Genomic DNA, 72,089 nt, shown 5'->3' with positions numbered 1-72,089 from the left:
ATCTCTGTCTGTCATAGACCAAACAATGTAGCTGTTGCAGTGGTTTGCTATTGATTTACATGCTCCCAACTCTCTTTTGTTACAAAGATGTATGATAATCAGTTTGTTCCTGCTGCTGCGTTAAAAATCCCAGTGCGTTATGGACTGGATTGCAAGCTCTATTATGTACAGCAGAGGTTTGATGAAACGCAGAGTAACCCTGCCAAAACCAGAGGTGTGGTTATATCTAACCAGGCATTGCCCTGCCCTGAAAAGGGGATGGTGCACGGTCCCTCAGAGAAGGATGCAGTCTGTGAGGAGGAAATACTGCTGCCGCTGAACTCCTGTGCCCTTTCTGAGTCTGACCGGGGCAGAACAAGAGCTGGAGCACAGCCCGCTTCTGGCCCCGGCTGTCCTTGAGGAGCACAGGTGGCTGTGCAGGACTGCGGTGGTGAAGCGGATGGGCTCTCGTCCCTTCCACTTACACAGTTTGACTCAGACACCTTCACGTGGTCCTATTAGGTTATACAGATCATGTCCTTTATTTACCTAGCTCCACTTGCAAAGCAGGAACTAGAAATGTTTAAATATTTCAGATGGCTTCTGTATTTTCTCTGCAACTGCAGCTAATCCCTGTAAGCTGTTATGATTCAGAATTTATTGGCATCAAGCCCTTCTCAGATAACTACTAAATAATACACTCAGGAACATGATTCATTCATATGCTTTTGGAGAGAAACACTTAATTCAGCTCATTTTCTTCCAGTTCACTCCCTGAACATGAAAGATTACAATTTTAATTGAATTTAGAGATGACTCTATTTCATTTGTCCTGTCCTGTCCTGTCCTGTCCTGTCCTGTCCTGCCCTGTCCTTCCCTTCCCTTCCCTTCCCTTCCCTTCCCTTCCCTTCCCTTCCCTTCCCTTCCCTTCCCTTCCCTTCCCTCAATTAAGTGTGTAATAGACATTTCTCTTTTACTTGGCAATTTCAAATGTCTTTTAAACAGAGGGGGAAGATATCTGATTTTATGGGACAAGTATGTGGAACAAAGATTCAGTTTCTTCCCTTAAGACTGGAAAGGAAAATGAGAGGTGCAGTATTGATTTTGCTGTGTCCAGCCTTGTACTTAAAAAATGCAGTCCTGGCAATTCTGATCTTACCCAGAACCAAAATTACAAGTGATAGTTTCATATCCACAGATTCTAATCAGATATACTCCTTGCAAGGATTCCAAGAGCTGTAAATTTGCGATTCTTGGTCACTTGAAACCAAAAATGAGTTTGTAGTGTCCCCTTGCTACCCCTGTAAGAGCATTCACTTCATCATTGCTGCTACTGCTACTGCAAATACGTTGCACCAGCAGAAAGTGAAAGGTTTTCATTCTGAGGCTTGCCAATGTCAGTTCAGTAGGGTCCCTCCAAAGTGCTGTATTGGCTTCAGGAGCTTAAAGCTAAGCACATCTGTAACTACTGTGCTGAACAGCTGCCAAAGGGCTTTCATGAACACCAGTAAGAGGAATTCTGTGTAAGTGGCTAGCTAGAAGTTCATCTTACAGAACATTTAAGTGGGCTTGAATGAATTAGGACATTTTTTCCTAACATTCACTCCCTGCAGTTAGGAACTAAGATTTCCAATTTAGATTTTATAAAGGAACTAATTTTCAGAGACGCTAGTCCTGGGAGATAATGTTTTCCTTTCTAAATAGAGGTGATGGACAATCTGATGAATGTCTCCAAGACTGTCTATGCCAGCAGCTTCAGAGGAATTTGTAAAAAACTCTCTGATGTCTGATTATAGAATAATTTCAGCCAGGATAAGAGTTTCATCTGAATTCTCCTTGTTACAAGCAATACCAAATCATTCTCAGAACACAGCTGAACTCCAAGTGATTCTGTATGTTGGGGGCACCCGTGGTTAGTAAGACATATTTTTTTAAATGTTCTCTGTTTTGTCTCTTTTTTTTTAAATGTATTTCTTACCTTCCAGGAATGCTAGGTTTACTAGCAAAACAGAAAAAGGTATCATTCAATGTAACACTTACTAATTTATAAAACCTTACTATTTCCTCTGTTACTCTCTTCTCCTGTCTGTGCAGTACAGCTCACTGAAATCTCTTTCCTCTCTGCCCCTATTAATATATTAATTTGTCTTTATGCTTTCTCTGTTTCTGCTAGGTATTTGCACAGATGTGTGACTAAAAGTGAGCATTGTTCCAAAAGGAAAATATGGGATATGTTCAGAATTTTGTTTTCTGGGGCGCATTACCTTCAAGTAGCGCTATTACTCAGGGACTTTTCTCTGTATGGTTATATTTCTGTTTAGAAGACTGCAGTCTTTGAGTGCTGACAATCCCTTTCTGTGTGCATTAATTTGCCAATATGTACAATGAACCTGAACCCTTATCTGGGACTTTACCTTTAGAGTATAATCCAGATCTGGTCAGTTAGTCTTTCTTATCTTTCAGCAATATACATCTGTTTGGCAGAAAAAAAGGACCAGAAGTCAAATACATCTATGCTTGCTTAGCTACTCACAGCCCTTATATAAGCTGGTATAAAACTCACCAACTGTGCTATTCAAATCAGAGTTTTTCAGATAAATTTCCAAAAGGTGCAGTCTCTGTCAAGGCTGATTGATGCTTCTGCTTTCAGTCATCTTGATGTCAAGTACTTCCACTTTTTGAAAATTATGTCTAGTTTTAAGTTTGAATGGAACTCTGTGTAAAACAGAAAACTACATAAAATGTGAAGTAAATATGACAGAGTAATTTTGTAATGATTCTGTAAAGTCAAGAGCCTGTTTTTCTTACTTGGGTTTGCAAGATTTAGGTTTTATAGTGCCACCTTCCTTCTCCATTTTCACTTTGCTCTCCTGTCCCTTTAGCAGTCGCCTTCCAGCAGGCTCACAGTTCACTTGTATGTGTCCAGGACTCTTTGGCTACCTCTAAATAAAACAAGCCAAAGATCTTTCTTTGACCTGAGGCTGAAGACATGCGTATGTTCTTGGATCTGAACTTTCTTCCTCCTAACATAAAGTGGTGATATCCAAACTGCCATTTGGGGGTGCCTCAAGCAGAGCTGCCCCTGCACTGTTTGTGGGAACTGGTTGAGAGATGCTGGTTGATAGGGGCCAGCATGAGGCCAAAGAGAGCGCTAACAGTTAAACCATGTGTATGGTCACATCCCAGTGCTTCAGCTAGGGTCCCAGGCCCATTTTACTTGCTATATAAATGTAGCCTAAATGCCTGAACAAGCAACACCAAGGAAAATAAATCTGGTTCTCACTTGCAGTCCTTTGAGTGAGTTTAAATTAGAAAGGAAGAAAAGAAAAATCATTACAGCAGATCATTTTCCTACTGAAATACCAGGTTAGGAAATGGCTGGAGCCTCTAATGCATACAGTTTACACCTCAGGCAAGAGGAAGTCACCTTCTCATTTGCTGATTGTCTCAGTCCCCAATGGCCTCACCCTTGACATAACTTCAGGAAGCTGGGAAGCTGCTCTGCTTTCTGCTTCGAGCTGCAGTGATATGTGATAGCTCAGGGTCTAGTAGAGTAGCTCTGTCATGCCTTTATACCAGAAGGGATTCTCCTCAAAGAGAGAGAATCCTTGGCTGCCTGCTAGGTCTCTTTTGCCCCACTATGTCTTAATAGTGCAGAATAAGCAGAATGAGGGCAGCAGGCTGAGCTGCTGTTTTTCACCTTGTGTGATGAAATGAGGTGTGGATGGGAAGGCTAGAGAAGTTTACTGTGTGAAATATCAATATTAAGCAGTTAAACTGTGTACTTACTGCAGAGTGTATCCTTTATATTAACTAAACACTTTGTTTGATAGGATGGAAAGTATTATTTACATCAAAGTTGGGTTTTATTCTGAAAGTCAGCCACCAATTTTGAGGTTTGGTCAGGGAATGACATGATGATTTTTTTTTATGCAATAAGATGTGATGAGTGATGATCAGAAAGTTCCCTTCTTACCTTAAAGTTCAAGCTGTGGGAGCTCCTAAAAGTTAATTGCTTGATCTCAGCAGATTTAGTCAGAGTGCTAGTTGTATGTACCTAAATTTTGGAAAATGAGGAGCTTTCCAAGGGTAAAACTCCACTGAGCATGAAGTTGCCTAGAGTGAGGCAAGAGAAAGTACTTAGCACAGGAGTAGACCCCAGGTTCTCCATCCTTTCTAGAGTTCATGTGCTTCTCCCCTCCTAGAAACAGCTTTGTGGAAACCCATCTTGAGAGTGCGTGTGTACATAACCAAGGTTTACTCTCTCACAAGGCAGTTGTAGCAGTAGCTGGCCCTTGCTCAAAAAAAAAAAGGAGATATGGGAGACTCAGACATAGCGGCAGGTATCCTGACCACATGGTGATATCATATTCTGGGTGGCTTCCCGTGGGGACTTGTGCCACTATGTAGCTGGGAATGTGGGAGTCTCACCACCAGAACAAAAATCCAGGTCTTCTCTTTTCCTGTCTGAGAGAGCAGGCTGCCAGAGGTATCACTTGCCACTCTCTCTGAATCGCAACAGAACAGAAGATGGAGGTGGAAATACAGAAGTGCCTACGGTTGTTTACACTCAAGAAATATTGCCCTCCAAAGTGCAGGTACCATATGGGTTTAGGCGTCTCCCAGACTGAGTAATTGCTGCCAACGTCAGGTTTCGGGATTGCTTTATTAGACTTAGACTGTCATGTTTTACCTAAGTTTCTTTTTTAGTCTTTTTTTTTCTCTGACCCCAAATCAACTAAATTGCAGCTCCACGGGGTTTCATTCTCTAATCCAACTATGTTTAATTGTTGATGTAAAACAAAAATTTTTTCCCACTCATATTATTCTTTTCTAGTGGCTTCCTGTTTCTTGCCCTCTAAGCGTGTGCCTGATTCTAATCTATGCCTAGTTTTAAGGGCTTCCCCACTTCCAGGAGCGTTTAATCAAAGAGAAGGCTATCAGCAGGTGGTTAGCCTAAAATGTCAGTAGCTACTTTGTTTCTGACATCTCTTGGAAAAAAATGTTTCATTACCATGCAAATGATGTTCGCCCTACTTTCCAAGATCCATTGTCCCACAGTGTAACATATGGTACATAGTGCTGCACTCCCAAGATAAATGCAGCAACTGCATTTCTTAACAGAAGTGAGAGCTAAGCCGTCAAATAGGAACGATCGCTGTTTCCCAATGATCTGGGCAAGGTGACTATTTCTCCGTCTCGTGCTGGCGGCTGCGAACTTCAAGGCTTGTTTCTCTTTTGTTTTAAACCCTTCCATTTTTCTTTATCTTGTATCAGAAATGTTACAGTGCTTTTCACAGCATATGCCAGGCAGCATATAACCTGGCAGTTCTCGTGTGTGCTCTTACCTTTCTTGGGTATGACTGGAGAGAAGTGAATGATTCGCTTAATACCTGGAGTGGAAACTACTTGACCTGTGCAAAGTCAATTGAAACTACTGCCCTCTCTTGGAAATTTTTGAAAGTGCCAGAAATGGTAGTAGGAACTCAACTTTTCCAAGGGCCATGAAACCCCCCTATATGCAGAATCAGATAAACCTTAAACGGATTTGATTCATCAGGGCACCGGAATAGAGTTCAGTGCCTTCAGTGGGGCTTCAGGATCTGTTTAGAGTTAAGCGTATGTCTGGGTGAATTGTTAACCTCAAGAGTATGATTGAGCGCTTTGCTGACTCAGGGACGAGACATTCCTTACAGCTTGTTGTTTTCCACATAGCCATCTGGGAAGAGGCAGCTTGACAGCGTGTGGGCTGTGTGAGATATTAATGCATTTCTGAAAGAGTATTAACAACCCTGAAGTTTCCAGGCCTTCTGAATCAGGCACCTTTGTCCCTAAAGATCAAACTGGGGTAAAACAACCTCACTGTAGTGTTTGAAAGCAAACTGACAATGTCACAACATTTGCTAGGTTATCAGTCAACATGTACCTAAATCTCATGTTTTTGTGGGGCTACTGATGTTCAAGGTGGAAAGCCTTAGGGAACCTGCAGGTTGCTGGAGGTGAAACTGCCCCTTTTCTAATATTTTAGGAAATCTCTGTTGTACCTGCACAGTTGTAAGACCCCCAATTTGCAAATATTTTTAATCTCACAGTCACCTCTTCACTAAACCCATTGTTCTGAGCTGGGGGAGCACATCCTTATTTATAGAAATAAATCTGTTGTCACAGACAGTACCTATATAAAATTATGCCTAAAATAAGACAACTCACCCTCACTCTGTAGCCAGGTAGTGCAAAAGAAGCGGTAATATCGAGCTGTTATTACAATTGTGTGGGAGAAGTGCAAAGTGTCTTGATTCTTAGATATTCTCCAAATGCTTCTAACTTCCCCAGAATATTAGGGGCTCACCTGAAAAATCTCCCATATCACTCCTCCATCTGGTCAGCGCAAACCCCTCCTGCTATAATCCAGTCCACCATGCAACACTCTTGATGTAAAAGCCTTTTCTATGCTGTTGCACTTTGTTGCATTTTTGTTGCAATGAAGTTTTGGTGCTTACAGAAGAGTAGATGTTTAGTGTAACACAATGCATTTCTCTGCAGAATCTCTTCTTTTTTTATTCTTTTCCAGTGATAAAATGTTCCCAGCCTTTGGATTTGGAGCAAGGATACCCCCAGAATACAAAGTAGGTGTATAATGATATTTTCTCATTTCCTTGGTTTATGAGGCACAAAATAAGGAAGAAATGGTTCAATTCAGGCTGGGGGGGCGGGGAGTAGTTCCTACTGCTTGTTTTCTAATTCATTGAAACTAGAAATTTAAATTTGACCTAAAATAATTGTGTTACATCCAAAGCATTAAATGATATTGCCAAACCTTTGTTAATGGATGTTAGTCTAGTAGGAGAAAAACTGAATTTTTGAACAACACTAGTCAAACATGTTTTGAACCTTTGTGAGCCCTAGTTTGACAGAACCTGTGTCTGGAAGATATGGTGCAATGGGTGGCCTAGTCCTGATGCTTTATGAGGACGAGTTTTGACATCTTCTTGAAAATAAAGATCTGAGAAGAGTTTTGCTCTGTAGCAAATTTCTGTGCCCCAGAGGGCAGCTTCAGTAGCAGGAACAGAAATATAAGAGCACGTATCCATGCTAGAGAGAAGTGATATTTATAAAAAAAAAAAGTAGAACAAAACAGAGCAAGAGTGATCCAGAGTGATGGTGCAACTAGTTGTGGACAGTACAAATATACGCTGTGGCAGTGTAGAGTGAAGACAGTGGAGTAAAAGAGGGAGCATGCAACAGAGAAACCATAAGGAGAAATAGGCAGAAATCCAAATCCTGTGTTGCACATGCAGAAGTAGTGTGGGCAGAATGGTAGTCCTGCACAAATAAGTGACCTAAAACTAGTTAGGGATTCTGCAAGTCATGCTGTCTGAAAAACAGCAGCACTGGACTTCTGATCATGCAGACCTCATCCAGTATCCTCAAGTCCCCTACTTGGGGTTGCCGGCACCTCTCAAAGCTGTGGCTGCAGTAGGGGGGTGAGCACTGGCCAGGTGAAAATCGTTCTGTACAGAGAGGGATGGTGTGTGCATTATGAAACATGAATCAGCAGATGAAAAAAAAAAAAAAGTACCAGTGTGTCCTTATGGCTTGTATGCCCGCTATCGGCATGAGTATCCAACAGTGATGTACAGCAAATTTGGTATGTGTCTTGCACAGGGGTGCCTAAGGTAAGTCAACACCTATGTTAACAACATTGCCTTCTAAGCTAACAAATGCTGTTATGAGAAAGTGGACTGGGCCTGACAGAGCATTTTGCAGTGCTCTGTTCCTGAAAAGTAACCCTGTTAATGCTTTCCAAAAGCAGAGACAGCTTCCAGAAGTTTGATAAAGCTTTTAATGTAGTATATGCATGCAGAACATCTGTGTCTATTGTACAGCTGCTGCAACAGCAGCAGCTGATAACCATCTCTGTTATATAAGGGAGAGTGTTTTGGAGAATAAATATACTGAACAGCTTCTACCAGCAGACGCATTAGTGAAGCACAGTAGCTACTTCTGAAATGTCCATCCCTTTGCAGTGAACATGTGTATCTCTGCCCATGGCAGTATAGCAGTTTTGATTGGGTGAGCTGGAATGTAAATCAGAACCCGATTGGTCTTTCATGCTTGATACTGGCCATCACTGAAAATGCCATTGGTGCTATTGTTGAGTGTCCTAAACAAAGGCATGAACCTGGTGATGTCCCAGTGGCTGTTTGTTCCACCAGCTGTGAGGTGCCTGCCCATCATTACATGAGGGAGCTTGCAATTCTCTCAGCTGCAGAGATGCATACTTACCAGAAGGACTGCTTGAAGGAAGATGTTACTGTGCGGACTGCAGTCTCTTCACTGCTTTGCTGGTGATGGCAGTAGATTAGAATTCGCAGTATGAGACCGCTTCTCTTTCAGCCAAAAATATCAGATGGTGGCATTGATACCTCAGGTCCCATGAGCATGTTAACAATGCAGGCATTTTATTAGTCCTGTGCAACAGCCTCTTCACCTGAGTGTCAGAGCGTCTCAGGTGTCAGCAGAAAGACACATCAGGCTGGAAAGCAATTCAAGGGGGACTTTATAACCAGATATTTCTACAGTCCACCACCACCAGTCGATCTTCTGCTTTTGCAGAACTGGTATCTGGATACTTTTCCTAACAACTTTTTAAGCAAGTATTCCTAAGAAAGTGAGAGATCTGCATTGAGTTTGGCAGCCCAGGCATGGATGAAGACTTCTGCACAATAGCAAGAGCTGTCCTGAAGAGCTAGTATGTTACTAACCTCTCAGGACAAGAAAGTGATGGATCAGGACCGTCACATGTAGAAAAGTTCAGGAAAACTTAAGAAGACAGACTTACTTGACTGTGGATTACAGAGGTGTGAATAAGAAAAACAAGTCACAAAGTCCATGGAAACACAATTGTGGGCTGGAATAACATGTTTAATCCCACCATGGAAAGTTGTCATAGAAAATGACAAAGGCAAAATGATGTGATATACATTAGACAAGAACCACGCTGCAGGGGGAATAGCCCATCTGTGCAACAGATGAGGGACAAGTAATTAGCTTGGTATCTAGCATGGGCACATCCAGCTGGACCTGGAATAGGATTTAATAATCATCTATGCTGTTGTTCAGTCCATCCCTGTTACATTCTACACAGTCCATAGAGGTAGCTCTCTTCTTACGTAAAATGTATAAACCTTTTTAGAGTCCCTGCTTGGCTTTGGCTGCACTTCTAAATTGAAAGCTATGTCCTCTAAGAAAGTGAGGAGTCAGCCTCAACACAGCACATTAATAAGCCAAGACCAATAAACCTGAAAATCCTTCAGTAGTTTTGTCTACACTGGTGTCATCAAGTTAATTTAAAACCAACAATGATTAATGTTTGATGTGGAATTTAGCCAAGATGCACAGGCAACAGTGAATACATGGATATAGTTAAAAGTAACAAAGAATGAAGAAAAGAGTGCTCCCAACTTACTGTCCCTAACTTCTTATTCTCTGCTGCAAAAACATGCTAACACTATAGACAGCATAGCAACAGTGCAGATCGCATGCTATTCAAATGTTTTTTTGATGCTTTCAGCCAAAGTTACTACCAGTCACGCTTATCTTGTGTTATACTAAAGGACAGCAGTGTCATAACTGTAATAAGACGCATATACAAATTTAGGTAGACTCATTATGAGAACTTCTAAGTTCTGACCCCATCATGTGGATAAATCAGCTTTTCATTTTAAACCAGAGTGCTTGCTTTTGAGCCTCCAGTCCTAATTAGATGATCTAAGCTGCTCACAGCACATTGGCCTCTGCACACCAGCAGCTGCTATCTTTTATTCCAGTAGACAACAAATTGCCAGAGCTGTGGAAAAAATAAGTCCCACTGCCAAGTGTTTCTTAGTAACCATAAGAGCTTCTGCACAAATGTAAAAAAACATACCTTGCATAAAAGTCTAAATAAAAGCTTGCCAACCTACGTGTGGCCATAAGACAGTGAAAGGACCAGAGGAAGGCAGCCTGATAAAAGCAGTAAGCAAAGTGGATGCATTCAGATCTTATTTATATCACGCTCAGTTACAAGCTGTAGAAAAATGAGGCCTGTAACTCATTATTCAGCATGGATCATATGTAACAAGTCTCTATTTAATGATCAGTTACTCCTTATGGCCAGCTGAAGGCCACTGTTTTCAGGTTGGCCATAACCTCTAAATTTTTTTTTTTTTTTTGGTCAAGGTTTCCTTTGGACACTAGATTACTTGGAAGAAAGGTGTCCATGTTGTGATGTTACAACAACCCGGTGCCTTAGTTTTATACTTTGTTGAGCTTCTGCTGTTAGCCTGGGATGGGTGATGGAGGAAGCATCCAGCTGTGCATTTTGTGAGATTCCAGCCTCCTCGTGCTCTTCTGCACATTATGATAAGAGCAATGCTTGTTATGCCAACTATTATTCTCCCTGGAAGAATACCTTTCTTATTTTACAATAGTACTTTAGAATAATGGCAATATCTATCACCACAGGCTCTTCATCAATCTCTTGAGGGTGAACCCTTTTAAGAACATGTTTTTACATATTCTACAGAATTTCCATTTCAGGAGCACACTGCTATGTTACATTGACTTCATTTTCCCATATTTCAGCCTCAAATGAAAGACTTCAGCTGTTAGCAGAAAAACAGCAGTTTTTGTAGTGACATAAGGAATCTGTGGGAGTAAAGAAAGCCCGACATGACATATATAACATTCCTCATAATTCTGGAGATTGTTCATCTTGTATTCAGCAATATGATCTTTTCCCCCAAGGCCTCACAAATACATAACCCTGCTCCTTGATCTAAGTAAACCTCAGAGAGCAATATTCTCCAGCTGAGTTTATAACACAGCGAACTTGCAGAGCGTGCAGGTTACTCCATAACAGTGTCTTCTACTCATCACTTTTTTTTACAGCAAGAAGTATTTGAAAAGTCTGATGTAAAGTGAAGAGGTGGCAGATAATACAAATTCAGACACTGCTGCAAAAGGTCACAATGAAAAGAAGGCAAGAAAGTTTAGCCAAACTGATTTATTAGCACATAGAACTCAAAGCAGCTGCAAAACCACACAGCACCACAAAGCCTACTGTTAAAATGAGAAGAATATTAGAATTGTGGCAGCCCCATGACAGCTGCATTGTCAATTACGAAGAGTGCTCTCCTAAAGAAGAAATGCAGACACCTGAATAGGTAGGAAACAACTTACAGGTTTTTTTTAAGACAGTTCTTATTTCTACTTTTTCATGAAAGCTTCATCCACTGTTCTATGTTGGGAAGAGTCACTGGAGAGAACCTCACTGCACTTACAGAGTCAAGCACCTTTATGACCCTAACCGGCACTGTCTGGTTTGCTAGACAGGTAAGGTACTTGGAAAAATACTGCGATCCTTGTCATCCCCATACTTTTTGGGAGCTTGAGGGGAAAAATATGTGCAAATCTAGAAATAAGAATCAGTAAAAGGTCATGTAACAGACCTAGCGAAAAGCCAGAATTTGTCACCTTATCCCTGGGACATGGATATAGAAGTGGAAGCTGGGCAGAATGCTCAAAAATCAACCACAAAGGAGAAAAAAACAGGCAAGCTTTGCCAAGCAGAAACATCTACAATATGGTCTGAGCCAGACACAAGCTGCCCAGCTTCCAAACTATTTGATTAATGAGCATTCTGAAAATAATAGCTTTTGAGCGATGGTTCTTTAAATTTGTTAGTGTCTTAAGCTTTTGCAAAATATGCAAGCACTCCATATTTAATTTTCAGACTGGCAGTGGCTTAATAGTGTTCAATTTATTCACAGATAAATGCTCAACATTGTGCATCTCAGCATTTACGCTTGTGTGCTTTCAGTACTCTATTGTTCATGGATTGTTGACAATCTGTATTTGAATGAGTAAGAAAGTATGTTCATAAACATGGCTGAATTTGTCAGATTGTTTGTCAGGTAGTCCCAGTGCCGTTAACGCAGAGGTTTCTGGAAAGCTGAAGTTGTTCAGGGCAAGGAGGTTAATTTAAATGAGTTCGACAGTCTAGAAAAGAAGGAAAAGTACTACTGATTTTGAGAAGAGGTGAAGCATCTAATTGCAGCCTTTGTGAAATGAATGAAAAATGCCTGGGTTCTGAGTCAAAGCAGCTAATTGTTTCAAAAGTGGAAGTTAAGTCAGAGTAAAAAGGTTTAAGAAAATCTGGAGGCCAAAATAGATTCATGTTTTTTGATGATACTTAAGTAAAATGCCTTTCATAGTCCACAACATTCAAGCAATTTGCTTTTATGTCTTTTTTGTATTTTGATTATTTGTCTGATTCTAAGGTAGGGTTTTTGTCTATATTTTGAGGTTTCTGAGTCAAGAAGTTGGGTTTTTTTTGAAATCTCAAAAATTCGCATGAGTTAGGAAATTCTACACTCCAGTCAGCCTTAATTAGAAAGCTCTTTAGCAGGGGTCATGCTATGAAGACTAATTTCATTAGGTCCCAACATGACGGAAACATTCTTATCTATGTCAAAATCAAGGTGACATTTCTATAAACTGGTCATAAAATTCTAGAGTTGTAGTTATGACTCCTGTATGGACTTCTTCAAGTTTGATGGACAACTGCCTTTCTGTATGCAGGTGCCTGTCACTGTGTAGGTACAGGCAGTGGAGGTGGAGTACAGTAATAAAAACAAAATTTACTGTAAACTGCCTCAGCAAAAATATTGTAGGCTGTTTATTCAGTTGATTTGTCCTCAGAAATGCTATTGCTGCAGTGAACATCATGCTGTATAGTAGAGCTACTTATTCTGCCTGTTAAAATCCTTGAAGAAATTACCTCAGAAATAATGTGTTCCTAGTACAGGAAGTTCCTGGATAGTTGTGTTTTAATACTCCTCCATCCAGGATGATATCTGCTAAATCATTTAGCAGGAGTCCTGCAGAGGGAAAAGATTAATACACAACCAAGTGCAAGTAAATGTCCTTACTTGGAGGCTTTAAGTGGTGTTTTGGGCAGCAATCTAAGTAATGCCAGGCTAATGTTAGGTAATCATTACTTCTGCACTCCAAAATTTCTCCCTCCATTCCTGTTATGGATTGATTTTAAGAGAGAGAGGGAGGGCTGAGCAGATGGTAACCTACATATTCAAAGCTTAATCAAGGGTCTTAGTACAATGGAGGTTCTACAATGACATTCCTTATTGTGAGGCACACTTCTGCAAAATGTAGCCTCTTAATTCTTTGGAAAGCTCTTTGTGCCGTGCGCTAGTGTAAGGCACTCGTTCTGTGTTTGTATGGGTTAATGTATCTCAGGATTATCTGACTGTTGAATTGTTCCATCATACAAACAATCCTAGTAGATTATATTATCAAACTTATGTCTGAACAGCCAAGTGTCTTGTTATGTTTCCCCCAAAGATTTCTCGATTTTCAGCATCCTAGATGTTCACACTTCTCCCTCCTTTTCCTCCTTAGCTTATCATTTCTGGGAGTGCATGAGAGCTGTGTCATTCTTTATCAGAAAGAGGCCATTTAGTATACCAGCTTTTGGTCCTCTGGCATCAGCGTGATTTGCCTTTCAGCCACGCAACTCCTTGCATGTTAAATTAAAAAGAAAGGGGAGGGGGAGGCTCATTATATTATACTGCATTGAGCTGAAAACAAAAGCATTGAATGTTTGATCCAAGGCTGCTCAGAGTCAAGTGCAGTATTTGACAAGGTTAGGCTTTACTTGGAGTCCTACTGGGTAGGAGCCGAAGTTCAGTAAAGCCTTCAGTACATGTCATGTGCTTGAAGTCTCTTCTGGTTTGGTCCCTCTTGAATTCTGGCCGCCATAGGGGAGACATTGGATGAACAGGATGAAGCACAGTTGGTTTTACTTAACTGAATGGGGAACAAGTTCTGAGCATTTGGAGAAACTCCGCTTTAAAAATATCTGCCATTGGCTTGCATTGGGTGGTGATTTCCTGTCTGTGGACCATCACTGAACTTCTGTCTTTCACATTATTCTTATCTATAATTTAAAATCTGATACATTGTTCAGAGAGAATCAGAAACAACCGAATACTTCTGTGTTCATTGTGTTTCCTGTCCTACCTTCAGGGATAAATTTTAACACTGCTCTTGGTGACTAAGGATAACAACATATGAATTTCACTCACTTTAAGAGAATAACATCAGTTGCTCAGACTATTTTTTTTTTTGATCATTGTGCACACTTACTAAACTAGGACTTTCCTTATTGGCCCAATCTGTCGCCTACATTTTTCTGAAATAATAGCCTGGGTGCCACAGCTCTGAAACAGATGAATTGTTTGTATAGTGTGATCCTCAAACAGATACAGCAACAAAAGCATCCAGCCCACGCTTGCATTGTGTAATTGAAATACAGTATTCATAGCTCTGGAAAAGACTGATAATATTCCTTTAGCTATAATTTCAAAAGCACTAGGTATAAAGAAATAAAATAACTGAAGAGGCATATCTCTGGAAGAATCAGCCAGCAATACATATACATGCATCACCATCCTTCTTGCTCTTGAGATGCAGTTAATACAAAATACAGAAAGCCTGAAGGAAGAAGAAAGGCTATTGAACAACAAAAAAATCATCAGTGAGTGAAAATTCACATAACCATTCTTGACAGCTGCAATTACCTTTGGCCTGCAGCTAGTCATGAGACTGGCAGATACCAGCTGGACAAAATGTGCCCAGAGACATCCGGAGCAGCCAAACAGAAGTGCTCTGCAGCACCTCTGAAGCATATCTGACAGCCCTGCTCTTCTGTGCTTGCTCAGCAAGGAACATATGTAGTGACTTTCTGCGTTATTTTCCATGGGCAAGTAGGGTAGTCTGAATGGTCCATATAAAACCCTTTGAAAGAGGCAATTGATGCTTGGTATAGACATACCAAACTCCTGGATGTTGCTGAGCTGGCTGCAAACTCTTCAATGAGTTCTTGCTTCAGTCCTTTCCCATCATGGTAGAAGTCCTGCTTTATTTAACCTTTTAATAAATAAAGGTAGGTATGACTGTGGTGAGCAAGACCTGCATATGCTGGGGAAATTATGATTGTACCTCCATTTCTCTGTGGGGAAACTTTCTGTGGGTTTAATGAGCCAAATTATACTACTTTGCCTTTACAGAAGCTTCTTTGTAATCCTGTATTTGATATCTGTGATAGTAAACAAGTCCAGTCCTATGGTGGAATTTTGACTTTCACAGCCAATGCGATCCGGATCGCCAGGGCATTCCTGTAGTTGTTAGAGAAGCTTAACTCTTCCACCTCATCTTCTATAATGCACCTGTTAAGAGCCACTCACAGGACAAATATTTCAGTGATTATAAAGCTTATGATTAGTTCTGGGCAGAGAGTAGACCCAACACATTCAAGAATGCGCTTTGTGGGGAGCTGGACTGATTCGAGTTTGCTGGATTTAACAAATACTATCAAACAGCATAAGAAAGTGTTTACTACTGCTGTGTTCTGTGTGTAGTATCTATTTATAGACTGATCTCTGTGCTGTCTGTGTCAGCAGACATCTAAAGTGGAAGTCATCTAAACTAGCAAATAAAACAACAGCCAGCAAATAAATCTCTTCCTGCAAATAATCCAGGTTCCATTGTACAGGAGCAAGTGGCTTTCCATATGTCTACAACTGCTGGCACTTCTGAAGGTCTTACAGAGATCTGTAAAGCCTCAATGATATTGAATTGTAGTTAGCTGTATAAATGCCCATATGAATCTGTGATGACATACCTGAATTCAACTTTACCTTATGCAAAAGCTTTATTGCAGCAAATGACTAAATATTGACGTTGCCTGCTTCACTCTCAGCCATATCTGCTTTTTGCAAACCAAAATATATATATATGTATATATACATGGTGCATTGCAAAACAAAATTTGGGCTTCATGCAAGACAATTAAAAGAGAAATGGAAAATTAAAAGACTGAACTTCAGAACTGAGGAGATTAAAAGGAATCAAGCCTTCTCAGTGATGAGAGAAAGAAGCAAAAAGGCTAGAAAGAAATGCAGGCAAGAACAAACCTGAAAAACAGAAAAGAGCTTCTAAAGAAAGTTCCAGTTCTGAGAGATTTATGCTGTGGCTGCAGACCTCGAAATGACAGACAGACAGAGGAAGTTTGGAAACTGGGACTTACATTGTCTTGCATTATTTATGCATGTAGAAATGTTGTACTCTTTTCACAAGCCACTAAAGAAACAACACTCGTTCTGTTAGAAAATGAGTGATTTCTTTGCATTCACAGTCATTTCTCTTAGAAACAGCTCTGTGCTATTTTATCACAGATGGATTTGGAGAGGGAGAGAATGGGATATTTACTAAATTTGAGACAAATTTTGAATCTTAGCTATTTTTTCTATTAATTTCCCCTCAACCTACTCCAATTTCTTAACGACGTTAGAAATGGGTTCACGTGACTTTCTTGATCCCTTTGGAGAGCAAATTATTTCCCCAGTACTCCCATAGCTATTCACACATGTGAGCAAAGGATTCAGAATGGGGCTGAGCTTGTGCTGGCAACGGTTCTACAGTGCTGCAACACAACCTCCTTTAGCTCTCCTGCAGCCTGCGTTTTTGAGCTGGGGAGACCTTGCATTTAAATCTCTCTTCAGATATAGATCCTCTTCTGTGGCTGGCATTGGTAACTCAATCCTGACATTGCATTTATGTAAGGTCTCATGTTTCTTTATGTGCTTTTTTCTTGTTGCTGTTAGCAACTTTGATTCCAGTCTTGTTACTTCACTTCTGCGGGAGTTCCAGCTCGCACTGTATTTCACGTTTAATGCCTGAACATTTGAAAGATCTCTTTGGTTTAACACAGAAAGAATGTAAAGGGTGTTTAACTGCAAATCCACTTGGAATAATTTTTATGAACTAAAGTTATCTTCTCTCCTTTCCGTTTATCTGCAGGTCTCTCATGATTTTGCAATCAATTTCAATGAAGACAACCCAGAATGTGCAGGTAACACTCACCTCAGGACAGACTGACTGCTGTAGTTTTTCTGTATGCAAAATGCTGTTGTATTTCTTACAGTAACCCCTGAATGTTGTTACAAGTTTTTGTTTTCTTTTTTTAAAGAAAATGGGCAAGAGTTTCAAAACCTGACCAGATTCCAAGCTATCAGATTTAACTTTAGAAACCTTAGAAAGTGCCACATATTTATTTTCTGAAAAACAGATCCCTTTAAAAGTACGTTGTCTGTTTAGCACTTGCACTTCCCCAAATTACTAGGCACTTCTGAAAATGAAGGCGTCTTTTCTAGATTTGTTCAAGGTCTTCAGCTACAGCAGTGTCATATGTTTTGCAGCTAAGGAGGGCAGGACACGCAAAGGCAGGCTTTGCATCCCTGCAGTCAAAAATTCTCTCTCCTTTCTTCAGAGCTAGTCCTTTGGCGAGACCTAAAGCAACAGTAGCTGCAATTCAGCCCAGTGATGTCCAGCCCCAGAGAGTCAGTGCAACAGCTGAGGGCAGTTGCGACAGAAGGAAGCACACTTCCATTGCAGCAAATGCCAGCGTGCCAGTGGGAGCCTGTCTTAACACAGCATAAGATATTGATGTGTTGTAGCAACAGTCACTAATTCTCAGTAGTCAGAGCACAGATTTGTTTAGCAGACTTGCTTAACGTCTTTTATTTGTAAGTGAGATCTTCCTGTGACTGATGCTCACTCTCTAGACTCTCCTGCCACAATTCACCACACATTGTAAAAGATGAGAACAGGACAATAATCTCCAAGTAGGTTACCATGTAATCTCAAACTAACACTTATTTGAGAGTGTTGGTCAATGATCATTGCTGTCTAAAATCCACAGGTCATTGTCTTTATTCTTGTGCTGCCATCCAGACATTGAAACGGGTGTTTCAAAACGCTCTTCTCACTCCAACTTCCTAGCTGCTCCTTTCAGCCCTTTTCAGATTTATCAGTGCCCTTAATTCAGACATGGTCAGCGGAATATACTCAGGATAAGAGTTAAGATGCCAGGAAATGAAGGGAATAAAAGCAGAGAGGACAAGCGATTCAAGGAAGAGTGGCATTAAAAGAATTCAGATTTCATGTATCCTAAATGCAAGACCTCTGTTTTTGGTACAGTGGGCATTCCTGCTTTAATGATGCATTTGGATTGTCAGACTGCCACAGCCTCGGGAGGTCAGATGCTTGAACTGTAACTGGGCATAAGACCTACATTGTTTAGTGTATTTATACAGTGTTTTATGTTGCTTTTAAGGAATTCAAAAAATATCAAGTTAGATGCATGCACCTAGATGTGTTTGTAACTTTGTGAGGTTGGAGTTGAGCTTCTAGTCACGCTGATGGTGTGGGGCTGAGGTGGGGAAGCGGAACAGACTTCAGAATTTTGTCTTGACCAGGAAAAGAAATCATGTTTTGAAATGTGTTAGCTTGCCTGATTCTGGACACAGACAGGTGGGCATCTACACAGGGCATGATCTGTTTACAATGTCTCAGTTAACAGTGGTCAGCACTTAGGTGATAGTTATGCACGTAGTGTTTGACTGCAGCTGTGTTTCCCAGTCTCCTGGAACTTGATGGGACATTTTGGTGCTGTAGGAAATCTAGACTATATTCTTTTTGCATAAGTCAGGGAAAAAACCCTATCAGTCCATATGAAGAATGAATTTTTAGTCCTTCCTTTCCTGCCTCTTTTGAGATCAAGGCTAATTCTTTTATCACCCTGACATTGTTGTATAATGATTTGTATTGACTGGATGCCATTTGAAAAGGCTGTCGCATGTATATAGTACCAATAGCAGGCCAGAAGTTGGACAGACAAACACTCTGTAAGTAAAGAATTTACTATCTAGCTTATGTATGCAAAAGGAAGTGCAACAATGGAAAGGAAAGGAGGTAAAAAATGAAGGAGCTACTTCATGAATATTGCTTTGGCTTATGTCAGTGTTAATATTTGTTGGATAGTTAAGCTTGATTCATTCTTTGCATAAGACTCAGTTATCTGATAAGTTAACCCATCACCTATGAGGAGTTTTGCGGTTAAGAAGCCATAGAAAGATGGTTGCAGCTTGACAGAAAGCCAGGGAATAAATTTTACAGCATTCTCACACACATCTAAAAGATAATAAAAAGTACTTCCTTTGTCCTAGATTCCTAATTATACCTTTCAAAACAATATGCGGTTGGATGAAGGCAAGAAAAGGAGATAGACCAGAAAACGTTGTTTAATCATCTGTTGCAGCTTGCTCATCACCTGCCTGTCATGGATGCTTGATTAGTTCCTGTAGCCAATTGTTCTGTCATGTGTGTCCCACTTTCCTAGGTGTTCTCACTAAATTAGATGGCACAGAGTGCAGTAACACCAACACGTGCTATGAAGAGAGGTTGCTCTTTGGGGCAAGAATAGAAGAGAGATCAAGTGCCCTATTTTCCTACACTATTTTTCCTTGGAATATTTATCTTACTTGCCAGAAAACATGGGTATACTGCTGAAGAGCATCTTGGTTTGAACCAAAAAACAGAGGTTGGGTCCAGTATAAAAACTGTATGTCTGATTTGCTTTTGAGGAATGAAATTCCTGCCTTTGTGGAAGTAGTGAGCTGTCACTGGCACAAGGTAGCATCACTCTACTTTGAATAGTGCCTATGTTAAGATTTCACCTCTTTAACGAGCAGAGGGGTGATTGAGTGTTTCTTACCTCAGTTAATCCCTCATATCCTATGTGGCTAAGAATAATGGATACATGGTTTTTTTAGCTCTACCTGAGGGGAATTTTTTCCTGAGTTTCAATCCACTCTACCCACATAAATCCATCAAGACTACTGAAAATGTTTATGCTTGCACAGTAGCAAATGGGGATATCCTCTGGTCAGCAGGACCTTCCTTTTTAGTGGTAGCACATGAGCAGGGAAGAGTCCCCCTTGGGTCTGAGAGTAACACACACACTGTGTTAACAGTCTCTCCTCTAACTGCAGTGCAGGTAGACACCCCCAAGACAGCTTTAAATTCATTACACATGACATTGGGTACAGTGTAACTGCAGCAGCATAGAGCTCAGCGTGGGCTGAATATTGAGTCAGAGTCACAAAGGGGTTTTGTAGCCTGCAATAAACCCACCCAATGTCTGTAGTTGCAAGGCTAGCTTAGTAGGCTTCTGTAGGCTGCAGTAACGCTTTGGACTGCGTTGCAGATACACCCACGTGCTTGGAGGAAGTGCACAGGACACGGTTGTAAACGGAGAACATTTGATATGAAGATCACTGGGATACATAAACAAATATGGAGCTCCTCACCTTTCCTCCCCTATTACCATTACCACCACCACCTCTACACTATTACCCCCTATTATCAGGCCTAAACTTAAGCCAGACCTACACTTCAGCCAGGCCTAAAGTTAAGCCTAAAATTCACCTAAAGTTAAGCCTAAACTTAAGCCAGGCTCTTTGTGCTCCTTATTGTCTGAGGAAGAAAGTAAGTGACAAGCTCTGAGCTGAACGAACTCTTTTACATCTGCATCCTTACACATACAAATACACATATGCACATACAGTATTTCATCAGAGCTATTAAAAATGGATTGCAATTAAAAACACTAAGAGCTGAATTGTGAAGAAAGGTGCACATTAGCTTATTTAAAATGAAAGGGTACAAGAAAAGTAAGTTGCCAAGTAAGCAGTTCAGATATCCTAACGCATTAGGATATATAAGGAGAGTAGATATTTCTAAAAGATATTAATCTAAGATTGCATACAGAAAAGCGTATTTCTAGAACATGCATTTTTCCAAGTCAAAAGCAACTCTCTTGACACAAACCATGTTAAATCTGTGTGGAATGAGGGGAATAAGATTTATCTCATACTGTTTTAATGCATAAGAAAAAAACAGTGCATCTTGCCATCATCTTAGTGAAGATGTAGGAAGCCTTCATGCAAGATCAGTAAGTACATGTAATGAAGTCCTTAGCAGGTTTAAAATGGGGAGCTAACAAAGGGCCAGTTTTCTGATATGTAATTTAGTCACTGGAATAACAAAGGGAAATTTTGTAACAGTACTTTACATTTTAGCCAATCATAGCTATAATTGGAGAGTGCTATTTTGTCTGTAAGCGCTGCAGTGGAAAAAATATGTTCATAACTACCTATAAAGAGAGAAGACTCTGTTCTCCAGCATGTCAGCCTAGGAGGTTCAGGTGCGTCTTTGTAAAGGAATTACAACTCTCTGATTTATTAATAATGGGTCTGCATCCATATATCCTGTAAACATGACTGAGTAAAATCTCATGAGTAAGCTGGTCTCAGTGAAGACTGAGAAAAAACTCAGTGAAAATTGAGACTGGCTTAGGACCTTACTGAAGTCATTTCATTCTTCAGCATCCCTTACAAAGTTTGTCACATTTTTTCCAGCTTTAGACCTCTAATCCTTTAGGTCTGGTAAGCTGGGAGTTCTGCATGTGGAACCTAATGTGCATCACTTCAAGAAATCCTTCTTCTCAGTGATTGAAAACACCAATTCCCAGTCTGTGATCTGTCAAATACGTCAACAGAATTCTGTTCTCTCTGGTCTGGCTATATATCCTGAAATGAAAAAGCAAAAAATAGCTAGTTCTCCATCAAAACTTCTTGACTAACACTCCTTTTTTTTTGTATATTGTAAAGCGTCCTGTTTATTCCTAGATTTCAGAGGTTTTCATCATGGTCAAATTCAACCATTAAGCAATTACGCAAAATCACCCTGAAAATTTATTTTTTTAGCACGCTGGGGAGACAGGTATTTGAAAGAGGTTTGAATTCCTTAACAGCTCTCGGTTATATATGCCAAGGACAAATTTGATGGTAACTACCATGGTAAACAGAAATAAATACTTGTCTGAAGAGAAGGAGAGAGACATGTTGAAGGGTTTCTGATTTGTGTCTGCTCTTTTAGCATGCATGTTACCTGGTAATCAGCAAGGGATCACTTACACCTTGAACTGAGAAGGATGAAACCCATTACATTGCAAGCTGATACCTGGAAAATACACAATAAAAGCTGCTGGGAAGGAGAAGCATGTTATAATGAATTACATAATGCAAACTAGGTTCAAGGCAGCTGCAGACAGCTTCTCTGAAACTATCTGAAGCTGTTAGTCCTTGCTAATTAAGTGACGTTTTGAATTTATTCATTAAGGATCTGCTTTTTCTTTAAAAAAGCAGAATATTAGTGATGTGCTGCACACTTACTTGCCTCCTATTTGTGTGGCTTTTCACACTAGGAATCCAAGGAGTTGTGGAGGCTTATCAGAGCTGCCTTCCAAAGCTGCAGCTGTATGGGCCAACAAACATTGCTCCCATCATCCAGAAGGTGGCAAAATCAGCATCGGAGGAGACTAACACCAAGGAGGCCTCGGTATGAGCACTATGCTGTTTGGTAGTTTCTTGCTGTGTGATAGATCTCTTCTAGGCAATCACAACAGTGCTTTTTAATGTATGCAAATCATGTCAGTTTTCATTAGCTGCCTTCACAGAAGGCCACTTGAATCTCTCTCAGCTAGAGCAGTGTATCTAACCTTTATGCCATCAATAGTGAACAACTTAAAACTCTTCTCCCACTGTTCTGTTTCCAGCTTTTAGAGGTTTATTACTGTAAAACACCCAGTTCTTCACTGAGGAACCATAAATGGCAGCACTAAGGTACAAAAATGTAGGGGCTAAGCCCTAACAGTGTTGATCGTACCAGGAGATGAGTTCTAATGTTTCCCTCTACAGTCCGCCCAATTTCAAGTGTTTTGCAAGGGCTGTACTAAAACGCTTTTTGTTCGCCTAGCGATTTTCTCCAGCCCTTCCTTTGAAAACTGTAGCGATACAGTTATTGATTTGCTCCTACTGACATGCAGTATTATGTGCCTTTTAGAAGACAGGAAACAAGTCTGTAAGTCTCCATCTGATAAAAAAACCTATGACAGATTTTTTGGACTAAAAAACTTACGCATAGGTGGTGTTTTAAATGTATGTCATTGAAATGCCTTATTTTTCTTCTGCCTTCCAGACAGAATGAGAGAAAGGGAGAATGAGAGAATAGGAAAAACTATGAGAGCCATTGGGTTTGAAACATCTATAAATATAGCAGTGATGTGGGAGTCAAGGGTGTGAGAAATCCTTGCATACCTCAGCAGGAAAAATGCCTATGTATAGGAATAGAATAGAGCTGTGTACTGGCATGCAACTCATCGCCAGGCCTGAAGCTTTCCTAAGCGTTCTTTATGTGGTGAGCTATTTTCTAAGTCTTATTATGGCAGCAGTTCCCAGACTTTCTGTTCATAACTTTGGGTTTGTAATTGTCACTTCAATGCCATTTCCAAGACCTTGATAGTATTTAGAGTCTCAGTCCCAGAACAGGGAATTGCTATGCTTTAATCTCCATACCCACCGAATTTTAAGGTGCCTCACTCTGTTCCCACTACTGTCCCTGAACTAATATGTCACATTGAATAAGTTACTTCATCCTTCTTAACCTAAATGTCCCCACTTGTTTGTTTGAAAATAAATTAATTTAGAGCACTACTCTTCAAGATAAAATCCTCTCCTTGCCCGTTTTGTTTTTCTCATGACAAGAGGCAATGAATAAAACCCTGTGTGAGTTGTTATAGCTGTATATACATAGACTTTAATGATGTCTTGTGTGTTGGTATCGCTTATGCACAGTGACCAAATTCTACAACTTGCTCATTTTTTTTATTAACACACATTTGTTAAATGATTCCAGCTGCCCAACTATTCATAAAGGACCCAAGTGAGAGTCACTCTTCCCCATTACCAAATGAAGATGTCACAGCCCATTTGATCCCAGTCCAGTGGACCTTGGAGTTTTGGGAATGAAATGACAAGCACGCAAACTTGCTTCCTCTCCTTTAGAGAATGAGAAAATCTCTCTTCAGGGTTCTGTATGAAGTGTCAGAATATGGATATAGCCTCCCCTGTGCACAGATATGCATGCCCTTCATCTCCTCAGAGACCCCATTACTCTGCAGAGTGCAACCGACCTAGCCTGGTGTGGTGCTTCTCCCACAGGCACCAGGGTCACCCTCAAGTTTGCAGAGGGCTGCACCAATCCCACTTGCCCGTTAGCAAGGTTCCTCTGCAAAGTGCTGTCATAACCTCCCTGACAGCTCTCCTACAGGCTCGAAATGCTTCGATACCCCATTCCTCTCTGCCTCCCACTGGTTCCTAAGGAAAAAAATGTAATCAGAAACTGTCAGCAGAAGTGATTGTGTAGCAGATGGAAAACAGAGCTAGTGAGGAGCTCAGGACTGTTCCAGACTTCCCAGCCAAAGTCCTTACTCTCCCTTTCCTAGCAGCTAGAAACCCCCTTCTCTGCACCCTGCATTCCTTGGCTCTCTCAGCTCCTGGAAATTACCTGAACTAGAGCTAAAACACAACAGAGAATAAATCAGTAGCTGAGGATGTTTGCCTGCAAAAGGCACTTAACATTTAAGCCACTATAAAGGCTCTCTTCTGTTTTAAATAAAAGTCCATGGGTAACAGTTACCAGGAACACTTTTAAACTAAAAAAGAGCAAGCAGCTTTAGAAGATTAACTAATGACATGAATGATGTGTTTTTTCATTTCTTGTCCAACAACTTCAGCAATATTTCATCTTGCTGATTCTGACGGATGGCGTCATCACAGACATGGCTGACACCAGAGAGGCCATTGTCCATGCCTCTCACCTCCCCATGTCGGTCATCATTGTCGGGGTGGGGAACGCCGATTTTAGTGACATGCAGATGTTGGATGGCGATGATGGGATCCTGAGGTCTCCCAAGGGCGAGCCTGTGCTTCGAGACATCGTCCAGTTTGTGCCATTTAGGAACTTCAAGCATGTAAGCTGACTTTTCCACCCATTCCACAGAGGGCTGGGTGGGCCCTGGGGCTGGGCTTCACTTTGAATGGGAATAAATATTGAATAAGCCTATGGCATTATTGTCTCAGAAAGGGAGAAAAAACAAATACAGAATGAAACGTGCTCCATTAGTGAGCTGGGGAGGGTGGGAAAGGAAGAGATGGGGCAGAATCCTTGTGCTTCTTGTGGTGCCAGTCCTCACCTCGTAATATGAGCTCTTTGTTGCTATATTTTCTCCCTTATTTTGTTTTGGTTTTCCTCTCTGACTTATCTTTCCTAGTCTTTCTTTCCGTTCTCTTTGCATCTCTTCTATGTTAGAGCCATTGCATTTTGCCTGCCATTCCCACACATATGCACCATCTCTTCATTTCCAGAGACAGTTTGAAATCGCTGTGAAGTTGTACTTACAGTGTTCCCTAAGAAACTGTTTCTGTATTGAAATTCAACCCCCTAAGTCCTCACAGGCAGAACTACCCACCTAGAGCATCCTGGCTGCCTCCAAACCCCGTCCCCAACTCTATACAAGAATGCATTCAAGAAAGTGGTGTTAGTAAGAGCTTCCCTATGCCTTCAGCCTGCGCTTCCTGCCTGACTCCAGCATGGTGTAGGAGATGCTCTGGAAGAGAGCAAATGACAGACCCAGCATTAACTTACTTGCAAAGTTGAAATAATCCCTTGGACATGTACGCTTTCTTCCTCAGTCACCCCCTCTCCATTGCAGCATCTGTCCCCAGGGACTTACTCAGCAGCTGGGTGGAGATAGTATTAACCCACTGAAGGAGCTTTCCCCCATGCAAACAGGTTTTCCAAGGTGCTTTTCCTCCTCAGGGAGGCATGGAATTGACCACTGTGTTCCTCTCTGGAGCTGATCACTTCCCTTTCCCTCCATCTGTCTCTCTTTCTTCCCCTCGTTCCTTCTGTTATGTTTAAGTAGTTCTGCTTACCATGTTTTACTCATCATGGTGTCTAAAAAGGATTTCCTCAGTATTTGATTGGAAAAGTCCTTTACCCCGCAGTGTTTCTGACTCTCATTCTCCTCTTGAGTTTACCCTTTCCAAACTGCTCCTGTGCTTTAGTGATCCTCAGCGCTTGATTTGTCCCACAGAAGTTTTCAACTCTAGGTCAGTTTTGACCTCCATATGGGTTTGCAGTGCTTACATTTCTTTAGTTTTTCTAGGTTTTCCTGTAATCACAGGAGATTTTTTTTTTTATTTTTGCTACCTCCAAAATAGTTTCTACTCAAGAGTTGTTCACTTTTCTCTCTTCAAAATACAGTTTTGCCATATTTGTCTTAGATCTAGACCTCCTTCTTTCTTTTGCAAACTCTTCTGAGGAATAACAGAAACAGACTTGTTCCTCTTTTCCCTCTACCTTTATGTAAAGGATGGATCCTCATATGATGTAAAACTCACCTTGTGACATTACCTCAGTGGAACCATGTCAAATGGCTGCAAATCTGCCCCTGAACTGCAGATATGTACATTTATATGTCAACTGTGCCACTCAGTCAGCTATTAAGTATCTACTGTAACAAAGTATGAGCATGACCTGCTCACAGCTTGCAATTCTCCTTCAACAGATAATCACAACCTACAGTGCTGCAGGGTAGTCTATTGTAAAAGTGTTGAGAGGCAAGTTATTTATGGGATGGTGCTAGACCTACTTTCAATTAGTTGAAAATATGTTTCTGCAAGGAACTGGCAAAGCCAGCTGCATTTGTTATTTTTAGTTTCACTTTGTGACTTTAGAACAAAGTTGAAATCATGCTTGATTGAATAGATTAACGTTGACAGTTGCAGTTCTGTCTGGGCGCTGAATATATTGTGCCTCTAGTGTTAACTTGTGAGTGATTCTAAGTGTGATTTTAATTGCTAGCATTGGTCAAATGACAAGTAGGTATTATTTTTAGCTGTTTTAGATTAACTTCCCCAGCACTAGGAAAGGATAGCAATCTTACAGTTACTGCTTTTGTTAAATAGGGATACTTTTCTCCCTCTTTCTCTCAGTAACAGAGATAATATAGATACAGGGATGAATAATGTATTTGCTATGTCACAAAAGCCTAGGAATCTTATGCAGCTTGATGTTTAGTCTGTTTATTGAGATCTTTCAGCATTTCCACAAATGCCAGTGTAATGGCTGAATGCCCATAACAACAGCTACTTCTGGCTGAATTTCTTTATTGCGTAAGTAATATATCACATAATATCTCTCTGAGTAAACTGACATTCACAGCCGTCTTGCTTACTTATCCTCAGCACAAACAGAAGGCTATGTATGCCTTTTGGGTCAACTGGTGAAATAATTTTTTGGTAGAAATGAGTGTAATGTTTTGATTCAAAATTTTCTTTCCCCACAGAGAAATACAGATTTAACACAAATTTGGGGAGGTTTTTTTGTCAGATTGGTTCTGGCTATGCAAGAGAATTGCCACAGATCAGCATATTACATTTGACCGTTTTAATTAAAAAATACATTTATTAAAAAAACACATCCCATTTGTCAAAGTACAATGTGTTCAGTTTTGTTACTTAGGATGCTCAAGTATGAAGTAGAAAACAATTTTGAAAGATTTCAATAGAAAGATTAAATATCAAGTGGTATAAGGTTTACAGACTTTTCTGATGAATCAGATATTTATTTATGCCTAAATCTGTATTACTTCCACTGCTGACAGAAAGAGGGAAGAAAATGCTATTGGGAGGTTACTATTTTTATTCTTTATTTTGCTGGAACAGGAAAGCAAAATTCACTAGGAGTCAACCCAAAAAGGTTTTTTTTTTCATTACTTCAATTCTCAGGTCAGACTGCAAATCAAGATCTCGTATCTATCCAAAGAGATCAAAAATAGTCCTTCAAAGAGCTGTCCCTGTGAGTTGGTGAGTTTGACTGTAGAGAAGGTTCTGATCCAGCAAGGCACTCATACAGGCACTTAACTCATTTCACTTAGTTACAGTTATACCTAAAACTTTGTACCCACTTAAGCAGGCTTAAGACTGAAGAGAGAAAAGAAAGCTTTATTACAAGGGTTTAATCTTCTGCACGATACGGCGTATCAGGAGTACTTCAGAAAAGCCTCTTGCCTTATTGACTATCCCTCTTTAAGGAATACCTTTGATGCTGTAAAAATAATAATAATTGTAGTGATTCTTAGCAAATCCTGTAGTTGCAGAGGTTTGATAAAACCAGGGTAACCATTATTGTTTAAAAATTGTCCCACATTATATTGGGTGATGTGTGCAACTCACTACAGGGGAGCATAAAAAATAGAGGGAAAATATTTTCTCTGAACCCAAGTGGATTTCTGCTCTCTGTAATTATCACCATCCCAGCAATGTGAGTGTCCTTCACGCAAAACTGTGGAACAGTGATGCTCGCAATCACTGAAATGCAGATGAGGAGAACCACCTGTCTCAATCCATTTATAGTTATATTTTAAGAACTGAAATTTTCTGCCTTTAGAAGGGATGATAGATTGTGTGCACAAATTTGATGCCACAAGTAGATTGTACTCCTCTCTGCATTGTGTTTAATCATAAAGCTTAACAACTGACTTAATAACACGTATGACAAATGAGGGTGGAAAGCATAGCTCTTACCACTGCAAGGAGCAACGTTTAGCACCGTGCATTGTAATTAAAGATGAAGCATCGTGAGGCTATAGAACTGAATCAACAGTTATTTGTAACATATACCAGTTATCATCAAGGGGGATTATTTTTCTGCTGCCAGCTGATCTTATTGTTGTGTATTAGCTATCAGTTGAGAACTATTAATCTTGAGGTATTAATCTTGAGGTATTTATTGCTAGGATGCTCTCCGAATATAGCTTTTAAATGCTTGGAAAATGTTAGAGTAAAACATTAATGTATCATCTGGGTTAAAAACCCAATGAAAGGTAACTTTTACACAGCACCATTGGCCTGAGACTGTTTTATAGCTCAAAAGTTACTGGTTCTGATTCTCATTTATAGAAAAGCTCATTTGCATTATCCAGCCTAAAAGTGGGAGTGCTTTGCCATCACAAAGATACATATGGTACAGGTAGCCCTGACTATCGGACAGGAAGTCACCCCTCGTCCCAGTTTTGCGATTTACCCTACTAGAAAGAACTCCGGGACTAACACACATCACTGCCATGATGAAACTCTGTAAAGCAACAGTCGTCTGTTCAGACCTAAGCACTGAGCCAAGCCAGCTATCCTGGGACAACTGTGTGTGGGCCCACACTTAGCTGGCTTCACCTCTGAGCAATAGTAAATGTGTCAGCTTAAGCCTCAGTGAAAGGCTTTTTATTTCACATGCATGCTGGGCTAGCAGGGCATATCTGGGAACTTCTGTGCTAACGCCTTCAGTGGTGGTGATTCAGTGGAGCCCTTACAGCGTCCAGTCTGAAGGGCTGACCGCTCATTTGGGAAAAGGGGATGTGACATAGGGAGACAGCAAACAGTGACAGTAGGATGATGCAGAAAGATGAGTGTGGGCCCAGTTTTCAGACACGTGGACTACACACGTGATCTGGAGAAGCTGATGGTGAGTGCTGCTACACAGCATTTTTTAAAATAAGGCAGTGTGAAGTTTCCTAATTGCTAGGGCTTGTGTGTGTGGTGATGACTCAGGATTCTTCCCCTGCTCCTGTTTTTATCCTGTATGTAGGGCTGTATTTCTGGTAGGATGGCAGACAAGCAGGTTAAGTGTATATGCAGCTTTGGCACGCTGTGGAGAGATTAAAAAAATAGTAATTCTCAGTAGCGACACAGAAATCAGCCAGTTGCCTGACTTCAACGGATGTTTTCTGCTGATTTCAATGAGAGCAGGTATAAGTGAGAGCAGGGCACCTGTGCTAAGCCCATGAATTGTATTTTGAAGGTTTAAAATAAATGAGTCCTGTTACTGTGCAACACCTGGGAAAAAATGCTGTTCTGTCATGCAAAGTATGAGTTCTGCCTTGTCAATTTGTTTATGCAGAAACGTTCCAGACTTTTGCCTGTACAAACATTTTGGTATAAATGTCTCAGTAAGGAAATACTGGCTCCTCTCAGTCAATACTAATCATACACATGACTCAACACCACTGGTAGAGTAAGTTTTGTTTCTAGTTTTGCTAGTGATGCCTTTGTATTTATAACATTGTAATATTTGACGCTGGAATTTGTAATACTCCCTTTCTGCATCCCTGGATTAGTGTGCCTATGAATAGCAATAAGGTAACCATGTACATCCTCCTGTAAGATTCAGGAAATACAAGGATTGAGCCTCATGACAGACAGTAGGGCAAAAAATCAGCCAATCCAGCTACTTTGTGACATGACGGTTTTGAACGCTGGGTGAAAATATTAGAGTCAATAAGGAGGGAAATGTTCATTAGCGTGGGAAAAACTACTCGGTGTACAGAAACATGACCCAGCTACAGGCTGAGGAGTTGCTGTGCATCAGCCGAGCTCAGTGTCTAACCCATGTGTGCTCTAACTGGAGATAATAAACATGTTAGTTTAAACCTCTAATACTGAAGTTTAAGCATTTGCATTTTTACTGCATTTCTGTGGTGGACTCAGAGAGGAACATGGTTAGGTAGGCTGGCTCAAAGGGGGATTGGAAGCAGCTTTATCAAAATACTTAGAAACAGCCAAATCCAAAATAGAGGGCAGCAGAGTGCTTTTGAGCTACATAGAAGACTAGGAGTCCAGTTCTGTCACTGCTGAGTACAGGGGCTGGAGAGCAACCTCACAGCATGTGCAGGTAATGGTTGCCCGTAACAGGTCCACAGACCTCCACTGTTTAAAATGAAGCATTTATCAGGGTGTCAGGCAGCAACGGTATATTGTCAATGGAGGGCACAGATTCTCATTGCACTGGGAGGTAGCTCTTCTCCCTGCCTCGGGTGAAAGCCCTTGGCCATCTCTACATTTCAGGGACAGCAGTTCTTATGCAGAGCTGCCACTGCTTGACACCCACCATTTATATGTTGCAGGAAGGTCTTTAAAGCCCCCCCCCCCCCCAAAGCCTAGGAATGAAGCTCTCTGGTGAACATGTTTAATTCCAATGAGAACAAAATATTTTCATTTGAATTAAAACTTCCCCAGCCACTAAAAGAGCGTGACAGAGCCTGGACATGAGAACGGTGATGAAGGCCTCCCTTTTACTCAGATGTGCACTCATGTTCAACTTAAACTCTGCAGGCTTGCTCATTGAGTATTGATGTATGGAGTCTTTGCAGCCCTTTTCATTGCAGTGTGGTGCTCTCACAGACTGCAGTCAAGTTTTGGGCAATAGCTGCCTCTGAACTTAAAACAGTTCAGATGGACACGGAACTCATGCCGAGTACTTTTGGCTTTAGCATAGTTTGGACAGCTAGAGATACGAGCCCAAAATGACTTACAAAATGAAGTTCCAGCAGTACTGCCATTCACTTTGAGTTTTTATGCTCTGCATTTCTGTACCATACTTCCTACTTTGATCTTATGGCACCAATGCTTGTAAAACCCATTGGCACTTCTAGCATAGTGACAGGTTAACCTCTGTGTTTTCTGCCATTTCCTGCAGGCATCCCCCGCTGCTCTAGCAAAAAGTGTTTTGGCTGAAGTTCCAAACCAAGTCGTGGACTATTACAATGGCAAAGGGATAAAACCAAAATGTATGTCAGAGTACGAGTCTTCCAGGACACTAGCTCCATGAACCTGCCCGCACTCTTTTACAAAATTAAAGAAAAAAATGCTACTGTCTACAACTACTGTACTTAAGAATGAAACAAACAAAAAAATAGCACGTTTTGGTGATTTTTAACTTAAATACCTTTTTTTTTTTTTTGCATGTCTAGCCTAAAGGCTTAAATCTGTTAAGCGGTTGTATTGTTGAAAACTTTTTATGAGGAAAAACATCCAGAAAAAAGTGAACTCTTTACATTACAGCATGTCACCTTGAAATAAAACATTATCTGTATCTGTTTTTTATACAGGTTTGTTGAAATTTTGCTAAATTTCTTATCTTTACACTGTAAAGTATTTTGAAATATTTATTGAGAGTCGATAGCCAAAATGTCTTTGCTTTAATCTGCTATGAACGGAGAGATTTTTCAAAATGGCAGATGCATGAACTGTATTTTGCATGTTTAAAATAAAAACAACAGTTTTGTAGTTGTTGTCTTTATTTCTCTCTCTGCTATAAAACTGCCTGCTCTCAACCTCCATATTCTGAGAAAAGGGTAATAAAGTGTTCCAAGGGAAAAGCATGGACATTTCTAATGTTAGCAGCTTATAATGTGGGTACCTAAACACGCCTACTCAGTCTGTGGCCTGACTACCAACTTTCCAAAAGCCTGATGCATCCAATTATTATGAAGGGTTCAGACTGCAGCTGCAAACAGATCTAGCTTGGAGGGCATGGTCCTTCAGGATTGCATGTCTTAAAATACGCCTGCTTAATCCAAATGAACTGATTGGCTTTCTAACCGGTTGTATTTTGGCTACCCAGATTTTTAATCTGTTATGTTGAGGAATTTTTATTTTGTTTCATTTGTATTTTTTAGTCTCACATACAGTATCCAACTTTGTGTGACACATTTTCTGAAAGAAATTTTGCATGGCCTGATTTTGTGACAACTAGTAGTTTGAAACTTCATTCACATATAGATCACTTGCGTGTGACAGAAAGACTGGTTTCGTTCCAAAAGAATATATTCAAGCCACTATTTTAAAGAAGCGGAACAAGAATAGATTGACAGGGGATTGATTTCTCCATTGAAATATGTATATAAATGAAGAAACTAGGATCGTTGTGATTCCTAGTGTTTGAATTTTGGCTTATTAATTTGCTAAAAGACAGTAGTGAAAGATGTAAGTTGTTAGAAGTTAAAGATAAGATTCAACCAAAAATAATTTTAGGGTAGAATTTTACAAGATGCACACCTTTGGACCAGTTGTGCTCTTGTTGAAGTGAGTATGTTTTTATTGCTACTTCCTGAAGAATCTGTGTCAGGCCAGCGTTGAGTATCTTGGAAAATTTTACCCAGAAGCAGATTTTGTTTTGTTTTTAGAACTATGTATTTCAAAGTGAGTTTGCCACTAATATAGAACTCTAGCTTCCTTGTTCTCATTTTACAGTAATTTCCATGGGCTCAGCTTTGATTGATGATTTGGTACCATAAAATGGAGGTAATGTATAGCCAAGATACATGGGGCTGTCTTCCCAGCACATTCAGTTCTGTTCTGTCTATATCCTGCAGTGCAATCCGTCATGCTTGCTAGTAAAGATTCGTTCAGGTGACTGGATACTGAACAGCAGAGATACCTGGCAGCCAATATCACTTGTTTATAGTCATAAATTATCTGGAGAGGTCCCAACTGATAGATCTCAAAACCACATTTTTATTTAATGGTTGACTGTTCATTCAAGGGCCTACCCCAGCAGACTGTACATCTGTCCCTCTGCAGATGTATTTCAGCTAGAAGCTACTGTGATCTTTCCTACTATCTCAAGCATCATTCTGCCAATGTATCTTTATTTCTAATCTAAAATATCTCTCGTTTCTTAGTCCCATTCCCCACCCTTTTTTCTTTACTTGCCTACTCTCAGAAGGCACGTTTTCTAGCTGTTAAAGCACGTGACTGAAAAGTCAGTGACTCCATACTTTTTGCTCCTCCAGTATCTTCTTTTGTAATCTTGGGCAAGTTGTTTAACTTCACTGCACCTCAGACTCCCCCTCCGTAAAATGATGGTCACTGCCACGTATTTATGAGTATCTTGCAATGGTACTGGGGAACTTTAATATTTGAAAAGGGATTTGAGATTCTCCGAGAGATGATTGTGCTCTTGCCATGTAAAGAATATTACTTTACCCCACGCACGGATTTAGAGAGGTAAAGGGCAGCTGAGGAGGGGTTAAGCCTTTTCTTTATTATTATCCAGCCTGAAGTCTTTGAAGCCACTGTCATTCAGATCAAGCGGAGCTTCTCTGTGACTTGTGAGGTACACCCTTCATGCCTAATCAGTACAGAAACTGTGGTGCTGCAGAGGTGAGTGGGAGGATACCTGATGAAGACCACGTGATTAAGTTCACTTTTAAGGAGGATGTGAATTGATCAGTCCCATGGTTTGGCTGTTTCTTGATACTTTAGCAATTTTATTGCATGTTTTTTTCATTCAGCAAAACATTTTTCATAAACTATTTGCATTCAAAGATTTTAGGCCACCAGAGAGCATTTGGAGCGCTTGATCTGAGTTACAACATTACCTTACTAGTCAGCATGACAAATGGTGTAACGCAGCTCTCTCTGCATTACCAAACATTCCCTGTTTTCTGAGTTTGTAATTTGTTTAGTAATTCTTTGGGAGAGGAGGAGGAAGGAAGAAGATTAATTTCTGTTTGGTTTCTTTTGATACATAATTTTTTGAGCTTGACTGAGTCCAGTCCCGAAAATATTTGCTCTGGAAGCACAGGGTCACAGTAAGGGATCTCCTGATCAATGTATTTTCTGGTACTATCTGAAAAATCTCAGGTTTAGATTAAAAAGATCCCATTTTTCTGAAATTGAATCATTATGGGGAAATAAATCATTTCTGACAACAGCTGCTGACAGGGAAAAATGACAAAATGCTTTATTAGCGGCATGCGGATACATTTAGGTGGTTTTGTTATATGGAAATATCTATTTTTATGCACATTTCTTTGTGGAAATGTTGCATTAATAGCTCATATTGAAATGAAATTATTTTAAGTGGTGGTATCGACTTGCAACATTTGGATGGTCCTGAATTTGTATTTTTTACTTTTCTTTGGAAGAGAGGGGAAATGTTAACATTAACATGTTCCAATTTGGAATACATTTTGAGGGTTCAAATTTCAAAATCTTGGAACAACTCATACTTCTTCCCCCTTTTTTCTTTCCATAAAAAACTTATTTCTAAAGTTTTAAGAGCAGTTATCTGAAACGGCTGGAGAATCTCCATTCTACTAGTTCTCTTTTGCACTATGCCAGCATTTTCAGGCCTATATTAAAAGTATTTATTTATCTTGGAGTTAAGCTAGATTTTAGCTATGGTTTCCCTCTTGTCTGTGTAAGAAAGCTTTCAGCAACAAAAGTTAGGAGTTAGACAAATAGTTCTTCTGGTACATATGAGCTTTGGCTGAACTGATCTGTGAAACGTCTGTGGTTACATGGTACTGGTTAGCTACAGCTATTCATTATCAGAGGTGTTACATGGAGCTTCTATAATGTAGCATCATGTAAAATGCAGAGATCAACAGATGGTTGTTCAACAGTTACTGTATGATGAGCTATATGAATCAACCGTTTTCATGTATGGAAATGGCCTACGTAAGTTTCTCAAGAGAACTGCAGATCTTGCAGTTCTTTCTGTTGACTTCACACAATCCAACATATAAATGCTGTCTGCTGAAAAACAAATCATCACCGGTGGTGATGTGGATCAGCAAGCCTGTATGAGCCTTTAAGGTATTTGAAAGGACATCTCCATGATATTGAAAAATCAACTAGAAATCTTCTTTCAATCTGTAAGGATTCCAGCATGTAAAACATACACAATAGTGAGTTTGATAGGGGAATGCACAGAAGGCAAAACTAGCCATATGGTGAAGGATTTTTAATTAGGCTTTGAATATTATTCTCATTGCTCCGGGTTACTCAGTGTAATAAGACAGTACAGGCTTTTTGCAGGGTAATATCATTAAATGTATGACTACAACTCTGAAATGGCACTTTTTCCTCCTGTTTCATCTGCTTAGGGTTTTTGCAAGGCCATTCTGCCTTTAGGCTGAACTGTGGTCAAATTCTCTTGCAGAGTTTTAATGAAAATTTAATGAATAAAAAAACTTCTCTTGCCTTTTGATGGATCATTTTAAATTCTGAAAAGTCCTTTAAAATAAATTATATTTTGTCCTTTTGAGGTAATTGATCATCTGAAAATATCTTCTCTACCTACTGCAATCCGGCCTTCCTTTTTACTGTCTCCCAAAAATCTGATCCAATATACAAGTCTGAGAATACTCAAAGAAATTCATAATCCCCAATAGCTTAAACTACATTAACATCCATAATTCCTGAGTCAAATATTGAGCCAATTTCTAATTTCAGTTAAGTAGGGAAAACTAAGCCTTCAGTTTTTAAAAATGTCCCTATTATAGTGCTAATTACTCATTACCTTAAGGTAAAACCTATCCTTATAGGGTTTTTACTGTGATAAGCAATATAGTGTTCTCTAGCATTTGATGAAGGGGTCTATAGGTATGACAATGACATGAAATAATAATAATTATAATAATAGTATCCCTTTGAAATGTGTCTTCTATTTTAGTCTCCAAATATCAAAGGTACACAACCAATTGACAGTTGAGAGGTTCGCAGCTTGATCTGTTAGGAACTCTTACTTTTTGAGTGCAGTGGTCTGAGCCAAGGCTTGTTCCAGATTGTGGAGAAGACACCCTAACAAATGCCTAAGTGGAAAACCCGGTCTCTGAGCAGATTTACATGGTGGAGCCCTGCAGGTATGCAACCCTTGGGTTTACTCACAGACAGAATATTGCAATGCAAGGGCACGTGGCTTGTGGAGCCTCCTTGTTGTATGTATTGCAGTGGGATGTTTTGCTGATGAGCAGTGCAGAGTTGCCTCCTTCAGCTTGGCTCTCCAGCTGCACAGACAGGACACAGTTTCCTCCTAGAAAGAAGAACCCACCTCGTTATTCAAACTAAACTTTCTCATCTGGGATTATGGGTCTTCCAGTCACACTGGCTATATAAATCTAAACATATCTCCACCCTTTCCAGAGTGAAATAGGTACTAGAGAAAATCCCTTTATTCCTAAGTAGCATGGACATTTCAAATCACGTAACATGCACAGTACCTTTACATTCACATTTTTAGAATGGGAGAGAGAGGCTGGAGGACGTCTAGGATAAGGGCACATTGTCCAGGTTGTTTTCTTCCCCCTTTTTATTTAGAGGAAGTGCTTTTTGCCACAGGGCAGATACATTTTTACAGCACAATCCATTCTCCTTCCCTCATAGGTCTTCCTTGTACCAGCAGCAGTGGGCTAAGAAGGGGGTGCAGCATTTCACTGGAGGGTATTTCAGCAGTTAGAGAACTATCTAAATGATATTGGTCAGGCCAGCTATGCATTTGCTTGTCACATTCACCGCAAACTGTCAGCTGGCTGCACTTACAGCCTCTCTTTCCTAGTCCTTCCCATTTCATGGCATATTTAAGGGGATCCCCAAACCAAATCAGGTGAAACCTAAGCAACTTCTCTCTTGTCAAGGCTGTGGGTTCAAAAATGACATTTTCATTTCCTCAGAAGTTCCTGAAAAATACCCATCGTAGCATACTGGCAGGGAAGGTTATTTTGGGATAGACACTGTTTCTTTCTTTTCCTTCTCTTTTTAAAAATGTTAGTAATTTCTACTGCTGTGCAGGAAGCCTTTTACTGTGGTGTTCAGAAGGCTCTTGAATTCTTGTCCCACTGATTACAGAGCAGCTTGCAATCTGATTGCACTCAGACTTGCAGCCATCCAGCCACACACGCAAGTGTGTGCGCGCACGCACACGCACACACACACACACACACAAAAATCAAGAAGAGTTGATGCCACTTTAGAATCATGAAAAACTGCATGCACTGAAAAAAGTTTTGATGTTGCATCAGCACGTCCAAAAGAAGAAATACTTTATAAATCAGAGCAGAGCCTTTAAACTTTTCCTCTCTAGAAATGTGTGCATGCTCATGTATTACTTATAAGTTACTATACATGAAATCCTCAGTCACCTCAGCTCTGCAGCACCGTAGGTGAGAGAAGCATCGTATTGTGGCAAAAAGGCTAACTAGCATCAGGAGAGCCCTCTTTTCTAGCAGGGGGCATTCATCATGACTTGGGAAGTCACTTAATCTTGCTGTGTGCCTTGTTTCCACATCTTTAAAATAGGAATAAAAAGCATTTTGCTACTTCCTGTGGACTTTGGTCTCTAGGACACAAGATGTAACAATCTTCTGTCTAAAAGTCAGCCTACAAGTGCCAATGTGCTTATGTGTGGGGGGAGTTGACCTGTTCCTTCCTCCTCCCTCCCCTTGAAGCACAGTGGCAGGCAGCCTGCAGACAAGATGACACACAGGCAGGCTCAGTGCAATGCACAGGCCCCTTTAATATCCCCTGGGCACTTGCCAGAGTAAACCCTGCAGGATCTCTACCGACTGGAATTTGTGTCTCCCCTGCGCTCTCAACAATCAATAGGATGCCTGTCAACGAGCCGCGCTGTCTGCTGTCTCTGGGCTCTGCCCTAGTGTCATGTTGCTAGGCTCCAGCTTGGGCAATGTGAGCCGAGTAGCTGCCCCCAGTCTTAGTCAGCTCCAGCTGTGAGGCTACATGCTGCAGGGGAAACTAAACCTAAGGGGCTTTGCAAAGCTGCTAGGACCACTGACATGGGAGGGAAGTTGACATATACCATGCCTGGGTTTGTTTGGGAGTTTTTAATGTTGAGTTTTCTCTTAAAGTTTTCATAGAGGTCAATGGGAAACTTGTTACTAATTTAACTTAACAGGAGCCTAGGCCTCTGTGTGTGTGTATGCATGCATGTACATATATGCTTATAAAACCAGAAACAGAGAAGAGCATCATTGCACCATAGTCTGAATCTTTTAACTTAAGGACTCATTTTAAGGACAAGATTCATCAGCAACAACATAATAACACGGAGCACGACGGTTACTAAATCATCCATCCTAGTTCTCCTGAAACGTACCCATCATGGAGCAATTCAAAACCACTTCAGACATGTTAGCACACCAGCAAAGCAGGGCAAGAGCTTCCAGTCCTTGCAAAAACTCTTTCTCTGCAGACTTTCAGAAGGGTCTTGGCCTGTTCTGCACATGGGCTGATGAGACTGGCGGTTCAACTTGCCCTCACAGGGTCTCAGGGGAGCGAGGCACGGTATCCAAAAGCCTGGAAGCAGCAGTAAGGCCTGCCTTACTACGATGGGTGAGCAGGTGAAGCACTGCACCCTGTGGTCCCCTGAGACACTGCTGGACATGAACTTTGGGGAAGATGCCGTAGGGGGTAACCTTGACACACCGGTCTGCGTCCCACACCTGCTGCCTCCTGGGTGCATCTTCCCTCGGTGGTTTTGGCAGGCACCCAGGCTGAGAGGCAGCTCAGCTCCTCCCAGGCGCCGCCTCGGCAGATCCCCGCTCTCTGGCCGTTGCCTCTGAGGACATCACCTGGGTTTCGAGGCCCAACTCCCCGGGGAAAAGACTGAAATAGGCAGCGGCGACACGTCTAGGAACACCCACTGGGCTGCAAGCGGCGCCCCTCGACGCCGCAAAATGGCCGCCGGCGCCACCGCCCGCCGTTGGGAGGCCCCGCCCCCGGCGGGGGGAAGGGGCGGGGAAGCACCGCCCCCTGGCGGCGCGGCGCGCCCGCCCCCTTCCCTCTCCGCGCGCCGCACAACTCCTTCCCCCGGCCAAGCGCTCAGGCCGGAACCTTCTTTCTAGAGGGAGCACGGAGGGTTTGGCCGGCGGACCGCAGCGGAGCGGACCGCGCCGGAAGCCGCCGCCGGCGCCGGCACCGTCACGGGGCGCGTGATGGCGGGTTGGGGGCTGCTGGGCCGCTTGGGGGCCCGTCTGTGGGCCCGAGGGCCGGGGAGGCCGCTCCGAGCGGCGGCGGCTTCAGGCGACAGGTAGCGGGAGGCCTGGGAGGGGGAAGGGATACCGGCTGCGGGGAGCGGGCCCGGGCGGGAGAGGCGGCGGGGGCTCGGCCCTGTGGCAGCTCCGGGGTGAACCACCCCCCCCCCTTCCCGCCGCCGGTGCCGTCTGGAGGCCTCTGGGCCCGGCGGCTCAGAGAGTTTGTGAGCGCGGAGGGTGGCAGGGCCCCAGCGTGCTATTGGGGTGCTGGAGCCTCAGTCGTGGCCCGATCTGCGTGGGAGCGGTGGCAGCGTTTGCCCGTCTGTAACCAAGGCATTTTCGCTTCGTGGCGAGCGACGGGACCTACCGTGTTTTGGGCTGCCGCCTGTTGTTGACGGGCAGCCATGTGCGTGCCCTGGCTTGGCTGCAAAAGAAGAAATAGTGCATTTAAACAAGCAGAACGGTCTGTCCTCGTCTTTGACTTAGTACCAGGGAAGGGTGCTCGGTGTTGGGAAGACCTGCATAGTTCAAAATGATATTGCCTTCACGGCTGTGGTGGTGGCACAGGGTTTTTGGTTACTTTTTGTCCACTTCAAAGCACAATCCAGCAACGTAGTTTAAACCTTCTTTTAACTGTACTGTAGAAAAATCTGTTTCATTTTCCTTGCAGAGGATAAAGACACGTTCAAGCTTTTTTCTCCCCCCCTACCACGTAGTCACAAAATTATGGTACTACAGATAAACGACTGCATACAGTGCAGTCGTTAAACTGCAGGAGTGAACATAAAATCAGAGTTATGTGGGTAGAAGCGACCTCAGGGGGTCTCTAGTCCGACCTCTTGCTCCAAGCAGGGTCAGCCATGAGGTCAGACCAGGTTACTCAGGGCTTTGACTAGTCAGATCCTGGGATCCTTCAAGGATGCAGACTGTGCAACCAGTCTAGGCCCCTGTTCCAAATTTCTGCTTTATGATATTCAGCAGATTCCTTGTTGGCCCATGCCTCTGAATGGCAGCGATGCTCTTGAGCGTATTAACTGCTCCTTTCAATTTCATGCTATTCACAGACTTGATAAAGGTGCACTTCAGCTCTTCTTACAGGCCATTGAGAAAGATGTTAAATAGGACAAGCCCCAAAATAGACTCTCGAGGAGCTCTGCTTCTGGCAGAGTACAAACCATTAACCACAACCCCTACAGCCTGATGATCTAGTCAGGTTCTCACCCATCTGGCAGCCTGCCCATCCGTACCCTGACATCGTAGCTTGTGTGGAAGGATGCCATGGGAGACTGTGCTGAAAGCCTTGCTAAGGTCAAATTAAATTACATCCACTGTTTTCCCTTCATCCACAGATCTAGGGTTTTTATCCCAGAAGAAGTGGTTGCTTAATTTGTTGTTATTTGCCTCCTTTCAGGGTATTTTTAGAATACTTTAGATACAAGCCTGGCAGATAATTAAGTGGTGGTTGTCAGGGATGGCCAGTTTGAGTGATGATGGTTGAGTAGCTTACTAGAATGTTTTCGGTCTTTATGACTGTTAACTGCATTACATAATGCAATATATACTATTTGGTTATATCAGTACAATCATACCTGTTGTGAGGCATTGTATAAACTGATGAGAAATTTAAACTTTTTCCCATCACTGGGCAGGGGGCAGCTGGGCTTTGTGGTCAGGCAAGTTAACAGTACAACGTGGTGGCATGAGCATCTTTCTGAAGAGAATGTTGAGTTCCTCAAGAAGATGACTGCAGAAGAGTACAAAGCTCAGACAGCCAGCAAGCTGTGCCCTCTGAAAGATGAACCATGGCCACTGAATGAGTGGAAACCGGGTGAGAAAGCATCTATTCCGAAATACCAAACTTAGACCATAATTATTTTTGTTGTGTTGTTGCATTCAGTAACATCAGGCTTGTGTCCTGCAAAGCATCATCTTTTTTGCTGTTTCCTCAATCGTCTTGACCTGTGCAAGGAACAAAATGTTCTTTGTTCTAAGTTTCTCTATTGTACCTGAGGATCTTCTCTTGGATTCGCAGACTCTGTACCTTGTTGTTGGTTGCTGTCAAGTGATGTGAACCTTTGAAAAGCCAAAATCTTTATGTTGTGCTCTAATCCACAAGACTTTCAAATCACTAGTAGCATTGTATAGTACACTTCTTCGGAGTCCAGCGGTAGTTACACAAGCACTTTCAAGTTCAAATACTTTATGTTCTAGGGAGTCTTAGTTTATACTAAGTTTATTTTCTTGTCATTGTGCAGAAGTAGCACTGACAAAGTGATTTTGATTAAAAACTTAGTTTCGAAATCAACACATTGTAATACTTTAAAGGTTCTTTAGAGAGCTGATATGTTACACTTACTTATCTATTGGGAGATGTGTGGACTTTTGAAAGTTTAAGTCGTCTGTTCTTCATCTTATGTGTTCTGTTTTGCAAGCTGTGGACTGTCAGAAGCCTTAACGGTGCCCCTGCTGTACAGTTACAGTGACAAAAAAAATGCAAGGGTTGGGACGGGAGGAATCAACTAATAGAGAGCTTTCTGTAGTAAATTTGGCTCGAGAATTCTACGTGGGAGTCAATTTTTTTTCACCAGAAATGAGCCTGAAGCATTGTTTATTTTGATCTTAATGATGAACTGTTTTGCACATTGTATCAAAGGCAATTTGTACAAATAGAATTTTACTGCTGGCATGTTAAAAACGAATGAGCAGGGAGCCTATCCGCCGGGATTCAGAGGTGTTTTCTCTCTTTCCTCTAATCTGTCCCTTCGGAAAAGTCAGAGTTGAAAAGGCCTGGCAGGATGTCCTGCAAGTCATGAGATCGACTTTTTCAAAGATTAAGTGTGGAGTTGCATCCATGTTCTGTTTTGATCTGCAGGTTCCGTCAGAGTTGGTGTTGTTGCAGTAAAATTGGGAATGATGCCAATATGGACCAAGTCAGGAGAGAAACATGCAGTCACGCTACTTAAGGTGAAATAAATCATGCTAAACTTCATCTCCTGTACTGCATTCAGATTGTTAACTGGAAGTTTCAGGCAAATTGAAACTATATTTCAGAGTAGAAATCCCAAAGATTTCTTTCAGCGTGCATAGCATGCTGTGCCTATTCTCTGTTTTTATACCCTCAATTTTCTAGGAGCTATCTACCTTCTATGTCAGATATTCAGTGATGCAGAACTGCGCGTGGAATACTTGAGGGGAGGAAAGAAGGGAGGACAATATAAAGCTGGGATTCCCTCCCCTGCTCCACTTCTTTTTGCCAACTGCAGGCACTGGGGATTTGGTTTCACCTGGCTTGCTGAGTCGGTAGCCCTGAAACTGCTTCTTTTGTGTTCTCTGGCCAATATTATTATGTTGAGGCTGCTTTGCCAAACAGTTACTGCCATGCAATAAATTCAGGCTGTGAACGACCTCACATTTACAGGGCAAGGGAATAGGAGTCAATAATGTAAACCCTTCTTATTTTATGCTTTGCAGTTGCATTTGGTCAGGATTTTACACATCCTGCAGGTAAAAGGTGTCTGTAAAAGTTGAGCATTCATGAAAATATGGTTTGTGTTCTACTAATATTTTTCCTGAGATAAATCTCTTATTGCTTGGGGAAAAAGTATATGATAAAAAAGTTAGCACTTTCCCCTGTTTGTACTCTGCATCTCCTTTTAAAAGAGCACAAATGAAATCTGACACTGGCTTTTCTTGACTTCTTTTGGTAATCTCTCAGTATTTGAGTACAAGCAGATGTGTCTGTTCTAAGATTTTTTTTTTCTTTTTTAAGGTGCAAGATTGCCATGTTTTAAGGTACATTTCAAAAGAAGATTCAGGAGGAAAATCAGCTAGGCTAGTTGTTGGAGGGAAAAATGCATCTCCTTTTTCGGTAAGTAAAGTGCTTTGGATGTTTTGGTTAGAGTAGCTGTCTCTGTCATGATTACAATACTATAGTAGCATGAGTAGACTTCGCCGAAAGATTAATTTGCAGACGTGTAGATTTTGGAACTGATCTTTGGTTAGATTCACTGTTGCTCATTTCTTTAATGCTAGTCTCAATTCTTGGTTAAGTGGTGTGAATATAGGTGTTTTCTCACCTGTTTCTGATTGTTCTTCCTGAGTCTAGAAAGCGAGGACAACTTGCTGAAGTTCTTCTTGCCCCTTGATACTGTAAGAAAGCAGTGCGTTTTGGAAGTTACTTTAATGCGCAGCACCTTGTGGTAATGGATGAGTCTGCAGGGCTTTTAGCAGTATAGAAACAACAAGTGTCTTTCTCACGTTTGTGGGGATGCGATACGGGACCAAGACTGCAAGACGCCTGTTAAAGAGCTGTTGTGGACTTTCCCAGCTCCACCAGTTTTTAGATGACATTGTTCTGTTGTTGACTCTTCTATACTGTTTTATTTGCTTTTGTTGTAATTTTGTCATGGAACTGTTGAGCTTGTTCACTTGCATGTAGCTTAACTGAATGCAAAGTTTAAAACTTAAATTTTCAATCAGGTAGCTCCATGAATGTAGTTCACCAACAGCAGTATCAAAATGTGTTCACTTGTTTAGACACTGCAAATGCCTGATGTGGAATTCCCAGCCATCTTCAATAGGTATGGTTATCTAGCAAAGCTTGAGGAGAGAAAGTTGAATTATAGATCAAGGCAGGAAGAAAGCTTTCCCTCAATTTTGTATGCATTATAAAATAGAAAGAGAATACTATATTCTATAGAGAATTCTATAGAGATTCTATAAAATAAATTGCATTCTCTGTGATTCTTTAAAATAGAACTTTGCACTTCTTGCAGTATTCTGACACTCGTTTTTTTGATTGAGGCAAGTACAAAATAAGGCTGTGATTATTAAGCAGATTTTCACAGTTCAAAAACATTTTTTTTGAGGACGTGTATGTCCTTTTTTTCCAAGCAGAAGGTTGTCCCAAAGCCTCAGAATGAATCCGTGTATTTTTGTTTTAGTGGGGGTGAGGGATAAAAGAGCTTTTTCCATTTGAGAAATGTATTGGCTTTTATGGGGTGTTCTTGTGATTTTTGGAGATGGGCATATTTTAAGGTATATTCCTTTTATTCGATGGGTTTACGTCATTTTTCACCGCCATTACTTCTGCATTTCATGTGTCTGTTCTGTCACTTCAGCCCGTTTCCACTTTTAGTGTGTGACATTTTTCCCCGGAGGAGTTATAGCTTTACTTTTTCTTCCCTATTACCTTAGTTCAAGATGTACAACAATCATGAAGTCTAATGATTTTCAAATTGCATTTTGCACATTATGCTCCTTACTGTTGATAATCTTATAAAGATGACATTAGCAGTGATTCAGTATGTTTTCTGAGTATTATGCAAGGAATAAGGAATAAAACAAGGATTTCTGTATAAACAGCTTGTCAACTGAGAAGCTTTCTTCCAAGTAGAACTACCTAAAATGTCTACTAAAGGGTTTTTTAATGGTTTGAATTACGTTAATACTTCTCTTGGAAGTAATTTTTTCCAAATTAGCTCCCGTTAATTTGGTTAAACTTACCTTTTTTAGTAAAGAAGATTGACTAAATATTCTTAGACAAATTTGTAGTCAGGACTTGGCCGAAGTCTGATCTCCTAATTATTATCATTACATAAACTACATAATTTCTAAGAAAAAATCTGGCGTGCAATTTCTGAACAGTTTTACTTGTTGGGGTACCAGCAAATGTTGTCTTTCTCTGGTTTAAATACATGTTTGAATCATTGCTGTCTTTATTACTTTTTGTATGTTTCTTTTCTCTCTGAAGTGTCTGAAAGTAAGAATTAAAAGAAAGCTGAACGATTCTGTATTGTATTAGCATAAGCAGTTTATCGTCTGTTAATTCCTCATAGGAACATCTGTCCTCCTCAGATTCCTCACAGCTACTGATCTTAATGAATTCAGTTTAATGATTCCCTCAGTAATTTCACTAACAAAGAGAGTTTCATATATTTCTTTTAAGTGTCAAATTGTTTAAAAATGATAAGGAGCATTCACATCCTTAGCGATAAGGGTTTTTTTCTTCTTAGCTTGATTTATGTCAGTGTATTACAGTTAGACAGTTTTTTAATGATATTTCTTAATTCAACATATTCTCAAAAAGTACAATTCTGTCAGTGTTTGAACAGTGATTTTCAAAAATATTTTAATATGCTGCTGGCTTATTCATCATTTTTCCTATAATGCTGAAAGATGTAACAGATCTTAAAGTATGAACGCTTGAGAATTCACTCAGTATTTTTGCAGTCATGCAAGGCTTTGTAAAGACTGCAGTGTTTTGTTTGTAGAAATACTTCTCTGTGACTTGACCGCTCGAGGAAAATTTGTTTCAGTTGTTGAAGCAGAACACTGAAACGCTGTAGTAGGACTTTTAGAAGTGAGTGACTTTTTTACCCTTTGAGTGTACTATGCTTTGTTTCAACTGTGGTAGCTCGTTGCAGACAGCCGTGCTGAACACAGCGTTCAGCTTGCTGTCGTCTAAGGAGGCAGTTTTACGCAGCAGCAGAAGTAAAGGATTGGTTTGCAGGCATTTAATGTTAAAGAGATTTGCTTTATTTTAAATTGTTCTGTATGGCACTGCAGTCAGATAGTCGTCTTTGATTAATTCGTCAAGTTTTCGTGGCTTTTGGGGGGGGGGTTGTGTTTAATAGATGACTTTCTTAAAATGGTATTTGAAATGTTTTGTATCATGAGTTCATGCTAATATATCAGTTTCAATAACAAAATTTAACCTTCAAAGACTTTGAATCCACATTTCCTCCTCAAATAAGAAGGCAGATTTATAAAGGTAAAAGTTCTGTTTTGTGTCTAAGTCAGAGATGCTTCATCACCTTGCTCCTCCCGTTCTTCACAAAACTTCCGCTGTTCTCATAACATTTATTTATATATATTTAAAAGGAAAAGGAAGAGCAACATGTAGGTTTTCAAAAACAACTAACTTACATTTTAAAAATTATTCACATTATTTTCTGTGAAAATACAGAGGAGTGTTTTGTTGGGGGGGGGGGGGGGGGGAGGGATAATTGCACAGAACTCTTGAGAAGTGAACCTGCGAGATGTGACTAGTCAAGTGTGACAGTGCTGTCAGATGTTTAAATTGCTTTTCCATGAGTATTCATTTGAAGAAAAATCAGCTTCACTGCTTTTTTTTTTTTTCTGCAGCCTCAGTTTTCCTGCATCATTGTTTCCACTGGCTGGTGTCTTCTCAATGGTCAGCTCTTTTCTGTGAGCTGTCTAGTTTAAAGCAGCTGAGAACAATTTAAAGTATTTTTAACTTTATGTCAGATTTCACTAAAATGAAGGGCTCTTCTTTAGTAAATCAACAATGGTTTGGCACTGAGTGCACTTGGTATATCTTAAACATACGAATCATAAACTCAGTCTTCATCTTTTTCCCCTTCTTTGTCCAGAGAATCTCTATTCAGTTCCATGGGAAGATTAGCGTTTCCAGAATTTTCTGCAAGACGAGGCCTTATTTGTCTGGTTTTGTTCATTAAGTGGAAGAAATCTTATCTGTGATGCTGTAGAACTAAGTCATTTTTAACAGTTTTGAAAAGTGTTAAACTCAAGAAAAAGCCATAATACGTTTTATATAAATTCTAAATGAGTCGTTTCCCTCTTTTGATTTTAGAAATCTTCATAAATTCTTGGTCATCTAATGTAACTGTACAGTGACAGAAAATAAAAAGCAGACACAGAAGATTTAAATTATTCTGTACAGAGTTAAAATGCTTTTGCCAAGATAAAAGTGTAGTATGATATGTCTGTTTCTCTGAGCAGTGTTGACCGTCTGTAATCACTTTCTGTGAAATGTTGATCCCTGAATATCTTAAGATCACTTCTTTTTAAGGCTGCTCTTTCTTACAGAAATCAGAGTCTGAAATGGAAATTTTTAGAGAAGCTGGAGTACCACGCAAGCAAAAAATTACAACATTTAATGTAACAGATGATGCCATCATTAAGCCAGGTAATCTTTCTGAGATACAGAATATTATACGCGTGACTGTTTAACGTCCTCCACTTCTTGTAAATTTGAACCAAGTCAGGAAACTTATATTTGTTTGTATTTTCGTACAGAAAATGCTAAATTCTTATGTATCATTGCGCGCAAACTAGCTTTTCATGTTTTAGGGAAAAACTAGAAAATAGCCTTTACTTTCAAGACCATAAGAAGTAGGTTTTTTTCCTTTTTCCTACACGTTCTGTTTCCATTGCTTAGAAAATTAAGTATGATCCAAACTAGCTACTCTTAACATTGGTCCCCTTAACCTTGAGTTAAGAAATAAATGTCTGTAAACTTGACTTAAGTGTTGGAAATAAATATGAACACGTTTTTTTTCTCTGATAATCATTGAGAGGGGCGCTAAGAAGTTCACGGTAGTGTTTCTCGGGGTGTAAAGTTGCAGTCTGAGGTTTATTTGCTTCATTCAGAGGGATGACCGACTGCTGTCCTGTATGATGTCATTTTTTCTGGCAGTTTGCAAAGTAAAACATAACATGCATTATACTGATTTTCAGTAAGAATGTTTGCTATCAGAAGTTTGGAAATTTCATGAGAAGTGTTATATTTATAAGGATTTATTAGATTGTGTATTTAGGTAGCTTTTATTTCCTGCTTTTTGCTAGTATTATAGGTGATTTTTTTTCTTTTTTTCTTTTTTTTTTTATGTTTAACTAAGAGTTACATAGGGTAAGAGGTTCTAATGCATTACACCTATATATGCTAGTAGATAAAGTTTTTGAAAGAGATTTCTAAAACTGTGTGGCAACTGGCAAATATCCAGGCTGGCATGAAGAAGTAGTCTGGGACTTACAAATGGAACTAAAGGCTTGAGATATAGCGGAAATGCAAGTTGTCAATACATTGATTTTTCAGTGTGTGTGTATTTGTGTGTAAATAAAATGTCTATAGCATCCTTCACGTTTCTCATTTTATCTCAGTTGCTTGCTGCTGACAGGCTGTTTTCCCTTTGTATGTATGCATTGTATATGTATGCATTGTATAAAGAACACAATAGGAAGATTTTTATGCCAGAAACTTAGTAGAGATTTACATTGTTCCAGTTTGAATTCATATAGAGATTTGAAAACCGCATGAAAATGGATGCAGACATGATAAAGTGATTGGAATTTCATTTCTTTAATTGACTTAAATTAGGCTGGAAACTCTGTTCAAGCTGCAGCTGCGTGGCTCATCAGATTAAAGTTCATTATAATGACCTGAGTTTTCAATTCTGTTTTCCTCTTAAAATGTTGCTAAGAGTAGAATATGGTAACTGTATAACAAAAAATTCTGAAGACAAAATAACCTTTTAAATTAAAGCTTTGATCCTGTAAGCACTTAGGCACAAATGAGTAACTGCGTTCAGATAAGTGATGTCCGTGACGTTCAGTAGCAGAAATTCTGCTAAAAGGCAGCATATGCATAACTGCCCAGTGGATGAAACTGTACTTTTATCACAGTCTCCAGTTTGGGGAAAAAAAACGAAAAACAAAAGAAAAAAAAAAACCCTTTGTCTTAACAAAGAGGAAGCTTTGCAAAACTTGTCCTTCCAACTCTGTTTTTAAAGGAAGTATTTTTTAAAACACATTCCCACTTTGGAGGTGCTCCTAGTTTTAAGTAGAGCATGTTCTGTTTTCTTGCCAATATTGTTTATTGTGAGAGTCTTAATTAAATTGAACTTTGTAGGTGTTTGAATTGCAATATTTCTAAGTAAAGCCCAAAGCCTTCCCTCCTACCCGTCTGAAATTGGACTAGCAACTGAGAAATTCGCTTAAGTTGCAAGTACAAAGCACCTGTTTTAGTAATCAGGGTTTATAAAAAGAGCAAATAATACATGTGTGCAAAACAAAGTCTTATTTTGTTTCCTGTGACTATCCTCTACCCTGCATGCTAATGACTCGATACTGATTTGTGGATTTCAGCGCTTAGTTGAACGTGATCTCTCTCCTCCTCTTTTGAAGGTACTCCTTTGTATGCTGCTCACTTCCGCCCAGGACAGTTCGTGGATGTTACTGCAAAAACGTAGGTTCCTAACGTTAATGTGTAGGGTTCGTCTTTCAAATAGGTTGATTTCCCCTGCCGTGCTTTGGCTGGGACTCATGGTTAACAAAAGCCAAAATTCAGTTGCAAAGGGAGTGGCGCAGAAAATAAAAGTCCATTCGGCCGTTGGGTCAAAAATATCAAATTCTCTTTTCCACTGAAGTTTACTTTTGGTTTTGAGTGCCTGAATAAGTAGTACTGCTAGGGCTATGGTCGTGCATGTGTTATATGTAACAAGTATATGATTAGCACTGAAGGGCTCGAATAAACAGCTTGAGAAAAAGGTACTCAAACTTAGCGCAGTCCAAGAGGCCTATAGCGCAGCATACGTGGTATGTAGAGGTGGGGGGATAAATATTGAGAGGCCTTGGGTCTCAGAAGAGGTGCTTAATTTTGATTTGATAAAGAGATGCAAAGAGAGATGAAGTGTGTAGGCAGAACGAGAAACAGCAAGACAGTGATCCGTTTTGCAGGGCGACAGAACTGTCACAATCCTATATTGCTTTCTCTCGTATTACAACTCATCTTCTCTGCAAGCAACCCTCTAATGATCTTTTACTTTTAACGTGGGAGGATGATTTCCTCTCAGACCACTGTGAATGCCAAGTTAGGGCTCAAGTTGTAGAGGGTGTCAAAAGAATAACTGGCACCTTGCCGCAAAGACTAGTCATGCCTCTTCTATTACATGCATAATCTCTGCTGCCCAAGAGAGTTGGAAACTGTTATCTCAGTGTTTCAGCGAAGTGTTTTTTTTAATATTGTGATAGCAAAGTGATGTTTTCCATTTGATGTTTACATTTTTGTGTAACGGTGATAATACCTAACAGGATTTGTTGAAATATTATACGTTGTAATTGTCTTTTTTGTGTAATACTTACAAAAGTCAAATAGTATTCCCATTACTATTCTTGTGTATACAGAGGGAAACTGACCTTATCAGTATAGCAGAGTTACCAGTTCTCATATACCTGACTAGATCTGTGAGAGTACCCTCTTGAAAGTCTTATTTACTGTATCTAAAATTTTGATCTAAGGAAGACAAGTCGTTGACGGGAATTAGTCTTATGCAATACTTGGACCTGTTATATTTATTTTTCATGCTGCTTCTGAATTGTCTGCAATGAGCAGCCTTTAACTCAGAGCAGCTTATTCTGCCCCTGCCCAAGCGGAACGTTTTCCCTTTGTAGAAGAGGCATTAAAAGCCTATCTTAATTTTGTTCAAGTCTTTGCATGGCATTGTAGATCTGCTTTAAATGACTCAGCCTTTTTAAAATATACTGAAAGGCAAGAAAGATGGAATAATTCAAGTAATTATTTTGTGGAGATTATTGGACCTATTTTTCTTAAGCAGTTCCTCATCCCTGCGTAGGTTGCTCCTTACAAAAATTAGGAAGCTTTTCTTTGTTACTGTAGCCTGAACAAACTACTGTCACTGAATTTCAGAAAAGTGCTGGTTAGGATCTTAATGTGATTATCAAAGTGTAGATTTTTTTTTTTTGTCCTTTTTGGATTGTCTCCTTTTAAACTTTCCTTGAAAAAACATTTTTGTCTAATTCTTTTGAAATGTTTTGATTCATTTATACTTCAGTGAAAAAACTACCATCATGGAAACAGGAAGGCTTGGTTAAAGATGTGTGCAGTTTGTTTTTATTCTAAGTCTTGTAATTTGTTCAACATAGTACGAGTAGCTTTTAAATGCTGACAGTAGACAGTCTGCGTGTCTGCATGCTGTCTGTCTTCAGCGTTAAATGTTTTCCTTAACCTTTATTGTAAGCAATTGAAAAGCTCAGTCCTTATATTTCATAGCTGCCAGATCAGGGGTTGTGTTGCATTATAATTCCCGTTTCTGCTACTTTACAGTCTGTTTCATGGTCATTTCAGGAAGTCATTGGAACATCGGAAATTTTGCCAATCCAAAGAAAAAGCAAATAGTAACTTATTTTGAAATGTATAAGAAGTAGGTGATGATTATGGAGAGTTAGCAGCTTATTTAATCTTTACTAGGTTAATGGTGTAGTCCAAGCCTGAAAGTACACGCTACAATTTTCTATAATTATTTGACTAAATAATTTGTAATTCTTCTCCTTTACAGCATCTAAATAATTGTCTTTTAAACCTGCTAGATTTGAAGAGTTAGCAGCAAACTAAATCATGGCTTAATTAGAATGCTTTATTCCAGTAGTTTTCCACATAAATTTTGGCTAATTAGGTACTGGCATTATACTTGAATCAAACCTGGAAAATAAGGTGCAATGCAAAATTGTATTTGACTTTAACAGCTGCTGTCCTGCAGGTGAGACTAGAACAACTGTGTGTAATTAAATTCTATTTTTAATTCTACAGAACCATTATTTTGTTTCCTTTAAGCTTTGCATTAGTCTTAATTTTGCATATTCCTGATTATTGCCTATGATTCCTTTATAGAACACAAGTAAGCATGCTTTAGTGAAATGACTATGTGACGAAATTCCCTAAATGGCATAAGACTGATAGTATGTATATCCCGTCTAATAAAGATAGGTCTCATGCAAGCTTGCCTATTCAGATGCTATGTCTAATGTTACTGTTGTCAGAACAAAAATAATCCTTGATTCAAGCCAAGATCTTAGGACAGCAGTCAGAAGACGGCGTACAGAAATCTCAACAGTATAAATGGGATGACAAACCTTCTACTTTCACACAGCTTCTTGATAACATTATCTGAGATACTGCACATGTAACTTGACCTTCTCAAAGTGAAACGTAGACATTAATTGTGTTTAATATACGGTTTTGGATTAAAAGCCTGGTTTGACAAGCCTTGATGTTTCTGAAAAGTGTTTATTTGGAGATAGCAGAACTATGCCCGTTGTTATTTCAGGGTTGTACCTGTACAAATTGGAATTGTATTGTGTCTCCTTTTAAGACTTTATAAAATTTAATGAACAAGCTGTAATGGGATATCAGTAGTTAGGACTTTCTAGGGGAAATCAGGTATTCTTGTGAATCATTCTTCAATGAAAAGGTGATGCAGATTACCAGAAGCAAAGTGAGCTCTAAGAAGGGTACATATCTTGGTTAGAATCTTCTATGCATACTTTGGCTAGTGTGAAATTACATTTTAAAACAGGATATATTGCGTATGTGATAACTATATGGATCTTTTGATTTGGCTAGCTCACACTAAATGTTAAGAATGATGGAAATAGACTCATGAGGCTTTTTAAGTAGTAAAAGATCTGTTATTCTCATTTTGAATATTTCTATCTTGTTGACTCTGGATAATGTTATTTTAAATGTAGTCTTTTTTTTTTTATTTTATTAATGATACTTTTAGTGATAATTCACTTTCAGTGATTTAAGGAAGACAAAAAATGCAATTAAAAATTTGAAACCAGTAAATCAGATACTAAGATCGAACATCTGTTCAGAAGTTGACAAGAATATATTCTTATAAGTACTGTTTAATTTTTTGATGGAACTCAGGTGTGAGACAAATGTGAACTGTATAAATTCTTTTCTGATTTTCCATGCTGTTTCTTCTGAAAGAACGACATGCATCTTAAGTCCTGTGCCTTGTTTATATAAGAAGACTATTAGCATCAAAAACATTTTGTTTCACGCAGTTACTGGAAGAATGTAAAGTCTTCCGATATAAAGATAATAAGGATAAATGTTGTGTTCATACTGTTTTTTCTCTGCATATAGTACAGAAACCCAGTACTTGACTGAGACCAGATCACAGTCGCATCAAGAAGGTTTTAGGTTAGAAGTATGATATTCTGCTGGGGTGATTGAGATACACTGGCAGAGCTAGTAAATGCCTAGCTGAACAGTCCTTCTTACAAAGTTGTATTTAAACTGGTGTTAGTAGTCCCTTACTTTATTTTCAAGTTTACTTTTGATTTGCATAAACTTGTAGTTTAATACTCTGTTCCCAATTTTATTTCAGATAAAGGATGAGGTTAGGAAAATATAATACTCTGCATATAATTGTTGTTCATCTTGATACATGTTTCATGGATACATGTTTGAAGAATGTCATACACCGTATATTCGTTCTTTTGAAAAACAGACAAAAATGAAACAGGACTATAGCTTCTTCTTATGGTTAATTTACTTTTAATCACGACGACAGCGATTGTGCGTCATCTTGAATAGAAAATAAATATTCAGAAAAGTTGCAAGATAAACTGTATTTTTAGGTAATTCAGAGACCTTCAATTGATTTTTCACAATGGAAAAAGGAAACTATTCTCTAAATGAATTGAATAACTATTGTGAAAGAAACTGGGTAGATATTAAAGCATTACAAATTACATATCATGTATTTTCAGTGTTGAAGCTTCTTTCTTGACCCCATTCTGGATATTTCAGATGTTGGAGACTGTTTTCCTATAGTAGTTCAATAGCTAGGTGAGAAGCTGAAGGCTTACTCAGTTTGCCAGAGTACCAGAGCGCTCCCTTTTAGTCTGGCCACGCTTTCAGTAACTTTCCTAAGGCTTCCATTTTACCAAAGCTGAGCATTGGGAAGGAAACCAAAAGATAGGCTGATACATCGTTGCTTCATTGCATGAATCATTAAATGCTAGAAATATATATATCTATAATCACCCTTTTTTTGAAGAAATCTCCTAGCATTTGAATGAAGTAACAGTTTTTTCTCTCCCTTTAAAAGTATAAACTCTTTCTAGCAGCATTGTTTTTGATTATATTTTTATAAAAAGTACAATTTACAGCATGTCAAATTGTTCATGTTTGAAAAACGGACCATCTGAAGGAGATGTGGTTGAAGTGGTTTCATGACATCAGGGGTGTTGCTTCTTGATTAAAGTTGACAGAACCTTTTTCTTTTGGAATGGTAACCTGAGATGCTTGTGTGGTTTTCTGTGAAATGCAAGTACGTTTCTGCAGCTAAAGAACTAATCCTGCCCTCAATCTGCTCTCTCTGGTCACTGCGCAGCTGTTGCGTGACCCACTTGCAGTCAGTTTGGGAGAGTTTTTGAATTCCATCTTTCAGCTAGAGGTGCCAGGAGTAGTCTGCTTGGAAAACACGACCTATAATAGATAAAAGAATAGATCAAAGAAAAATAGTATTTTTGCAGAATAGATAAAAGTTTTCATATAGTTTTGTTGCTGTTTTGTATTTTTAAAGTTAGTAATGCCTCACGAATCTACAGATGTAGAAGAATATGGAGTTTGAGCTACTCTTAAAGCATGAATATTTTTCAAGTAATACTGTCAACAACTTTTTGTTTTTTTACAATTATCCGAATTCAGTACTGCCAGCTTTTAGAATAAGCTGATTCATGAATTACTGATGCAGTGAAACTTTGCTTCCTTTGGATTTCTGTCCTGTGTCCCTGATCGCAGGTACTCCCAGTTCTCCCCTCGGCGGGTGCCTTAGGTTGCTGGCCAGAGCCCTGACCCTCCCCACGTTCCCTCTCTTCCACCAGCCTCTCCTGGCTGGGAACGCTGGTGCCATTCGCTTGTGTGCTGAGCAGCCAGCTGACGGGTCAAAGGAACAGAATGACTGTTTTGATCATGCTGTAACGTTTCTTTAGTTGTAGAAGATGAGCAAAAAAAGGAGTACGCTTTCTAACTGAAGATTTTGATTCCGAACAAGTAGGATAGGTGTCTTTCCACTCTGCCAGATTTCACTGGAATTCGCCCAAAGGTTCAAACAAGGGAAGACGAGAACAGAGACACGGACGTCGGGATTGCGCGAGTCGTGTTTGCTGGTGGTTCACTGCTTTTAAAGGTTCTTTCTGTGTCTGGTTTTGACGCTACTTTGATTGGCTGGCCAGAGCAACTCGGGGAGTGCGACTCAAAGGAGAACTATCCAGCTGGAAGAGAAAAGAATCTGTTTTTGTGAATGATGATGTTTCCAGCGTTCGTATGTTTTCTCTAGTTTTTAATGATATTGCTTTTCTAAGTTGGGGAGTCAGCAAAAGGCTACCCTTATATGCAGCACAGGCAGTATGCATACTCCTACGCAGTTCATTTTTCTGTGCTTGGCTGGAAGGTTCTAATGCTTAAACTAATAGGACTGTGCCATTGCTGAGTGCAGTAGCCCAGAGAGGATTTCTGTAAATTGGAGGAAAAGGATCATCTTGCTTAAATGAATCAAAAAATCAGTGCAGCTCTAAACCCTGTGGACAAACTTTTCCTCTTGGAAACCGACAGTGTTGCAGGTTTAAACACACTTTAATCTGCTTTTCTTTTGTGTAACAGTCAGGCAATGTTCTTGTTGAGTCTGTCCCTGCGGTAAATACAGAACTCCAAAGGCAGTGTTGTTATCGTTTGCCTCAACGATTAAGGTGTGGACATTGAAGATGCATTTATTTGTTATTTCATTTTAGACCATATGTGTCAGTTGAGTCCAGATGAGAAGTGTTTTATGTATTTTCACTACGCATAAAGCTGTTTTCTGGAGTTGGCTGTTATGAGATGGACCAATTGCAGTTTGGTAAAGAAATGTTACTTTGCTTATTTGGATGCTTCTCTTGATAGCCCTGGGTTTCCTCTCCTGATGCTTAGGGCCTTTTATTAAGTTTTGGTATGGGTTATTATTCAGTTACTCTTCGTTTAGTTTGTCCTTCTTGTATCTAATCTTAACATTGGTGAGAGCTTCAGTATAGTACCTTATGTTGAGGACCATCGCAACAAGGAGCGTTTTATGTTAGTCTTTTTGCCTGTTTGACTCTCTTCTGGCGGTTCTTGCCCTCTAAAACAACATTAAGTAATACCCTAGAATATTTTTATGATATCGAATATAGATTCTAAAATATTTTCCTCTGACTGCTAAGCTTTGCTAAAGGTAAAAAGATCAGGAGCCTGGCTGAAGTCATTGTTCATTGCCAGGAACTTTGTTTGGTTAACTGAGGTTTTTCCTTTATTTTCCTTTTCAGAATTGGTAAAGGATTTCAAGGTGTCATGAAAAGATGGGGATTTAAAGGCCAGCCTGCTAGCCACGGCCAGACTAAAACTCACAGACGTCCTGGAGCGATATCTACCAATGTGAGGAGTCTTCTTTTTTTTTTCTTTTTTTTCTTTTTTCTGTTGTATACATTCTTCCTCAATATTTTTGGAAGTGCTCGCTAAAAATGAATTATTTCAAAACAGCTGACTGTTTTAGCACAGACTGGTAAACTTTCCAGTCTGTTGTCCACTCTGTGGTAGCAGAGAATCCCAGGTGTTTCAGAGGAAGTGCAGAAACCAATGAACAGTGCAGAAGCAGTGCAGATAGCTGTTGTCTTGTGCCTTGAATGATGAATATCCTATATTGTTAGTAAGTGAATTAACAGATATTTTGACTGAGCAAATTGAGGTATTTGGTAGTATAGCTAAGAGAAATAGTGACCTAAAGAGAGTTCTAAAAATCCCTTATTACAGCATTTCTGGATTGGAAAGGATTAGCAGTTGTTTTAAACTGTGGTTATTCTGCCATTGTTTTGGAAAGGTAGATGGCTGTGCTGTACAAGCCTAGTTGCTTTTTGACCTTGTCTGGCTACTTAATTAGCTCTTTACCAACTCATTGCCAAAATGTTTTGTTGGACCCTTAACTTTTTTCAGGCAAGGACGGAGGAAAATTTTTAAGTTTCAAACTATCATCAATATTTGTTTAAAATGTCTTTGGAACAGATGCATTTAAAACTTTTTCCCAGACATTATAACAGGGTGGTGAAAGGGATTGAGATAAATATCTAAGTAATGCTGTAGAACTGAAAATTATGGCGCTTATTCCTGCCTTTTTTTTTTCTACCTTTGTTCTCCAAGTTAATACCCATCCAAACAGAAATGGAGTACAGAAACTAGAGCAATGGAGGGAGTGTCATTTTAAATTCTGTTCTGAAAAATATATTTAAAAAATCCTGTTTTACACCAGTAGAGAATCTGTTCTAAAAGTTATGAATTAGGAGGGAGGGGAGAAGCCACAGTTATCTTAATTTTGGCTGCCTTCTGGGTCAGGACTGCTCTGGAGCTCTGTGTTGGAATCCACGCGTAGTTTAAGCAAGCTTGTTAGTCACTGCTGTCCATGCTATAGGCAAGAGTCTTGTGCTAACAGGGGTTTTAGAAAACTGTACCTTGTTTTACTTTGCACCAAGTTAAAATATGGGATGGGTGAAAATCTTGCTCTGAATCTGCAAATATTTTTGTCAAGCAAAGCTAGAATCTCTTTGCTGATACAGCATTTTATAGTGTTTTTATTATTGAGGTAAATATTTCAGGTGACACATAGATTAATACTTAACCTGGAGGTATTTGAAATGCTACTCAATAATAAATATTTTCATTGTTGTAAACAGCAGTATATTTTCTTTGCTGCTTCTCTTGGCTTTGTAAATGTACCTCTTGCAGTTATGTAATTTTTGAGCTCTGTTTGCATCTAGAAAGCTGCCAAAGTTTACCGTGGAAAGAAAATGCCTGGTAAAATGGGTAACATTTACAGGACATCTTTTGGATTAAAGGTGAGTTCCGAGTGTACTAGAGTGTGTATAAGGTTGTTGCATTGCCAAGTAATGAACTTTGCTGTATAGCGTTGTGGTGGTACACCATCCATCATTCCCGTTCGGTTCAGAATTCAGGATCATGACCACATCTTTAAGTGAGAAAGCTGAAAAGATAGAAGCAGCGAATGTGCGCTCCTGTCTTTTTGTGGCTTATAAAGAAGACATCCGAACTGCCTTTTGCGTATGTGCAGTCTTTGGGGACTGGGATTGTTTCAGGTAACGCTGTCACATATGATGTGTTTTTCACCATGTCCCTTGATCTCTGCCTTTGAAATGGGAAAGTCATCAGGCTTCTTGACACCTTCAGTTAATGTCTTAGCACCTGTTCTGCTTGTTCAAATCCAGCCCAAGTCTGAATTGTTTGATGTCATTTACTCTATAATGGCCAATTCCTGTGCAAAAAGGGATTATGGTTTCTGTCTAGAGTCTGATGTGCGCATACCTGCAGCAGTGCCCGAGCTGTTACTGCTACCATTCTCTGTCTTTGCAGGCAAAATTTGCAGTTTGCACAAAAGGCATGTTAACCTGCACTTTGCGAAAGTGTGTGCTTCTGCTCTCTGCTAATTAAAACTAATGTTTTATAACTTGAAAATGTACATGTTCAGTTGAACACCTCATAGAATTAAGAAATTAAATGTTTGCAATAACATTTTCATGAATATATTTATCTTAATTTGTCACATTGATTTTTACAACAGCTCTTGCTGTAAATGAGAAAAAAAGACTTGGGAGTTTAAATTGGTGTTATACGGGGTGAAGGGCTGACTTATCATATGTAGCCTGATCATAAACTCCTTAAAACTGATTAACAGACTGCTGCATTAGAAAGCTATCCACTTAGAGTAGCGTGTGACTGAATTTTGCGGCAAGTTTAAGCCTACGCAGAACATTCTTCTTCCCCAGAGTTCTACCTCCAGTTAATCAGTTTGTGCTTCAGTGGACTACATAAAAATTAACATATTGTAAATCTGGGAATATTGTCTAAAAATAGTCTGAATATTTTTTCTGTCTTCTAGGTGTGGAGAATTAACACAAAACATGACATTATTTATGTGAATGGGTCTGTTCCAGGTCACAAAAATTGCCTGGTGAAGGTATGTTTGCTTGTTTCAACTTACTGCTGTTTAGTGATGGTTAAGCTGTACAGCTGTCTCCTTACAGTAGGAGAAACACTGGTTGAATGTAACCTTCGGATTGTGAATGATTACTCGGGACAGTGGGTCACCACCTACCCTAAACAGCTCCTTCTTAGCTTTGCACTGGAGTTCTGTACCTGTTTAGCATATAGTAAGCCAACAGAGTTGCTGTGACTCTGGGTAAGTGTCCTAGGTCTAGATTTATCCTCTTTTAACACTAACCTCCGTCACTAGATTGTTGCTGAGATTTCTGGGATATTATTTCAGGGCTGTATTCATGAACAGGAATACACAGCTAGCACTGCTTTAAAGGTGATCCAAAGCATTCCCAATTTCTTGGCCGTATGCAGTAGCTGTTGGCCTTTCTAAGGAGCAGTTGAGGTACAGCAGTTCACAGTAATGATTTAAGTTCCCTTTGCAATCAGTGTAACTGTATCAGTGTCATTTTTCTTTGACATTTTACGCAATTAATTACACATTTCATTGGGATTGTTTCAGGTTTTTCTATGAAAAGCTGAAACAACGAAGAGACTAATAGGTGTTTTTTTGCAGCATGAATAATAAAAGTCCACACCGAAACAAGAAAAATACTTCAAGGATGTTTTTCAAAATATTTTTCTTTATGATTAGGTTTATTCTACACATCAGCAAACGCGTTACCTGGAGGAAGTTGTTTCCTTTCTGACCTGTTAGTAGCTTACAGGATATCAAAGGTCTTCAGTATCAGTGATTATAAACATGCATATATATACATATACATACACATACATATATATATATATATATATTTATATACACACATACACACACACACACACAGACACACACACACAAAACAAATAGAGTATTTAAATTGTCCCATTCTTGAAAAGTTACAGCATCTCTAAACTGCTTTGGTTGTGATATCCAGTACCATCCTGGAGAATAAATTATGAATTTCTCTCCCAGATAGTAAAGGTAAGAGAAAATGGGTTAACAGATGTCCAAGAGAAGCTGTTTCCAGAATAACTTTTCTACAAAATTACTGGGTGCAACATCAGTAATATAGAATTGAGACTGATTTGACTGGCTTTTCGTCTGTATATCTAATTGAATGACCTTTTCCCCAACTGTATCCTAAGTTTTTTTTTTTTTAATTAATCCTGAGCTGTGACACTGATTGTTAGCTGTATGTTTGAGGTTTAATTAAGTGTAGATTTGTTGTAGGCCATTATTTTTGAATCATAAAGTATGTATACAAGCAACGCAATACAGCTGAATGAATAACACTTTATGCTCAGTCTTTATTCTTTGATTTTTAATAGTACTATTAAGCAAGAATTAATTGTTGCAAAAGGTTCTACATCTCATTCTCCTAGTCCACACTTAAACGGTCCTGTGGGTATTGGATCTGCACATCTCAGATAGCTATCTGCAAGCATTACGACATTTTATTAAGCCACTGAGACTGAAGAAAGGTCTTATTTCAACCAGCTCAAGACTTTTATTCTAACTATGGTTAACAAATTCATTTTTTGAGTTCAGGTTTTAAATGGGTTAAGAAAACAAACATTTATTAAGCAGCTGTATTACGAAGGAGTTTTGGGTTTTTTTGTTTTTTTTTGTTTTTTTAAACCAAGGTCATGTGTGTTAATACTGCACATTTTTGTTTACACCGTGATGATCTCATTTAAACAAAGCCATCTTCAGCTTACTATGCAGATGCTGTCTGCTTCTGTTTGGAGAAGAACTTACAGGAAGGGTAACGTGCTTTCTCTCAAGATTGGGTCACTTCCACCTTTAACATTTTGTTACTTTCACTTCGGGTACATAGCATCGCTCTTACTGGTTTTATTTTGAAAGCAGTCCTGCTGTTGGCCTAAAAAAATCCTCAAGGAAGCAGTACTACTGTAGTCAGCAACTTGTTAATAGGAGACTGCTGGGCCAAACCATATGAGCGTATCTGGGAAAACAACTTTGCTGACATCTGTAATGGGAAGAGCACAATGGACTTCCATTGTCATGGCAGCCTGCTCTGTTAGCATTGAAGAGCCTGCCATTTTTGGTGGTGATTTCCAGTCACTCGCTGTGGATTATAGTTGGAATTTTATCCCAAGATCAGAGGTAAAAATGGCTCCGTTATTTTTTCAAGTAAAGTTAATTTGGCATTATGAACTAAGTGACACAAAGCACTTTTCAGACTATTTTCTGTCCTTTTGTTTAACGTGTAGAATTTCTATTAATTGCATTTGCAGTTTACCTATATTTGAAAATATTTCACGTCATAGTTATCTGCAAGTTAAAAGTCCAGATACCATGAAGTGTGCTTTCTGGCATACACTAGCACATTTCAGGGTTGCTGCTATTTTCATTGCTAGAAATCAAGGTTGAGGGTTTATGAGAAGAACGAGGCTATTTCATCCCTTACAACTACTTGATTAAAATAGTGGAATATTTGAAAGACCCCCATCTTGGCCAAAAGTTCTACAAAGTCCTTTAAATATTCATGGCTTTTGAGTAACAAATAACTTATATTTGGGCATACACAGAATCACACAGAGTGGTTTAGGTTGGAAGGGACCTCTGGAGATCATCTAGTCCAACCTCCCTGCTCAAGCGGGGTCCTTTAGAGCATATTTCCCAGGAAATGAAGGCACAGTAGTAGGTATTATTACTATTATTATGAAACTATTTTTAAAAAGCAGCTCCACTCTCATATTTGGTGATTGGAAGAGAGGGTATAGTCAGCAACAGTTCATTCCAAATCCGTGAACTTGATAAATCCATTCTGTACTTTTCCATAAGCCATATGAGTTGGGTATTAATTCAGAAAATCTGCTATTTTCAAATACATCTCTGAAGAATAGAGAAAGCTTTAATTAAAAAAGGATCCTGGAACGCATTGGTATTACGTGTGTGTTCTCCCATTTCTGCTTTTTCTCCGTTTAATCTTGCTGCATTTTTCTGTGGTGTTTTGAGCTTGTCTCTTAATGCCTTTATTCCGTGATATTTTGTTATTGACATAGAGACTTTCACTCTCTATTCTGACATTAAAGCTGTTCGGATCTGTACCAGGGGAGGGAAATCGTGGAATATCAACTTGTATAATTACAGTGCATTCCACTAAATGCCTACCTGTAATTGGGTAGGGCTAATGGCTGGGGGATGTGGAGCTATCTGTCTTTTATCCGAGCTCTTAAGCGAAGGATCGTGGTAATGCTTGTCTCTTTGTGTGCCTCTGAGAAGAAAGCACTTGTGTCCAGCACCCGCTCTTTGTTGCTTGGTAACCATTAAAACCACAGTGCACCTTTAATGCATATATTTATTTTTATATTTTATGTATTTTTGGAAACTTAGTGCATCAGCACTGTGTGCAGGCTGAGGTGAAGCGCTGGAGTTTTCCAAGTTTAATTTTCAGCAGAAAAACTGCAGAGTGCTAGGACTGATGGATGCCTGGATTAATTAGAAATCAGTTTTCATTTGCTGTTGCACACTAAACCATGCAGGTGAATAGCTGGCATAAGTAATGTTTCTAGTCAGCTGGAAAACTAATCACAAAAGCTTTCTTTGTCATTTAAAAAGGAATCTGTGCTGAGATCTAATAAAATAAAGAAATGTTTGCTGTAGGGCAAGAAATTTTTTTTTTTTTTTTTTTGCAGAGTAACCGTTTGTAAATTAGTGTGTTGTGCCTTTTGAGATACCCAGCTCATATAGTACGGCAAGGGTAGTATGCTAATAGGTATCTCCTTGGATTACTGGGCCTGAAGTTACTGATTATGGTGCTAATGCTCTTTTTTTTTTTTTTTTTTTTTAAAGTTAATAGTTTTTCATTTAGGGAAAGAAAACTCTGACTCTTGATTTCTCTCCCCAGTATATTATCAGCAAGTTATCTTTTCTGTCTTTTAAGGGAGGAGCACAAGAGTAATTCCCTTTTTAATTAGATGATTTATAATGGAAGGGATATTGTAATATGGTGTGTTATAATACAGGATATTGTAGTTTACGTATGGCAGTGTTTGATATGTGGCCTATTTTTAAGGAACATACCATCCTGGTCGTCTTAGGACATTCAATGTTGATCATCTTGAATATGTCATTTATAGCGAAAGCAGAAATTCTGGCAAATCATGTAACCTACAGTAGTTCATTAACAAGTTAGATACTGAACTTGCCTTTGTGCAAGTCAGAGTTACGCTTGAGGCATGCGGTTGCTTCAGTATGTCCTGCTTGACACCTAATGAGCTTAACCTCTCAGTCTTCCTGTGCTGTTTCTCTCTCCCTCCCTCCCTCCCTCCCTCCCTCCCTCTTTCTCTCTCTCTCTCTCCCTCTCCCTTTTTCTTTCAAGTGTGTAGTTGCGTAGTTTGCATCCTACTTGTTTGATGACACACGTGCCACTATTACTGTCTGTATTTCTAGCTGCTGGAACATGAGTTGTGTGTACTGTGCTCAAAATGAACAAATGCAGGAATAGCGTGGTGTCTTGACTTCTATTTTTCTTTGTGTCCCCTGCCCTGCACCTTGGGTCTCATGATAGAGTGGTGGGGGCTTTTGTGTGGTGGTGGTGGTGGTTTTGTTGTTAAGACAACATAAGGCTGGTCTGAAATAGGTATAGTTTTTGAATTCAATTTCCTGTCTAACTTCCAAGGTAGCTTAGAAGCTGAGGTAGATAACATATGACACCGGAGGAAATATTTGTAACGAATTTTGTATACTTAAACACATTTTCTGTTTAGCAAACAGTTTGCATTCTGCTGCTGTGGTTGCTAACGCAGCCTGAAGCCTCATTAAAATGCAACTATGAGCTGTGACTTAAGCATCAAGTTTTGATCTTATTTAAGACTATATTAAGTATTTTGTGCTGATAGATTGCTGAAATTCTATTTGTTTTTCCTAACTATTATGCTGTCAACATAAACTGCACATATTTATCTCCCTTATCAAGTGTCTGCTAAACCTTTTATGTCTATGTTTTAAAGATTTAGTGACAAAATCATGACCAGGTCCAATTTCAACTTTCTTTGGTATTTTTCTGCATTTAAAAACTTTATAGATAATGTATAGTAATATTAATATAGTAGTTAAGCAAACCAAGTGATTATGTTATGCAAAGTTTTAACAGTGAGTGTTTACATGGATAGTAACAGCCAGGTGGGCTCTCAGCTTAATTCCTTCCATGGGTGAGAGCTAAATTCACTGGGCAACTCTCTGTTGCTGGAACTTTTGCAACACAGGTCTTGCGACTTCAACCTCAGCCTAGTTTACTCCATGTAGGTCTCTTCTCTCTGCCCAGACTACAGGTAGTTCAACAGTTAGGAATGGCAGTTTGCAAGTGAATAGAGTATAGCATTCATAAAGAGATGTCTGGCAGAAGAGGAATGACCTACTCCAAAAGCTATATAGCCATCCAAGCCGATACAGCATGCTCAGCCTTTCTGCTGCTCGTTCTTAGCACAGAGTTTATACTTCCATTCAGAAAGCTATTGGAACTTCCTGGCAAAAGAAAATAAATAGCATTTTTTAAGAAGCTGAAGTTTAAGTCAAACTTATTGTGTACTACCTATGCAAGAATCCTCTTGGACTTTGGGAAAGACTCAGGTAATAGCAGATGTGAATCTGGTAAATACAGTGCAGTCAGAACAGAACTGTCAGCGGACATAAAATTGTTTTATTTAATTTTGCTGTAAATCGTGGTTGTCTTATGTGGATTTCTTTCCAACCAAGAAGATTTCTATTCTTAAGCAGACCAGGAGGAAAAACAAGAGAGCACGAGCTTTTCCTCACTACGCTAAACTTTATTCTATAACCTATTTGTACTTTTTTTTTAATCCAGTTGAGTATAGTAGTGGATGAAAGGAATTATTACAGCTCCTGCAGGAAGATTATATGTAACAATACAGAAATGAAGAATCCGGTTTTAAATAAAATTTCATCGTTCGAGAACTTGTAGCTCTCCTTTCTTCAGAGATACCAGCTCTCTATCTCCTACCTCAGCCAATCTGCTTTCTGCTGATAATTCTAGCTACTAATTTTCTTCAGAGATTGGAGTTTCAGGGGCTAGATTTTAAATCATTTGACATGAAGAAAGGTCAGTACAGGAAAGTTACTTCTGTGTAGCATTATCTTTCTTATAAATTAAGTTTCTCAGAAATTAACTTTCTCAACAGCACATGTTCTACAAACCTGGGTACTAATTCTGTGAAGAATTCTAGATACTTAACTCTGCACTCATTGAATAGCTGCACAGAAGCCAGGGAGACTCAGTACAGCACATGAAGTACTTGTGCGTATGCCTGTAAAATTAGGCCAGAAGTAGTTTGTTCCACAAAGGCAAAAAGGATGTCTTGGTTGTTGAAGAGATCACATTACGTAATATAACCTGATATGTCATGTAGGAAAATAATGTGACATATAAACATAGTTAAACCCAGCCCTATTTGCACATTTATTTTATCAGCATTTTAAAATTCTGAGTAATGAATTCATAGCAGTAGACTTATCACAGTATGGTACAAGTGATGAATTCTGGGTTGGAGTTTTGTTTGGTTGGGTTTTTTTAAAAACTACTTAATGACTTGAGTACAAAATACTAAATTCAGTGTCTGGATTTGGTATTAAAATAACCAAATGGTTAGACATAGAATTCTTCAGATAAATGAGAGTAGTGTGAATATTGTTTTTTCTTATGCATTCCAGGTGATTTCTTTAAGTTCTAGTGCATCACTGTCTGTGAGTCTTCTGTTAGATTTATTAAATCCCTTTTTTCCCTCCCACTTTCTTAGGTGAAAGACACGAAATTGCCTACTTATAGAGACTGCAATAAAAACCCTCCATTCCCCACGTATTTTGCTGATGGAGATGAAAAACTACCAGAAGACTTGTACGACAAGGAAATTTTCCAGTTCACGGATCCATCTGTCACATACGCGTAATGTTCTTGACAAGTTTGAAAACACACAGTTTTATGTTATTTTCACAAACTTTGCAATGCTGTATAAGCGTAAACCTATAAATTGCAGTCTGGCCAAGTGACCTGAACGTTTTAGATACTGCAGTTTTGGCCAAGTGATAAGATTTACCGCTGTCAATTTCAAATCTGTGTTTAAAGCAGCAGGTGAGTCTGAGGGACAAGTTGTAAAGCACATCAAACACTGTCTTCAGTGATCTTTTGTCCTTTGTCATAGGCTGTGAAAACTTGCAGATTTTTGGAAAAAACTGTTGTATTGAAGATGGTTCCATTTCATTTTCCGAATGCTACAAAACTCTGCTTCTCTTCTGTGGAAAGTATTCTGTCCAACTTTGCTCAGTCAAAAATTTTTTTAATCTGTGTTGGCATCTGAAGGGATAGATAAATCGGATGCGACTCAGACTTTGTGAAGAATAACCCAAAATAAAATAGGGAAAAAGCACTGATTTGCAGCAGCATGGGCTTGTTTTATTTCTTTCTTTCCACCAGAGCTCTTTTTCTCCTTTTGCTTTAATGTTGTGTTGAGTTTTAACGTTGCAGATACCCAGCAAATTTTCTAGAGGAAAGATCATGCCAACTGCTGTTTGTCTCTTCAGAGAGTGCTGGCAGTGTATATGGTGAGGGGGTGTTCAGATTGGAAATGTTCGATAACAAAGAAGCACCAAGACTGTTTTGGCCACCTGTTTGTTGCCTTTGCTAGCAGCTTGTTCTGAACTTCGCAGAGGATCCCTCACTTGCTTTCTGGAGAAATATCTATCTATAGTTGTCTCTGTATGGGATTTTTATGCTGTTACGGGAGAGCTCTTTTAAAGGGAGGAGGCTAAATGTGAAGTATTCTACTTCATGCTAATACCTCTTTTTTTCCTTCTACTCCACCTTTTAATAATAGTTGGAATATGTATATTCCCTTTATTTTCATCTTATGTGATTTGCTGTTCAAAAGTCTAATCTTTTGCATACTGTACATCCTTTTACAAACAGAATCAGGTGCCTGTGTGACTGCCAGCGTGCCATCTGCAGTAGTTCAAGCAAGGAATTTGCATATCCTCAGTCACTCTTGATACAGTGTTGTCTACTTGTCTTTGCCGCCCCGTCACAAGACATCAAATATCTAAAATCAATAAGAGGTTCTGAGGTGCTTACTAATACTACCTAATTTAAAAGTGATGTCCTTGTGCTTATCACGGTGTGTCTCAGTCACTGAAGATGTTTTGAATTTTTTGTAATAGCTTGAAGAAACCCCAAGCCTTCTTAAAGCTGCCATCTATAGCTGCTGATTTGTAATAGGTTAGGAGAGATCATTAGAGAACATGTTATGGAAATATGAACCGTTAAATATCTATGTTATAGGGCACCCTGCAAGCTGGACTCAGACAAATTAAAAATGTGATTTAAATGAGCGTAGCAGAATGCTGAACAACAACAGCACAGTATCATATTTTGGCCATGTTACTGCTAATCAGTGCAGCTTGTCACCTGTTCAGGAAAGCTGCCACTTCCTGAAGAGGTGTTTGGTGGTCAATCTTCGGATTGCACAATAGACTTAAAAAGTTATAACATTTCAAGCTTACTTGCTACTGACTGCATGCAAATCAGGGTGTGCCTAAATGCCTACCTTGCTGTGCTGCTCTGGGTTATGGGATAATTTGACATTTTCCCTGAAGAGACTGCTCCTTGCCTGCACGGAAACAATATCACGAGCACAAGAGAGGGAGCTCTGAGGTCACTGCTGCAGGAGCAAGAAGGCTGGTGGGATGGGAGACAGTGGGCTTGTGCTGCTGCTGCTGCTGCTGGGGGAAGGTGTATAAGTTAGGGAGCTGCTTGCTTGGGGCAAGAGCCAAAGCCTGTTAGTTCCTCTGTGGTATGGTTTAACAATTCTCCAGAATTATTAAATTATTACTATTAAATTGTTTTAATTGCTTTGTTGTTAAATTTTTTTGTTGACTTAAATGAGAGTCCAGGATCTTTATCAATTAGGAGGTCATTACACAGAGATGCGCTTTCTCCTACTTGGCTTCTCACCCAGAAGTTCTTGGATTGCGGGTATCTCTCCTATAGTTTGTTGTATTTTGGGTTTGCTTTTAGTGGATGCCTTGTAAAACACCAAGAATCAAATAGGAGCTCAAAGGGAGCCACAGGTTTAAAAAAATAAATGCAAATTAACTCTGTTTCAAATGGTATTTCAGCTTGAGAGGAAAACTGACAACCTAGTTCAATTCCTGTTTCTGGAGTAAGAAAAGAACTTTCCCCTTTTTGGTGTGAAGTGAGATTTCTATTAACGTTATTATTAATATTAATCTGTTAACATTATTACTTAACTTCAGTGTCCAGGGAAGGGATTAGAAATTAAGTCAGTTCTCCTGAACAAAAAACTCCAGATCTGTGTGATGGAAAAGGTTGAGTTTGAAGGACTGTTGAAGCAATTTAGCTCATCTGAGGTGAAAAGGGAAATGACATTTTAAAAAAGCCTTTTTTTAAAAACTCTCCAAGGAAAAGTTATCCTTTGAAAGCTTTTGACTAACTTTAAGTCTGTGCAAAAGAAACCTCCAACTATCTATTGCATAACCAGCACCTTTACTTCACACTACTACAGCTGATTGCTGTAAAAGTAGAATATATTCATATAGAAACTGCCCTATGCAGATGTACTGTATTAATATTAACTGCCAAAAAAATTCCACTAAATGGGGAAAAAAAAAATTTCTTTCTGTTATGTTTCCTTTAATTTGTCTAGCTTTAAAATTTCTATTGCAGGGCCATGCTATCAGAGTAGTCCCTGTAGTTGTACTTTTGAAACACATACTGGATGTGAGCCATATGACTTTTTTCCCCATCTGATTTTTTTTTCTTCTTACAACGTGGGTATTGGTTTCATTTTCCTTGTAGTGTACAGGTGAGATATCTTCTGTCTTTGGTTATCAAGAATTCTTGGATACTAAGGAAGTGGATTTTCATAGCTCAAGGTGAAGATTTGCATCCTAAAGGTAAATATTTTCTGTTGAGGAGATGCAGGGCGAGATGAGTAATATCTGTAGGTGTGAGTTCACAATAGTGCAACGTAGATTAGCACATACACATTTATTAGACCTGTTCTTCCATCAGGCTTTGAAAGACTTGCAGTACTTCATATCTAGTTTTGTTTGCATGCCTTGTCTCTCTTTCCTCTGCTCTTCTGACTAATGGAGGGACTGCAAGAGAGGGACAGGCTGAGATTATTTCAAGGAGCAAAATTCTTCAGGAGTGTAATAACAGCACATGATTTAAGACCACCTCCAAGTTTGCTCTTGGAAAATGCTAAAGATGCTTGTAGAAGTATTTTTTAGATCCTATCAAAAGTGTTAGAGTTCAGTATTTATTCTTTGCTCCCACAACATGGCGGAAGGGGATTGTGGCTTGTCAAAATCAGAGGTGCTGAGACAATGCCTAAAGTTTTTAAAAAAAAAAAAAAAAAAAAAAACTCAGCAGGCAAAATCGGCAAATACAAGTCCTCTTGTCTGAGGTGGGCCTACAGCTTCTTGTGTTAAGGGATATGGTCGTTTCTCTGAAAGGGTAAAACAAGGACTGCCCTGCAAGTAGGTATCCATCTTGTCTTGTTGCTGTACCTGAGTATTGAAATTTCAGAGCTGTCAAGGAACATAGGTCCACGCAGCAACAAAAAGCCTTTATTCCATTTTACCTGTAGGTTGTTTATTAAAGGAGGAGGAGCTGAACATGTTATTCGGGGTCTGAATCCCATAGGACAGCATCCTACCTAATGCTCTTGTCTGTTTTTTATATCTAAGGAAGTTGTTGATAGCTCTGCTATCAGTGGCAAAGCTTTTGAAGGAGTTGGGTCTGCTGTGAACTGTGTACCTGTTTCAGTGCAGAGAGAAAACAAAGTATTGCTCTCCTCTGGGAGTAAACAATACTTCAAAATTGTGCCTGTCTGCTCAGCCAGCCCCTTGGCCTGGAAAAGGGTTTGTACTTTCCTTAGCATGTGGCATTTTGCCCTGTGATGTTCAGAAGTCATGAAGGATCCAAGAAAAAGCATGAGTGCTTTTAAAGCTGTGAGTGCAAGTAGGTTTAGTGTGTCCTCTGTTACCATTTTAGCAGGAAACATGTCAGGCGGCTCTTCTTGTCTTATGTTCTCTGGCAAAACACTAACATAGACCAGTGCATCCCCTGGGAGTTAAGTGTCCCTGGAGCTGCCTGGAACGAACGATGAGCTGAAATGCTGATTCCAAGCAGTTCTTTCATGTTTAGTCCATTTTCTGCAGGTATTTGTGAACATAAGTGCTCTGGGCAAGGTACGCACTAAGCTAGGGCTTGCATATCCAGGAGTACGTGTTCCTTCTTCCTTAGGCTGTTTCGGTTTGGGGAAAAGGGTTGTTTTTAACATGGTTAACACTCTGCTTTGGAAGATGATGTAAGGTTAAGCATAAGCTGTATCCATGGCTTCACAGCATGACTGCTTTGAAAAATAAATATTCTTGATTAATAACCAGTCTCCGTGGTTCTGTAACAGTAGATGAATATACAGTGGCAGGCATACAATATAAGTTGAAGGTAAAATGACAGCAGGAAGAGGAAATCAAAACACTCATCCATCACTTGACAACTTGATTGCAGTCATTGATGATAAAAAGGGAGTTTATTTCCTTGAATCTGTACTTCTAAACATCACTGCTCTAGCATTATGTGAGGCTGATAAACATTTTCCTTTGCTGTTGTGACTTGATGTGGAAAAATGTGATTTATTTGGTTAACATTTAACAAATATTACTCTAGAAAGATGAAGGGATGACAGGAGATTTTTATGTAGAATTTCCTCCCCCATCCTCCCTCAATGTGGTTTTCAGATTTTGGTCAGGCATGGTCCAAGGTTTTTTTTATAATGATGTTTTTTGTATTAAATTCTAAAAAGCTGGCCCTCAACCTCTGTGCTAATGTGGTTTCATAATCAGCTGCAACTCTGAAATGTGAAGTGTAGCACAGTCAAATAGAAAATGTCCAATAAAACACTAGGTTGTGGAATGAGAAACCAGTGGCAAGACCCCAGTAATGATTTTGGCTGCATAAAACCTCCCAGCATAGGAAAGGTGGTTACATAGGTAACGTTCTGGGCAAGTCTTCCAAAAATTGTGCTCCTCTGAATCAGGCCTTCAGATGGCTGAGGGAAGATTGAATCACAAGAGAAAGTGTGAGGAAGGCTGACCTGGTGCGATCCAGCTGCCTCGCTAAGACGAAGCCGCCGTGAACGTACAGTGACGGTTCCCAAGCAGTGAAATGGGATTTCTGCTGCTTCCAAGCTGCCAGCCTGGCGCAGAACTGCCGAAGGCATCAGGGAAGGGTTGACCCTGTATCTGCAAGCCCTAGAGCACCATTCCCCATGGCTCCCACGTGAAACTGAGGCAGCTATTTTTTAGAAGAAGTTGTGGGCCTGGTCCTATGGTGCTTCTGGTGCTTCATATTTCCTGGCTATTAGAGGGCTATTTCCTGCCTCAGTAAAACTGAGGGCAGTGGTACGATTAGTTCATGTTATGAGTGCTGTGTGGTCATAGCTGTATCGATTGGCTTGGACCATTCTCCTGATTAATGTCGATCACGTTTCTTGAAATTTCACATGTCTTTATTTCATAATTATAAGCATGATCTGTTTTCTGTGTCTTCCAGTAAGTAGCTCCTGTGCCCTTCAGTGTACAGATACTGGTTATTAATTGCACTTAATGAGTATCTCTCTCCTGCAGTGAGTTGTTCTGCACTGTTACACACTATAGTGTGTCACATATCATAACATGATTTATATATGTAACACTCTTGATGGCACTTAACAGCTGTAAAAATGCATGCAAAAATGTTGACCTTGGTCTCAGGTATATATTGGTTCTGCAGAAAGCATGCAGTTTCTGGTGGCAAATTTAAGTGAATTACACATAGCCTTCATGACAAATAAAACACACCAGTAACAGAATTAGTTTCAATTTGTAGAGCTCTGCTATGTTTCAAGTGCGACGAAATGTGCAAAACAGACGCATACGGAGCTGGCAGTTTG

At 39.7% G+C, this 72,089-nt stretch overlaps 2 protein-coding genes across 4 annotated transcripts in view; both read left to right on the top strand.

The window, feature by feature from the left end:
* Window positions 1–31,970, top strand: part of CPNE4 (copine 4) — a 230,097-nt gene extending 198,127 nt beyond the window's left edge. For all 3 annotated transcript variants that reach the window (XM_068935605.1, XM_068935604.1, XM_009687853.2), the window contains exons 12-16: window positions 6,551–6,605; window positions 16,903–16,954; window positions 22,211–22,344; window positions 24,581–24,817; window positions 31,381–31,970. In XM_068935605.1, coding sequence (XP_068791706.1) covers window positions 6,551–6,605; window positions 16,903–16,954; window positions 22,211–22,344; window positions 24,581–24,817; window positions 31,381–31,512 — 610 coding nt within the window. In that variant the 3' untranslated portion in view covers window positions 31,513–31,970. The remainder of the gene's footprint in view (window positions 1–6,550; window positions 6,606–16,902; window positions 16,955–22,210; window positions 22,345–24,580; window positions 24,818–31,380) is intronic.
* Window positions 31,971–39,249: 7,279 nt separating this feature from the next.
* Window positions 39,250–70,538, top strand: MRPL3 (mitochondrial ribosomal protein L3). Its single transcript, XM_068935603.1, has 10 exons — window positions 39,250–39,516; window positions 41,110–41,288; window positions 42,333–42,424; window positions 43,230–43,328; window positions 47,312–47,411; window positions 49,409–49,469; window positions 56,378–56,486; window positions 57,860–57,937; window positions 58,996–59,073; window positions 65,874–70,538. The coding sequence occupies exons 1-10, from the start codon at window positions 39,422–39,424 to the stop codon at window positions 66,021–66,023; spliced, it is 1,041 nt and encodes a 346-aa protein (XP_068791704.1). The 5' UTR covers window positions 39,250–39,421; the 3' UTR covers window positions 66,024–70,538.
* The last annotated feature ends 1,551 nt before the right edge of the window (window positions 70,539–72,089 follow it).

This window comes from Struthio camelus, chromosome 2 (assembly GCF_040807025.1).
Source record: "Struthio camelus isolate bStrCam1 chromosome 2, bStrCam1.hap1, whole genome shotgun sequence".
Taxonomy (NCBI): Eukaryota; Metazoa; Chordata; class Aves; order Struthioniformes; family Struthionidae; genus Struthio; species Struthio camelus.
This window is presented reverse-complemented; position numbering and strand designations above follow the sequence as displayed.

Coding starts and splice junctions, on each gene's coding strand:
- MRPL3 (XM_068935603.1), top strand. CDS start 39,422: ATGGCGGGTTGGGGGCTGCTGGGCCGCTTGGGGGCCCGTCTGTGGGCC. Junction 41,289..42,332: donor ACTGAATGAGTGGAAACCGG/GTGAGAAAGCAT, acceptor TTTGATCTGCAG/GTTCCGTCAGAGTTGGTGTT. Junction 59,074..65,873: donor ACAAAAATTGCCTGGTGAAG/GTATGTTTGCTT, acceptor CCACTTTCTTAG/GTGAAAGACACGAAATTGCC.